At 53.9% G+C, this 66,554-nt stretch overlaps 1 protein-coding gene across 1 annotated transcript; it reads right to left on the bottom strand.

Annotated features, from left to right (window-relative positions):
* Positions 1–9,939: 9,939 nt before the first annotated feature.
* On the bottom strand, positions 9,940–54,563 carry LOC111160057 (MN1 proto-oncogene, transcriptional regulator). Its single transcript, XM_022522862.1, is given in 3 exon segments — positions 9,940–10,347; positions 49,752–53,319; positions 53,321–54,563. Coding segments are annotated over 3 exon segments (3,990 nt in total). The 5' UTR covers positions 53,561–54,563; the 3' UTR covers positions 9,940–10,165.
* Positions 54,564–66,554: the final 11,991 nt, after the last annotated feature.

Raw genomic sequence — 66,554 nt, 5'->3', positions numbered from 1 at the left:
GGGGGGGGGGGGGGGGGGGGGGGGGGGGCTCGGGAGGCAGGGCCGGGAAGAATGTGCTCCTACAGTGAGATTCCCATGGGGTCAAACTCCTCCCATCCTTGGGAAAGGACTAGAATGGTGGGGACAAAGGTTCCAGCCACAAGGCACACTGTCCGGGAGGTCCCCACAGCCCCACCCCCGCCCCTCACTCCAGGCATCCTGCAACTGGCCAGACCTGCAGGACCCTAGCTCCAAGCAAGAGAGGAGGGGCAGAGAAGCAGGAGTTCCTGCCTCCCCCTGGATGACGAGCAGCCTGGAGCCCATACCCTGCCCTGCCCGGAGAGGGGGGCACCAAAGTCAGGGGCCTCTCTTCCTCCCAGCTTCTCCTCCCCACCTGCTTGGTGAACAAGAGTCACCTGGAAGAGAGAAGATTTGGCCAGGTCCCGCCCTGGGTGGGCCACAGAGCATTTATCCAGTGATTATTCTATGCGAGACAGAGAGCGGAGCAGGAAAAACAAAAGGAACCTGCCCCATTGAAACTGGCAGGCTGGGTGACCTCAGCCAAGTGGCTTTACCTCTCTGCCTCTGTTCTGGTGCCTTCTGGGGCCCCACCATCCCTAGAAAAACAAGGTGGCCATGGGAGGGGTGAGTGGACTCCTGTTGGCTCCAATCTCTATAAAAAGTACAAGTAGAAGAAGGTGACCCCTTGCCAGCCCACCAGCTGGGAGCTCAGATCTCCCCAAATGGGCATCCAGCCTGTCACTCACCTCCTGAGTGACCTTGGCCCACGGATGACACATCCCTGAGTCTCGCTTTCCTCATCTATAAAGGAGGAAGGATTCTGAAGCCCTCACCCCCCATGGCTGTCTGAGCACTGAGTGGGCAGGGTGAGCACCTGGCCAGCATTTGGGGTACAAGAGGTGATCAGTAACCTTTGGCTGGATGGGCTCTGATAACAGGCAAGGGTGTCCCCCTCAAAGCCCAGAGGAGTTCACCGTTTTCAACTTCCCCCTCCTATCTTTCAGAGAAGTCTTGCGCTGGGAGGTATCCAAGGCTGACACTTGTTTAAACCCATTTTTCAGAAAATTAAGCCCAGAGCGGGGACTTTTGGCTGGTCAGTGGGGACTTGGCACTGGCCCCCTCATATCACTTGTTCAAACCCCACCGTGTGCCCAACCCTGCTGGCCTGGGACTTCCTGGGGGCCACAGAGCACAGGCAGACTCTTGGACGGGGATTCAGGTGGGCCAGGGTTTGAATCCTGAAGAAGGATTCAGAAGGAAGAAGCCTGAGCTTACAGTCGGTGCATGGGAAGTCCCTGGGCACGTGCACCGTGAGAGGGAAGTGGTACCAGCAGTAACAGCTTTATTCCCAATCTCCTTCCTGCCCCCCAGAAAGCCAGAAATGGGACTGGGGGCCCCAAACCACCAAGAGACAGAAGTCGAGTTTCTAGCTCAAGTAGGGGAGCATCACGGCTATTCCTTGGTCCCCCGGGTCTTCCTGCATCCCCAGATCCTGATGCTGTCACCTCCAGCCTGGCAGCCTCAGCACATACAGAGCTCCTTGGGTCGCCTCCTTCAGCAAGATAAAGTGAGATGAATAACTAACACCCAGTGAGCTTCGGTGGGAGGCAGAGATGCGGAAACCCGGGAGACAGGCCAGGCCCAGGGAACAAGGTAGCAGGTGGATCAAAATCAAAACAGAGAAACTTAAGAAAACACTGTGGGATCCCAGGAGAGAGTCATGAGACAGAAAGGATGCTGGGAACTTACTTTGGTTTTTATCTTTAAATGGGCCAGAGTCAGAGGTTCAGAGGATGGGGACTGGATTCCCATTGGAAGTCCCTTGCTGTTATGCTTCTCTACAAGCCCTGGGCCCAGTGCCAGGTTACCACAGCCACCTCACTAATTCCTCTAACATGCTGAGGATGCTCCTACCACAGGGCCTTTGCACATGCTGTTTTTGCTCTCCATATACCTGCTTGGCTCACTCCCCCACTTTCTCAGTCTCTACTCCAGGCCCTCTCTGAGGAAGCATCTCTGGGCAGTCTCTTTTCCCCTTCTATTTCCATTAGCTTTCATACCAGTGTTCACTCCTGACCTGTTGTCTGAAGCCCTGTGCTGGCTTCTACTGTGGATATAGAATACACCTCACCTTGTGAGGAGCTGCCCTCCCTCTCCCTCCCTCCCTCCTGTCCTAGAGCCAGGACAAGGGACAATGGGAGATGGCAGGGAGGCAGGGCATTTGGTTTCAGTTCCATTGCTGACTGCTGCGTGACCTTGAGCCAGACACTGGACGTTCTGAGTGTCTGTTTCTTCACATGTAAAATGGAGAGATTGAGCAACATTTCTGGGAAGTCTGAGGCACGGTGACACATGAGGTGTGCAAAGACAGCCTTGAGCAATTCCTGATCTCCCAGCAATGAAGGCACTCCTTTTCCAACCCTGTAAAGCTTTGTACTGCTACAAGAAGAAAATGTCTGCTCAGAGCTGCTAGGTTTTTAACACTTCTCTCAACCATGCCAACCTCATTTTCCAACAAACGGAAGGTCTTGGGCTGGGAGTTTTCATCAGGCAACAGCAACACGGCCATGTTTTCAAAAGGTTTATCTTAGGATCAAGGTAGGACACATCAGAACCTTTCCACTGGACTCCCTCTATTCTATTCCATTCTCAGAGGGAATACACCAAAATTTTCATGTGACCGCAGCTTAAAATGCATCCTAGGGGCAAAAGAGAACGCAAAACTAGACCCTTATGTGCACAGGCAAATGATTTCCACCAAGGATGGCTAAGCCATCTCCCATTTAACAAAAGAATGGAGCGCCTGGGTGGCTCAGTGGGTTGGGGCCTCTGCCTTCAGCTCGGGTCGTGATCCTGGAGTCCTGGGATCGAGCCCCATGTTGGGCTCTCTGCTCAGCGGGGAGCCTGCTTCCTCCTCTCTCTCTCTCTCTCTCTCTGTCTGCCTGCCTCTCTGCCTAATTGTGATCTCTGTCAAATAAATAAATAAATAAATCTTAAAAAAAAAAGAATGGAAAATGTCTTGAACCAATGGTACTGGACACCTAGACATTCTGGAAACAAGGAACTCTTACCTTCACCTCAAACCTAAACCAAAATGTACCATCAAAAGCTAAACATAAAACCATCAAGCTACTAGGGGCAAGCATGACCCTAGGGAGGACACAGCTCTTGCCATCAAAGAAACCTGATAAAATGGACCATATGAAGTTTGTGAAATTTTAAAATCTTTGCATTTCAAAAGATCATGACAAAAGCCACAGTCCGGGAGAAAGTATTTGACACACACAGAGAAGGAGCTTGTATTAGGCAATGATAAAAAAGACAAACAACAACAACGACAAATTGGGCAAAAAATTTTAACAGACACTTCATGGAAGAAAACATATAGACAGCAAATAAATACATGAAGATATACTCAACATCATTAGGGAAATAAACATGACCACCACAGTGAGATGTCAATACACCCTCTCTAGAATGGCTAGAGTTAAAAAGACAGATAATATTGGGGCTCCTGGGTGGCTCAGTCAGTTAAGTGTCTGCCCTCAGCTCAGGTCATGATCCTGGGGTCCTGGGATCGAGCCCCGCATCAGGCTCCGTGCTCAGCGGGGAGTCTGTTTCTCCCTCTCCCTCTGCCAGCTGCTCCCTTTGCTTGTGCTCTCTCTCTCTCTTTCTGTCAAATAAATAAAAATCTTAAAAAAAAAAAGATAATATCAAGTGTTAGCAAAGATATTAGGCGGAACTGGAAATCCCACACATTGCCATTGAGAATGCAAAATAGTACAATTTTGAGAAATGGTCTGGCAGTTTCTTTTTTCCCCCCCTTTTTTTACTTTAGAGATGGAGCAAGAGAGGGAGGGGAAAGGGCAGAGGGAGAGGGAGAAAGAATCTCAAACAGGCTCCGTCCCCAGCATGTAGCTCAAGGCAGAGCTCCATCTCACAGCCCTGGGTCAGGACCTGAGCTGAAATCAAGTCAGAGGCTTCACTGACTGAGCCACCCAGGCGCCCCCAGGCAGTTTCTTAAAGACACATGCACCTGCTAAATGACCCAGACATTCCAAAAAAATGAAAGCCTATGTCCACATAAAAGTTTGTACACAGGGGTTCGTGTACTTTTATTCCTAGTAACCAAAACTGGAAATAAATGTCTATGAAAAGGTAAAGGAGTAAACAGATGGCAGAATGTCTGCAGGAGGAAATGCTATTCAGCAATACGGAGGGAGGGACTCCTGACTCATGCTTCATTTATAGGACATCAAGATGCAAGAACGGGCAAAGCTAATCGATGGTACTAGAAGTCCAATGGGTTGTTGTTTGAGGGGTGGGCTGTTGGCCAGAAAGGGCAAGAGGGAACATTTTGGGAAGTTTGTCCTGTCGTAGGATCTTGGTTTGAGTTACAGAGGTGTAGACATAGCTAAAAATGCACCGCCCTGAACACTTAAGATCCATGGGTTTCCTTGTGTGTAGATCATGCCTCAATCTTGTAAATGTGATAAAGGGGAGTGGGGAACAATGGGTTAAATAAACAAAAGTTCCTTTCCAAGATGTACAAGGGTACAGCTGCTCAGGAAACAGTCTGGTGTTCCCTGAAAAAGTTAAAATGAGGGGTTACCACAGGACCGGGTGATTCTGCTCCTAGGTTATACACCAGAGGTTTGAAAACATATGTTCACAGAGAAACTGGCACCTTCAATGTTCACAGCAATATTATGTATAATAGCCCAAAAGTGTGAATAGCCTTCATGCGCGTCCACTGGCAACTAGATAAAAATGGGGTATGTTCATAGAACAGAATAGTATTTAGTCATTAAAAAGGAGTGAACCTGAAAACTTCAGGCTAAGTGAAGGAAGCCAGCCACAAAAGACCACAGATTGTATGATTCTATTTATATGAAATGTCCAGAATAGGCGAAGCCAAAGAGACAGCAAGTAAATTAGTGGTTGCCAGGGGCTGGAAGGAGCGGGTAATTGGAATTTAATGATCCTGAGTACAGGGTTTCTTTTTTGGGTGATAAGAATGTTCTAGAAATGGATGGCAAGGATGGTCGCACAACATTGTAAATACACAGAAAGCCACTGGAGTCTATGCTTTAAAATCATTTAAATGGTGAGTTTTATGTGAGTAAATTTTATCTCAACAAAAAATCTTTTCTCCAAGGTTCCTGGGGCACCTCATTAGACCACGTGATAATTGCAGAATTTGGTACTCATCCACAATCACGTCCACCTCGGGCCAGCGCAGTTTGGGGGCCAAAGTTTGGCACTTCCCACACCCTCTATGCCAGCTACAACTCCACTGCGGTGCTCTGGGTGGGGTCCTTCCTGCCCGTCCTCTTGTCAGGGAGGGAAGCCCATGGTCCTCTGTGCTCTTAGAATCGTCTTCTAATTTTTTTTTAAAGGGAAAGGGGGATGGGATGTCCTTCTTTGCACTGCACCCTAGCTCTGGAAGAGGAGAGGGTCCACCCAACTACTCTTCCATCCCCTCGTCAGAGCTGGGTGGAGGAGGTATGTGCTGGAACATTTGGGTAAGATGACGCTTCTCTGTCAATTCAGAAAGTTCACCCTGCAACGTGTGCCCTACCCTGGAGCCCTAAGAGGGACCCTCTCTGGGGCCAACATGCACCCCACATGGGGCAGCTCCCAAGTCACAGGTTCCCACCTATCCCTAAGGATGTGCCAGTCCATGGCTCTCTGGTTCTTGGGCCCTCCGCAACACTCCCTCATTCATTTCACACTGACCTGAAGTCTCTCCAATGCCCGCACCCAGTGCTCATCCTTCTGTCATTTCTCTTCCCTTCCCTGCGTACTGAATGGGATCATATACCACTGTCACTTTGAGCAGGAGACCTTTAAAGGTTAGAGAGATTTTTAAGCTTCTCCAAATTAAAGTGGATATACAGGCCTTGTCCTTAAAACTTTATATTCTGACAAATACCCCTTTGCGTATATGAAGAAACCTTTAAACGTTGAAGGCAAGAAATACAACAAAATTTCTGCCAAATCAGGGTCAATTTATATGCTGGAACGAATAAGATGAACTCCTACTCTTCCTTCAAAACCCCAAATGGACAAAACCTGCTAAAGGAAACCTGCCCTAACCCCCTATATGGGATTCACGAATCTCAGAGTGACATTTGTCTTCTGTACTGCCATAGGTTATGGGGCATTGTCTCCCCTCACTTTTAACTGTCAATTTACTTGTCTATCTCTTCACCCCCAAAACCCCTTCTATAAACCAATGTCTCGCATGACCTTGAATCTGAGGCTGCAGGTACCAGAACGAAGCTAATGCCAAAGGGTGGCAGAGCTTTTATAGGGCCTGGAACAGGGCTGGTGCTCATAGTAACCTGCAAGCTAGATGTTATTTGCTCCATTAAAAAAAAGAAGAAGAAAAAATTTTACTTATTTATTTGAGAGAGGGAGGGGAGGGGCAGAGAAAGAATCACAAGCCGACTCCCTCCTGAGCCGGGGGCCCCATGCTGGACCAGATCCCACAACCCTGAGCCCAAAGCAAGAGCTGGAAGCTTAAACAACTGAGCCACTCAGGTGCCCCTATTTGCTCCATTTTTGAGAAAAGAAAATGGAGACCACGTTTAAACCACTTGCCCAGAACCCATGGTTGTAAGCAGAGGAAGCAGCATCCAATCCGGGACAGCCAGACCCCAAAAGGCTGTCAGCTGTGCCATGCTCCAATTAATGCAGGTGGAGCCCTCTTACCTGCTGGGTCCAGCCACGTTGTCTCCTGTAATTTCATAAGTTCTACCCATTTCACAGATGAGGGAAAGGAGGAAGCAAGACGCTACACACATAACTTGTAGGAGATTACAAAGCTTACTGGGATGCGAACTCAGCCTGCGAACCAAAAGAAGCCTCACCATATGGCCACCTGGGTGGTCTCTCCTTGCCCCCTCCCTCCCACACCAATCAGACACCAGCAGTTTTCAGTCCCAGAAGGGTCATGCCTCCCAGGGCACATGGGTTGTCACGGGGCTGGGAGAGTGGGGAGAGGTGTCCCTGGCATCTGGTGGGTAGAGGCTGGGGATCCTGCTCAACATCTTACAGGACAGGAGACAGACCCCTCCACAAAGCACTATTCAGCCCGAATGTCACAGTGCCCAGGTTGAGAAACTCTAAGATGACTCAGCATAGAACAGCATCGACACACGCAGGCGCAAGCGCACACATGCGCACTGCAGCGTCCAGACCTGCGCTCCCAGCCCCCATGGGATTCTGAATAGACCTACAGAAAAAGAGGTGGTGGGGGGGAAAAAATGAAGCAAGCCCCACCCACAAATGTACCACAGTCACGATTAACGTCATATTTATTGTTATTTAGCTGCTCAGGAAAACATATACAGGTATATACAATATGCATGAATACAGAAGACTGCACTTTACATATTTTTTTAAAAAAGAAAGAAAAAAAATAACACTCAATTTCATGAGCTATTGTCACAGTCTTCCAACCAAGCATTTCAGAAATGAATTTCTTTTAAGAGTCAAAAAAGATTACAGGATTGCCTAACACACAGCAGAGTTAAGATTTTATATTTTACATGTGCAATAACGTTTTCGTTTTCTTTCCCAAAAAAAGTTTGCTATGCAGTACCAATTACCAGTGTTTGGAGTCTCGTGGGTTGAGTGTGTTTTTAATTTGCTTTTATTCTTTCCATTAAACCAAATTTAATGAAATAACATCCTTTTGCTTAAGGCTATTTTTAAAGCTGTTCCATTCTGGGGTCGTGGGGAGCGAGAAAGTTTAAAACTTCAAGGGTTTCCGACGCTGCTAGGACTACGGAGCTGATGGCCAGGTGCTAATGAACTCAACCCAGGGAAAGTCAAAGACGAAAGTCGAGACTCTTGGCTCCCCGGCCTTAAGCAATGAAGGAGAAATCATTCTTGTTTAAAAAATAAAGTGATAAAGCTCTCAAACAGCTGTACATTGCGGAATCAGAAAGGGCGTGGAGTTTTGCTCAGACTATGGCTGATTTCTCCTGCGGCCCCTGGCAGGCGCAACTTTCTCTTCCTCTTTCCTCTGATGGCAGAACTCGGGGACTGAGTCAGTTCACACCTTACCACTGCTGATCAATTCACACCACCTGCTCTTCTGCCTGCCTGCTGCCAGCCCCCAGGGGCCGGACCTGGGCCATGACAATCCAGACAGGACCTGAGCCAAAAGGCCCCCAGCAGGAAAGAAGAGGGAGGGGAAAGAGCGAGATTTTTCTGGACACTCTTCTCCCTTTGCTGAAAAGTTCTTTGAAATAAACAATGTGGGTGTTGTATGGTGAACCCAAAGCCTTCAGGTCACTTACTTAAAAAACAACAACAACAAAAAGCCAGGTCTAGAAACTCTGGGGACCTGGGGACAGAGGGGAGGGGGCGCCAGGCTCAAAATAGAGCATTTAGTAAGACTTGCTCTTTAGCAAAAATAGAAGGAAAATGGTGGTGTTACTGGTTTGGGTGAAGGGCTATCAGTCACTTCTTGTCTGATCCACCCTGGAGTCTGTGTGCCCCTCACGACCCCCGACCCCTGAATCATACGAGCCTTTCATAGGCCTCCACAGCACCCAAAGGTGCCCGCTCCGCCAGCACTGGCCAGCAACGTCTGCCGCTCTGGGTCCTCGAAGTGGTGGTGGTGGGGTGTCCAGGAGCCCTGCTCACTACTGCCTGCTCAGCTAGCCACCCCCCCATCTTTGCTCAGAGAGATGATTCCTTGGTGAGGTGCCTGGAAGAGGGCTCTAGTTTTGCAATAGGGTGAGATTAAATCAAAAGGTGGGGAGAAGGGGGTATTCTGGGGTTAAAGAAAAAGGCCTAGGCATCAAAGTCATTGTTTCCTTCCGGTAGCCCCCAGGAACCTGTCAACCTCTGCAAAGAAATACACCCAGGTTCAGAGAAGGGGGGCTTGGCAGGCTGAGCCTGGGGGCTCCTTCCCTGAGCCCCCAGAAAAGTGCTGGCAAAAGCCTTGACCCTCCCAGGGATGGGGGGCTACCCAGGTTGAAATACCCAGGGAGAAATAGATGGGCAGCGAGGACAGAATGGGAGTGGTCGGGAAGATACACGCAGTCCCACATCCTTCCTCCCCGCAAGGCCTGGCTGGCATCAGCTGTGTGGGCAAAGGTCAAGGGCTGAGAATGGATCCTCCCCCACCTTGGGCACCCAAGACCCGGCCAGCCCCGCTACAAAAGGGCAGAAGCCGGGAGCCCCCAGAGACTCTGCAAGCTGGAAGGACACCATCCCTCGTGCACACCAGGACTGCTTAGCATAGCGCGAACATTCAGAGCCTGGGCGTTTGCACAGAGGCCCAGAAAAGGAGAGAAAACACCACTGTTGAACATTCCGACTCCTTCCCACTGAGCGGGCTGGACACGTCATCACCTCCGTTGCAGAGAGGACAGCTTCCAGCAGAAGACAGAATGGAGCTGAAGGCTGAGCGTGTGTTTGTAGGAACGAAAATATATCTCTCTCTATTTTCTTAGGAAACAGACAAAACAAAATCCCAGGCGGAATACCTAAGGGGGGCATTAATTGTTTGGCTCCTGCCTGACTGATGACAGTTGGGTGTCAATATATAATATCGTGATGACAATTTGACTTTCGCCCGGCAATATTCCAGAACTACTTTCTCCAGGATTTCCATTTTAATAAGCAGTGAACAAAGCAAAAAGGGGGAAAAAAAAAAAAAAAGACTGGGGATTGGTGAGGAGAGCAATGAGAATAAAAGAGAATAAAAAAGAAAGTAACTCTTGTCTTATTACGAAATAACAATGCTTGGACATACAGCAGCATGAAAATAAAACAAGGAAAGAGGTCATCTAAAAAAACGTATGCCAAGATTACAGAAAAACGGGAATTATCTAGCAGGAAAAAGGCGGAAGCAAAAGTTTGCTAACTGCAGAAGGGTTAACACTGGTAACATACTGTGGCAGACGAGTTTTCTTTTTTAAAAAAATTTTTTGAGGTCCCCCCCCTTTTAAATTAACCCTTTCCGGTCCATATGCCACTAAGCAGGTACCAACCTAGAAAAAAAAATCATCCACTCAGCAATAGTGGCCCTTTCAAATTAATAGGAGGGTGGGGTCAAGGGAAGGGGTTGGGGCAGGGTCAGGGGGAGGGGGCGGTGGGAGGGGGTGAAGGGCCTGGTGGGGGTTGGGCATTTCTTGTCAATTCAAGTCAGGGCGGCCACGAATGTCCCAAATCTGTTGGAAATGTCAGAGTGCAGGGACCGCCATGTGGGCACGGAGGCTCGGGCCTTGGCGTCACCCACGTCGTCTGTGCAGTGGACAGACAGGCACTGCAAGTGGCTCCCCGGCTGGGTTGCTGAGGCCTTATTTGCAGGGAGGTCGTGGGCTGTGGAGAAAAGAGGAAGACATGTTAGCAGCAGGCTCAGCTCTTTGGGAAGCCCTAAGGGGGCGGGGGAGTGGGAGAGGCAAGGGAAGAGAGGCACCATCCACGCCCTCTTTTCATGCCTGAAGACCGTCTCATCTGAGGAGAGTTAGAGAAGTTTCATTCAAATCCCCCTGCTGTTGCCTCTAACGTGGCTGCGAGACCTTAGCCAAGGGTAAGACTCTGGCTCGATGTCAGGTTTTCCCCCCTCAGGAAATGGGAGAATTGGACAGGGTTGGCCCATCTCTGATGGACTAGAGTTCCCAGAAGATTGACTGGACATAAAATAAGGTGGACAGGCTTCCTGGAGGAGGAGCATCTAACCTGGGCGTTGAGGCATATGTAGGAGTTCACCAGATGCAGTTAAGGAGTAGAGGGGAGGGTTGTCGAGGTCTAGAACACAGCCCTTTCTCTTATCATCCTCTGAACATTTGCTATAGATCCACTATGTGCTGGGAACTTCCTGAAATAGTACGACACTGCTCAGAGCAGTAATGATCAAGAGTCCAGACTCCCTAACCGCTGCTTTATGAAGGGACTTCCGGTGATGGGATGAGGGAGTCGGTGAAAATGCCTTCCATTTCCTTCTCACATAGTCACACAGCATCAGAAACACTACAGATCATAGCGATGCCTGAGTTAGACCAACTTGAGGGGAAAGAAGTTTGATAACCACTCACTCCTTAGTATGAATTACACTCAAAGAGAGTAAGAACTGGGGGTTCAGAGGCAGGGAAGGAATGGAACAGTCATTTTGGGGGGCTGCTAGTTTACTGCTACCAAGTGGCCAATGGTTCTGTTCTCAGATCTACTATATGTTTACGAGTGTCCTCATCATTCCCACTTTTTAGAGCCTGACTCTCAGAGAGGAGAGGCGACCTGCCCAAGGTCACTCAGCCAGGAAGGGGCAGAGCTGGGCTTGATTGTGAGCCTGTGGTCAATCTTTTGACTCTAAAGAAGTGAGCAAAGCTGGAATTGGGGGTGGGGGCCCCACTCCAGCTGAGGGAGCACGCCCAGATACTGAACTCCATGACCGGCCCGCCCTCCCAGCAGGGCCCTGTGCCAGGTAGGAGATACCCCACCCATCCCGCCCTCTGGGATTAAGGGGGAGGCCTCCCCTGGGAGTTGAGCCATAGCCTGCAGAGAAAATCCTCCCAGAGGATGGGCCAGGCTGTGACTAACCGGGCTTCCACCCTGGAGCCCCAGAGACACCCAGCTAAGGACCTTCATGCCAGGAGCAGCTGGGCCCAGGGGGGAAGATTCTCTCTCTTGTTCTTTTCCTCATTCATCCAATTAATAAGGCCTTACTGAGTCCATACTATGTGCCAGGTGTGGCTCCAGCCCTGCGGATCTGGCCGGAAGTAAGGCAGACGCTATCTTTGTCTTCCTCCTCCATGAGCTGGCAGTGAAGGCAGGAGAGAGCATCACAGACACCATGGGGCTTGAGTCCCAATCCCAGCCCCACCACCGTGTGGCAAGGAGTCTGCCCCTCTCCCTCTCTCCAAGCCTTAGTTCCTCATTGCAGAAGTGGGGGTCATGTCCTCTCCCTCAGGCCTTGTAATGGCCTGACATACAGAGAGATTTCCCCCCCCCCTCACAGAGCTGCTGGCATAGTCTCTGGGAGTTCAGGAGGTGAGGGGTCCTTGCAGCCATCTAGAGGCCCCCAAGCCTCGTCCCTTCCTTGGGACTAACTAGGTGGGCACATTCCTGCCCATGAGACTGGCATCTATGCTCCCATTTCACAGAAGGAGAAGCTGAGGTCCTGGGCTCCAGGTTTCAAAGCTGGTTAGCAGCAGTAGTGCTGGAATGCTGTTAGTGCCACACCCAGGGTCTCCTGGGGAGAAGATACCCCAGGAAGTTAGGAGCCTCAGTTTCCCCCTCCCCACACCTCCGTTCTTGAGCCTAGACTTTGCCTTGCTCCTAGTGATGCCCCACTCCCTAATCCCCTCAGAAGGAATCCTGTTCCAAGCATTGTGAGATCTGGATTGGGTAAAGGGAGCATCTGCCATGGAGAGAGAGAAGATTCTGAAAAGGATTCCTTACTTTACTTCACTTCACACTCATAATCTCAAGGAACCGACACAGCAAGGCTTGTGCTCATTGCACAGGTAGGAAACCGAGGCCCCTTGCCAAAGTCCACACAGCTAAAGAAAGACGAGACCCCCAGAACCAGGCACCTGGCACCTGGCACCTGGCTCCCTTGCTCTGGGACTGCAACGCTAGGAAGGTGAAGGAAAGTTGCCATTTCCTGAGTTCTGTGCTCAGACGGAGGAGGCTTGCAGACCCTTCTGGGAGCTGCATTTGCTGAGTGATCTTTCCAGACTGACCCAAATGGCCATGTGTCCTCGAGATGCCGTATTCCCCAGTTCTGGATGACTCCAAAGCATACCATGTGCCAACCCTAGAGACAGCTGCTCCTCTTACTTGGAGAAGATTAAGTGAGGGCATGCCAGGCACACAGCTGAAAGTGTCCCTGTGTTATCTCATTCCATCCCATGCCCCCCACAAGCCCAGCAGCTGGGTGCCTCTTCTCCCCACATTAGAAGGGGCACCTGGGGCTCAGAGAGGGTGAGGGGCTAGCCCAACATCACAGGGCATAGGCGCAGGATTCCCCAGCCTCTGCCTGGGACAAGCAAGAGAGTCTGGTATCCACGGGGAATATTTTTAAGAGAGAATATTATTCTTCAGTTCTTGACAACCCAAGCATGACCAAACTCATCCTCCCGCCAGATTCATTCCAGCTGGGGGGACCCAACACGCCCTAGGACTGCAGCCCTCCACCCCTCCAGGGCTGCTGAGTGGCTGCAAATAAATCAGTCCCACGGAAGCTGCCTCAAGTCAGGGCCTGCCCCTGCTCCAGAGAAGTCCCCAGTCCCCGCTCCTCAGTGATGGCAGGCATGCCGGCCCCCCACACCAGGACCCAGAGAAAAAAACCACCCTCGCCGAGCTCCCAGGACTAGGAGTTACTTGGTGCTCACAGACACCAATGCAGACCTTCACATTTTCTACTTGTTAGTGACCAGCCTCCCCCATCAGACTGTGGCATCACAGTACCCTGCACACAGGTGCTCTGTTGGGGGCCTGTGGGCTGTGGAGTGATTCTCATCCCTATTTGGCAGATGGGAAGACTGAGGCCCTGGGTAGGTGAGGCGGGGGAACTGTGCAGGCGTCACCCAGGGCCAGGTCAGCAACTTGGACCAGCCCTCTCCTTTGAGTCTGGGATTCCCCGAGCACTGGGCTGAGGTGGGATCTTGAACCCCCCCATACATGGGCAGCTGGCCCCATCTGCAACTTGGGGATGGTGATCCCTGGCAGGCCCATCTCCGAGCAGCTTAGGGGGATCATACAAGAGAACGACAGGAGACACTGTGCATGTGGGGGGATCATTCCTCGAGGCAGGGGTGTCACCAACTCAAATTTGTCACCCCAAATGACCCTCACCCCGCGCAGGCAGCCCAGGGGCCGAGGTGAGGGGCTTCCGGTTCTGGGACCCGATGTCACGCCCGCCCAGCAAGGCAGGGCCTGGAGGGGGGAAGCCCGCTCTTCCTCCCCATCCTTCTTCATGTGCACAAACATGTCCTAGCTGATCTATCCAGCCCTTCCCCAGGACCCCCTCCCATCACCACACAACACACAAGCCACTTGGTCGTTTCTGCCACCAACTTGCTACCGTGGCATGGAGGTGCTGGCTGCCCCCTGCTCCACCCCACAGTGACCCTGGGGCCTGCGTCGGATGGATCCCCAACAGAGACGGTTAAGTGCCACAAAGGGAAGGAGAGAACCTAGAGTCAGTGTCAGAAAAGTGAATAACAAGAGGAATGCCATTTCTCCTACAGGGTTCAACCATGACAGCGCCTACCACTTGTGGAGCACAGGGCTTTTGCGAACATCACTTCAGCTCCCAGAACCTCAGCCCTGGAAAATGGGGAAAATAATAGGACTGGCCCTCATGGAGGCGGCGACGAGGATTAAATGAAATGATCCATGTAAAAGGCTTAGCCTACTGCCCAGCACAGAGCCGACTCCCGCGCGGCAACACCGCTGACCCGCCTGCAGGCGCAAACAGAGAAGGGAGAAGGGGACAGACTCGTGTCTGTTTACCTGGGGACACCTCATGGCTCCTTTCCCTCCTGGAGAGGCCGCCCACAGAGGGAGCCGGGTGTTCTTTCTTTTTTAAAGGTGGCAAAACAGGCACCACCTTGCTCCGCATTCAGGATCCCCAGGACTGGGTCCCAATTTGGGAGAGGCACATGGTCAGGGGTCCTGAGCTGGGGACAGCCGCCACCCCCCAACTCCCTGACCCCCATCCCCTCCCCGAGGCAGGGTTTGGTGGGACCTGCAGCACCGCACGGCTCTGTCCTTGAACCTCCAGAGAGGGGATTTCTGTCCACCTCCTGTCCACCACCCGCCCACCGCCCGCCCACCATAGGGAAGGCCAGAGAGAGGGCGTCATGGGGGTCAGGGAGGCCTCCAAGTAGGGCCCAGATCAAGAGTTCCCTGACTGCTCATCCAGAGCACGCCCTGGGCAAGGTGTTAACCTGTACTGCAAAACGGGAACCAAGTTCACAGGCATCTGGGAGGATTAATGGAGATAACACGGGTAAAGACTTGAAGCACGTGATGAGCCCCCCAAAATGTTAGCTGCTCTTAGGGTTATTACACTCACTGGGCTTTAACTACCCAGGACCTCGGAGGTGGTCAGAGCTAATCCTGCCAAATGCCAGTAGGGGATACTGGCCACGGGATGGTCTCTTTCTCTCCATGGGTGCCGGGGGGCGGGGGTAGGGTGGGGGCCTGCCTTGCCCCCTGCCCCCCCAAGGTGGGGTGGGGCAGGGGGACCAGGGTGCGATCCCAGGCAAAGCAGGCAAATTAGAATTCCGTGCGTATTTTTAACTTCCAGCTTATGTAAGGAGCAGTGTGGGCCCCAGAACACAATAGCGAATGACTCCCGCCCGACTTACCCTCACCGGATTCCGACAAAGGGAAATGTATTTTGGTTTTTCCTTTATTTGGACCTGGCAGGGGGAGACGCTGGTATCTGACAGCTGCCACTCAGCTGGGGGGCTGGGCCATTGAGCCCGGAAGCAGAAGCAGGCCTGGGAGCCACAGGGCTGGGCCAGATCCTACCAGCGCCCCTTTCCTGCAGCCTGGGAGGCCTGGAGGCCCCCAGATACTTCCATGACTCTCCCTTTACTTTCATGAACAGCTCCTGTTCCCCATCTCCAAGAAAGGTGGGATATGGCACCCAGGGCACTGAATGTCTCTCTTCACTCTTGCCCAGGCCCCAGAGCCTAAGCACCAGGGAAAGAGGACACTGCCTCCAAAATCCACCCAGTTCTCTCCCTACTGCCTCCACCCCGGGCCAGGCCCCCACTGCCTCCTTCCTGCTTCCCCACTGGCCCCCAAGCCCATTTTCCCCTGTGAGTCAGATACCTTTCCCGAAGCACCAACCACGGCAGCCCCCTCTCCTGCTTAAATCTTCCACGGCTCCCCAGTGTTCCGAAGGTAAAGTTCCCAGCTTCGCATAACCTGACCTGCTCTCCTCGTGGGCCTCCAGCCTCACCTCTCCGTGAGCCAGCTGTACAGTCCCTCCACGAAGCCCTGATCCTTCCCGCCTCCACAGCCCTGCTCCTGCCATTTCTTCTGCCTCGAGCACCCCCCACCCCTCGCCCCTGCTGACTCCCACCTTCTACCTGGCTGTCAGCCTTGTGGCAAAGTTTCTCCAACACCCCTACTCTGAGGTGGGTAACCCCTCTCCCTGCTCTCACATGACACCCCTGCCCCCAGCCAGCAATGATGCCTCAGTTACCCCCGAGCTGGCTATGGGGTGCAGGGACACATCTCACCCTGGCAGAAGAGGAGTCCTGTGCTCAGGGCCCTTGACAACAAGCTGCCAAAGATGAAAAACATCATGTGGGAGGGGGGCACTTTGCAGCCAGATGACCAAAGTCTGCATCTCAGGCCCTGACGCTCCCCCAGCGGGTTGACCTTGGGCAAACCGCAGCCCCTCTCCAAGCCTCAGCTTCCTTCCCCGTGAAATGGGACAAGGATAGCACCCAGCTCCTCGCCGGGTTACCCCAGGTTCTTTGGTGCCTGGCACACGGCAGATGCTCACGCAATGGCCACCAGCTGTCACAGCACACAAAAGTCACAGGAAAAGATAGCCTTGCCCAGTGGTAAGCAAAGTCACAAGGATTTTTAAGGCAGCACATTTTTAAGAACCTGCCACTGGGAATGTGGGGGACACAACCCTAGTAGGAACTGACCCCCGCCACCCAACTGGAAGCCTTCTGCAGGGCCCCACGACCCCAAAGCAGAAGCCCTCCTCAGCTGCCTGTCCATATTGAGTCCCTGGCCCATGTCTCCTCCTCCAGGGAGACACACAGGGTTTAGAGGACTCACTTAACTTCGGTCTGAGGGTGGGAACAGCAAATCTAAGCCAGATGGGGGGCCGTACACAGAGGGTCTACAAAGCCACCAACGAAGCAGGAACATGGCACACCCAAACCCCCACTGTTCTCCCCTACCGTCAGCAGCTTTGGGGGAGCCCCAGCTCTGTGTGCTCAGAGCCTGGATTCAAATTCCACCCTGGTCTAAATCTCACCCACTCCATAACCTTGGGCAAGCTCAACTTGCTGGGCCTGTTCCCCCCTCTGGAGAGGGGGGCTAAAAATCTCTCCTGTGACCAACCCCCCTCAGAGGAGCCTGGGCTGAGGGAAGACACACTCACGAGGATCCCAGCTGTCTGTCTGGTCCCTGGCACACAGTAGGCTGCTGAAAAGGATTTGTTAAATATTTCATTTATTTTTTATTTTCTTTAAAAAATTCTATTTTTAAGTCATCTCTGTACCCAACTTGGAGCTCAAACTTACAACCCTGAGACCCAGAATTGCATGCTCCACCGACTGAGTCAGCCAGGCGCCCTAGATTTGTTAAATATTTGAAAGAATGATTCACATTCTCATCCCAGCTCTTCACCTGCTTGCTGTGTGACCTTGGGCAAGTCACTCCCCCTCTCTGGGCCTCTTTGGTCCTCTCTGAAATGAACGGTGGTGGGTAGATACACAACCTCCCTGACTCTTTTCATTCCTTCAGGGAAATCAGATTATGCATTCTATGTAGGGTGGAAACTGGGGCAGGAGCCCACCCCAAGTAAGGGACATTAAGATACCTTCACCTAAGAAATCCCCAAGAGCATAACCCTGGGGATCAGGGATAGAGGGCTTGCTGCTGGCAGCCTGAGTGATAACTCCAATCAGTCATCTTACAGAGGCCAAGGGACCAGCCCCTCCTCAGCCCAGCCCTCTGCCCGCACCCCACCTTTTCGCTCCCCTCCCTTCGAGGACAACTTCTAGCAGGGGTATTACTATGACAAATGAGGAAAGGAAAAAGGAAACGTGAGCCCATCCCCACTGTTGTCAGCTCCAAGGATGATAAGAGTGAGCACTGACTCTTAGGCTCCCTATGGGCCTATCTCATCAGATGACCCCAAAACCTGGGGAGAGACGGTCCAACACCAGGTCATTTCACCCGGGGTAGGGGGGCGTTAAGGCTCAGAGAGGGGATGTCACTGACCCACAGTCATGCAGCCAGCCAGTAGAAGAGCCGGGGTCACTCCCAGGTCTGCCTGATGCCAAAGTGTGTGGGTCCATCAAAGTCACATGAAAAAGTGAAATTTACCAGCGAAAGTGGTAGGCACTCCCTCTCCCTGACCCCTATTCTTTCTTTCTCTTTGTCTCTCTCTCACACGACACCCCCCCAATTCTTTCTCAATCTCTCTGTTCTCTCCCCCTAACCCCAATTCCCTGTCTTACCCTGAAATCAACTCTCACTTTTTGGGGAAGGGGCCGTGATGTTCACAGATGGGATGAGAATGACCCCCAGAGTGACAGAGAAGCCAAGGACAAAATCTGAGGCCCGCCATTCAGTCTTTCTCCATGGACACTACCTGAGATTTTCCACATCAGCCTGACATGACGGGGGCGATCCAAAGGCAGCACGGGGGCTCCTAGGAGGAAGAAAGGGCCCCCCACCAAGGATCAGGAGGGACCCTGTGCGGCCCCACCCGCCTGGGCCCCATGAGGGTAAAGAAGGGGTCTTGTGCGCACACGGGCCGCCGGGCAGCGGAGTCTGGTGCGAGCCTCCGCCGGCCCCTGGAAGCCTTCGGAAATTAATTGGAGTTGACTTGGCTGAGGGCAGCTGTCATTTAGATTGAGAACTGGCTCAGGGCTCCACTGAGGCGAAGCAGCAAGGGCATCGTGGGGACTGGGCGGCCAAGCGCTGGGGATGGGGGCAGGGGCTGGACACTGGGGACCTTGCCCAGCCCTGGAGGAGGAGACAGGGTGGCGGAAGAGCACCAGAGCCCACAGGACAGACGTCGCGGGCCCCTCACCCCGGCCCGGGCCTCCGATTGGGCTCCTTCTCCTGGCGCCTCGGGACCCACAGCCAGTGACCTGTGACAGATGCAGCCCCGTGCACCCCCTGGGCCACTCCTGGCCTGTTCGCTACCAAGACATGACACTTAGGGGTATGGAGGGGGCCACAGGCTGACCCCTCAGCCTGGCCCTTCCTTCTGACGGGGCCCACTGTGGTGCAACAAGAGTCCCAGAGCAGGAAGACCCCTTCCCAAGGGGTCCAGATGGGAACGGGGGTGCCATCATTCTGCCAGAAACGCGGGAAGGGCCCCTGTGGTAAAGCGGGCAGAGTCAGCCCCCCGCCAGGCACCAAGGATAAGCCAGGAAACAGTAGTCGCTCTCAGCATTGAGAGCAGGACTGTTTGACCCAGGTCTCCATTCTAGCCCTGTTTTCTCCCCTTCTCGCTCACAACTCATGCCCCCATGGCATTAGGCCCGGCGCTGGGTGGCCCTGGACAGGTCTCTGCCCCTCTCTGAGCCCCCACCTCCTCCCCTCTATCCTGGGGGCAACCTAGAACCAGGGCAGACTCCTCCCTGAGCTCCCAGCACAATGCCTGGGGGCATTCAGCCATTAAACACCTATTTTATAAAAGGAGACAGACAGACAGACACATATGCTTCTGCTGAAGTAGAACACCATTGTTTTCAGCCCACTGAAGGAAGGAGGCAATCTAGTGACAACTCAGGATTTCAGAAAATAAGTTTCCAAAGTGCTGATGCTTTGGGTGGTGGTTCTTGGGGACATGTGTCCTGCTCACCCATCCGAGTGTCTGCGGGAGCTCTGGGACCTTCCCACACGGGGCCCATGGGGCTGCAGGGGACCTGCTCACCCATGCAGGTTCCCAAAGCGCTTCTGCATCCCCAAGGAAGGACTCTGCGTGGGAGTCCATCGTGGGATAATCGTGTGCTTTGCAGCTAGGGTTTGGGATCCAATCCCAACCTTGTCACTGCCAGGCTATGGGACCCTGCATCAGCTACTCTGACCCCCTGAGCCTCCATTTCCAAACCTGAAAAATGTCTTCAGTCATTCCTGCCTTGCAGAGAGGGGCCATGGGCTAGTTCCCAGGGGCCTGGTACCCAGCTGCCCCTCCATATCCTGTTCTCACAATTGCTTCTTCAAACCTGAGCCTTCCTGGGGCCAGCCTGTAAGAGGGGGTCCTCGGGGGGCTCCCGGGGGGCTCAGTCGGTGAAACAGCTGACTTGGTTTGGGCTCAGGTCTTGATCACAGGGTGGTGAGACCAAGCCCCACATCCAGCTCTGCAATGGGCATGAAGCTTGCTTAAGATTCTCTCTCCCTCTCCCTTGGCCCCTCCCACACCTACCCTCTTTCCTTCTCTTAAAAAAAAAAAGAAGAAGAAGAAGACGGGGCCTTAACATAGCAATAACAGCAGGGCGATGAGCCAAAGCATCCCAGCTGAACAGGCAGGTGTTCCCAGCTGTGTGCTGGGTGAGGGACTCAGAGAGGGGATCCCATCACAGAGCTCCCAGCCTGCCCCCACACCCCCCCCACCCCTTAGTGTTCTCAGCCTGGCTAAGAGATATTCAGTAAACACCTAGTGTCAAACAGAGCCTGTCACCGCCACAGAGACAATCTGCCCTGTGTCACTGACTCAGGGGGATAGGTGGGGATGGGGCAGCGGTGGCAGGGGGTGGGGAAGGGGAAATTGCAGAGGAGAGGACATGAAGTGTGGGGGGGGGGACTTGAGGATGAATATAAAGCTTTGCAGCGAGAGAAGCAGGAGGTGAGCTCCAAGCCTCTGCTGTGACTGGGGAGAACTGGGGGCCAGCCCAGGAGCCCTGATTTGGGGCCTGGGGGAGAGGGAGGAAAAGGAGCCTGCAAAGTTGAAATGAAGTCGGTCACAGAGGCCCCCGGAGGCCCCAGGAAGTGTTTGGCTTTGTTCCTGAGAACAGAAGGGAGCCAAGGAAGGCTGCTGAGCAAGGGAGGGGCATCAGGAATCTGTCAACATGCATAAGAGGCTTGTACCTCATCCATTCCAGCCTTGGCACGGTACACCTGAATCAGAAACACATCCCACTGGGGACAAGGTCCTTTGTGTTCCACCATTCTAAACAAGTGGGGGGATCCGATCCCACCCCCGAGGGAATGGTGCTCTGAGACAGCTCTGGTCTAACGGGGCAGGCCATCCCTCCCCAGCAGCTTCTGAGTCACACGCCTATAACCCAGGTCCCCAAGAAACCCAGCACGGCCTCACCATGTGTCAGCCAAGGGCCCTTGCAAGGGATTCCACCTTTCTATGCCTCCACCTCCTCTCCACACAACGGATGTGACCACCGGGCCCTGTGCACTGACATCAACAGATCCTCACTGAGAATATAGGTGGGAAAACCAAGGCACAAAAGTATGCATCTCAGGTTATCAAACAGAGAGCGGAAGGGTTGAGGGAAAGTTTCTTATCTCTCCACATCTTGAGTTTCCCCATGTGTGAAATGAGACCCTAACACCTGCAGGGCAGGGCTGCCAAGAGAATGAATACAATAATATTAACAATAACAGAAAATGGTTGGGGTTAATACCTGTCATGCATTCATTCCTTTAAACTTCCGCACCATAACCCCAAAGGGCAGCTTCTATTCTCTCAACCCCTTTTCATAGGTAAAGGACTTGCTAAGGTCAGCAACCTATAGCCCACAGGTCAAATGTGGCCCACCATCTGTTTTTATCAATAAAGTTTTATTGGTACATAGCCACACTTTAGATTTACATTTAGTCTATGGCTATTTTATGCTACAACGACAGTGTTGGGTAGTTGTGACAGGGACTATATAAGCCACAAGCCTAAAATATTTACTATCAGACCCTTTATGAGGAAAGTTTGCTGACCCCTGACCCTGAGGCTCAGAGAAGTGACATCACTTGCCTAAGTTCACACAAGTAGGAAGGAGCCACCAGGCACCCAGTAGGTGCTCCACACATGTTCCCTAGGAACATGTCGATGTGTAAACAACACTGCTGATCGGTGAAGACTCGCACAGTGACCCTTAGAGAGTCAGAAATGTCCCTCCCATTCACTGTGTCCCTGGTTTTCCTTCTCAGCCTACAGGGGAAACCTCCCTGCCTCCTATTTAAAAATCAATAAAGCAGGGCACCTGGGTGGCTCTGTCGGTTAAGCATCTGCCTTTGGCTCTGGTTACGATCCCAGAGTCTTGGGATCAAGCCCCACCCTGGCTGCCTGCTCAGCAGGGAGTCTGTTTCTCTCTCTCCCTCTGTTCCTCCCCACAGCTCATGCTCCCTCTCTATCTCATATAAATAAATAAAATCTTATTAAAAAATCAATAAAACATTAAAATGTTGGTTTGGGGGGGTTGGGAGGACAGGGGTTGTGATTTTAAAAAATCGTTCCAAAATGTGTCTACAATGCAACAGAAAGAGAAAGGGGGTCTCTCCACGGCAGAACAAGTCAGCCCCATCAGACCAGGGAAGATGGGTGTCCCAACCCCAACCAGAGCTCACTCCTGCATGACCTCTGAGTCTCCGCTTGGAAGGACAGAGCAATGGGCAAAGGGGACAGTGACAGGCAGGACAAGCAGGCCTATGTAGACCCTGAGACACAGAGCACCAGCCCTGGGGCAGGCCCTGGGGCCTCCTCACTGGCTGATCTCATTTATGCCATCAGCCGCCTAGCAGGGCCAAGGTCATACAGCAAGAAAGTGGAGAGTCAGAACTCAAACCCAGCTCTGCAGGAGTCCAGAACCTTGTATGACCTTAACCACCTGCAGCATCTGCCTGACCTGGGGGAGAGAGATGGGCGGAACAGTGGAAGCTGGTCTAGGCCTAGAAGAAGCTGGGTGGTCACTCCCATCTAAACGACAGGGAAGAGAGCCCCTGGATTGCCTGGTGGCTGGCCCATGCATCCTCAGCTCCCACCTTCCATGGGTTCTGGAAAGTCTGGCTTAGGCTTCTGGGGAGAGGTGCCTCTGCCACAAACAACCCCCAACTCGCTTTCCTTCCAGGTGGGTCTCTCCCTCTCCTACTGTGGGAAACTAGGACCCAGTGGTGGAAGCTGGCTATGCAAATCCAGGGCTATCACTCACCCTCTCTGGGCTGCCGTGCCCTCTGTAAGTGGCAGGAACCCCTACTGCCAGACCTGTCACTCTGCGACCTAAAGAGGCCACCCAGGTAGATACTGTCCAACCCAAATTATGCTGTGGACTTATGGGAACTGTAGGCTAAGCTATACCTGGGAGTGGGGATTTGGCTCAGCCCACTGTGTCCCCACTGGGGCCTCCAATGCCAGATAGGATGTGGGCTCTGAAGGAAAAGCAGGGGCCACCATGCTCCGTCCATGGCAGAGATCACACCTTCTTGTCCCTGTGGTTTTTTTGAGGAAGGCAGAACTGGACCCTAGGAAGACTGGGCTAGCTGGTATTGTAAATTGGGGAAACTGAGGCCAGAGAGGAGTAAGTCAGGGGCAGAACGATAAATAAAGCAGAGAGTTCTTGCCTGTTTTGCCTAAGCCAGCACTCAGTCCTCTCCTCCTTCAAGAGGTTTGACAATGGAGTTTGCAGTATGCTGTCACCAAGTGGTGGCAACACTACTCCTGCCTGCTCTCCCCTCTTTTTGCCACTACTGTCACTTTGCCCTTCACCTAAATAACTCATCTGTCTCCTCCTTCCTCAAGTAGGTCTTTTCAAGCCCCTCAGTGGACTCAAGTGCACACTGTATTCTAATGCGTGGTGCTAACCCCAACCTCTCCTAATTGTCCTACTCTCTACCACAGCCCCTAGAATAAGAATTCCATGAAATCGTAGCCCCGACTCTCCTATTCACTACTGTGGCCCTGGAACCTGGCTCTTGGGTAGACCCTCAACCAGTATATGCTGACTCCATCAATTCCTATGGGCAGGAACAGACCCTAAAGAATCACTAAAATAAGGAAGATCAAACTGTATCACATGGGCCTCCAGACAGACCTGAATAGGAACTCTTCAAGGCTTCCTGGGCCAATGAAACAAGACTTCAGTAGGAGGCCTACCCACTGACCCCTGCCCAAAATGTACTTAGAGGGACCACACTCCCTCTCAGACTATTATCCAGCAGTGGAGGAATGATATCCACTTATTTCCACAACCCCAACCCAGCCAACACCCTTCCTTCCAAGTTTGGGCGCTAGAATTCTCCCAAATTATTTTAGACCCTGTAGGTATGTGAGGAAGCCCCAAAATGCAGGTGCCTTTTTCAAGGAAAGAAAACTTGGGGGCGTTGGGGGTTAGCTGACAAATGCGAGAAATTTCCACCCAAGAATGACTACTCAGGAAGGCCCCTTTCCCAACCAATACCCCCACCCAGCCCACCCCCTCTGCCTACTGGCCTCGAGCCCCCAAACCCACTCAGACAACCCCCAAGGTGAGTTTTAAGTTGACAGCAAGCACAGAACTCAGTTAAATAGCCCTCACACCATCTCTGTTTTTCCTTCTTCTTCAGGGAAAGAGACCACATCCCAGACACTGTTCTAAAAGTTACGTCTATACCATTGCATCAGGACCTCCCAGCAACCCACACAGGGAGGGGCTGTCACTCCTTTTTAAAGGATGCAGAAACAGGCTCAGAGCAGTTGGGCGATTCTCCCCACACCACACAGCTAGGGAGCAGTCGAGGCAGGGTGAGGTCAAGTCCGTTTCCAAAGGCTTTTCTACTTTTGCTGCACACCAGAAAGAGAGAGAAGAGAGAGAGAGGAGGAGAGAAGGAAAAGGGAAAAAGAAAAAAAAAAGATTCTTGTGTCTTTTAAAGGGCTGGCATCCTGCCTTCCCTCCCGGTCCGCCCACTCTGCGTCTGGAAGCACCTGCCACTTTCTTGGGGTGCCAGGGGTTGAGGCGAAGCTAACGTACATACCATCTGGTGGGGGCAGCTGATTCAGACCAGGCCTTACCCTCTGCAGGGTCTGAGCCCTGGGCAATCAGGACCCCAAGGAGGGGAGTGGGACAACAGGGAAAAGCCTTTACTCTCTTGCAGGAGTGGTTTCCGGATGGTTTCCGGCTGTCTGGGGGCAGAGCTCTACTGCGTGTCTGTTACTAAGCAACAGGCTTGCACCCAACAACCTACCCAGAGTTCGTGACCCGCTTGGGGTATAACAAGTCTGTGATCTCGGGGACCCCTATAACATAGCTCAGGAGCTCTGTGAGTCTAGAACTGGGCTGTCCAACATGGCAGCCACTAGTCCCATGTGGCTTTTTTTAAATTTAAAAATCAATGCCTCATTCACAGCTAACCACACTGCAAGGGTTCGACAACCATCCAGGGCTGGTGGTCACTATGTACTGGACAGCGCAGACTGAGGATATCTCCGTCATCGCAGAAAGTTCTATCGGACAATCTAGAATTATAATCTACAAATCCCGTCTGTGTCAGCAGCTGCCGTGTCCACAGCTTTGCTTACAAAAGGCAAACTCCATCATTTTGCACATGGGGGAGTTCCATAGACGGAGGTAAATTAGGGGCCGGGAAGGAGCCACAGGGGTCCTCTTTTCTGAGATTATCCACCACCAAGGACTCCCACCAAAGCGTATTTCCCCGTGAGCCCAGAGCAGAGTACCGCTCACTGACCGCCCATAGCACTGGCTCCCACAGAGCCCAGACTCAGCCTCAGAGTCTTTCTCAACCCAATGTTCAAGGTAGCCAGAATGAAATCACTCCAGATTTGCAGCTGACACGGAAGCCCTGTTCTCACAGAGATGAAGAAACTGAGGCCCAGGGAAATAAAGCGACTTTCCCAAGGTCAGGCGGCAGGTCCAGGCCAGGCCAGGAGGAAAGCTCTTCACCATTAAGGAATCTGGAGAGAGGGAGCTCGCAATCCTCAGAAAGGGCCTGGAAATGCAGTGCCCTCAGACATACGAACAGGGAGGCCTCTGCCTTGATCACCTGCTGCGTGGCTGACCCCGTGGGTCCCTTTACCCCGGCCCCTCCTTCACTCTCATGACAACCTGCAATGTGGGAGTATCTCCATTTTCCAGATGATGGGTATGAGGAAACCCAGAAACGTAAGGGGACCTGCCTGAGGTCACATCTTCACTAAGGGGTGAGCACAATCTGATACTGACGACTGCCCTGCCAGGCAGGCCCTGAGTCAGGCAGAGAACCAGGTTCACGCTCAGGTCCCACCTCTGCCTTCTCCCCACTGTGTGACCTTGGATAAGGCAGTTTCCCTCTTTGGGCCTAGTCTCCCTGCAAGGTGGGGGGTACTATGTCCCTCCTTCGGTCTAAGAATTAAAAAAAAAAAAAAATGCACAGACGCTGTGTGAACAGTAAAAAGGGAGACTCTGAAATCTACCATGAAAGGTATTTCGAGCCCAGGAAATAGTAACAGTAACCGATTCCATTTACTGGGCAGTCCTGCTGGGCACACATCCTAGCTGTTTCCGCATGACAAGAGCAAGGTTAGGTAGAAATAATACAGACCAAATGGCCTGAGCAGCCCACAATATTTAGGTTCGGATCCTTTACAGAAAAAGGTTTGCTGACTCCTCTGCCACTCAGTCACTGAATGGGCAAAACTGCCCCCTTTTCACAGATGAGAAAAACTGAGGCTCAGGAAAGGGATATATTTTGTCCCAAATGCCACGGCTGGGCAGAAGCTACGAAGGTCTGGATTCCATTTCCCGGAGGTGGACTGCAGGGACCTTCCAGAAAGGTCAGAGGCACCAAAGAGGTGCGTCAAGACAACCTGCGGGGAGGACCCGGCCCAGCGCTACTTGCCCAGGCTTCTCCTGGTGATGGGGCACCCAGGGGCAGCTCCCACCTACCTGCCAACAGGCCCAGCGCCTGGCCCAGGGGGCACCCACTCAGCCTGTTTTTATCCCACTGCTTCGGGAGCGAAATTGCCCAAGACTAATTGCAAGTAATATTTAATTTTATCAGGGATAATGACATGAAATTAATTCAGCTTCTACTTGGAAGCACTTTGTTACTGTTTGCTTTCCCAGGTTGCTGGGGTGAAAAAAGAAGGCAGGCAGGCAGGAGAAGGGAGAGGGTGCTGAGATTTGCCCCGAACAAGCAACGGGCAAGGTAATAATCAGGTGATAATGACGTAAGGGAGCCCCAGCTGTGTGCTCCTGGGAAATGTCCCCCAGGTATGACGTCATGTAACCTCAGGACAGCCCTGCAGGTGGGCACGTCAGCCACACACCCCGCCACTGCCACTTTACAGAAGAGGCCACCAGGTCCCAGAGGATCACGGGCAGACATCCATGTGCCATCCAAGAGAAACCTGGGCCCTGGATGGATTCCCGCTTGACCACTTCCCAGCGGCATGGTCTTGAACGGGCCAGCTCACCTCTCGGGCCTCAGTGTCCTCATCTGTCAAACAGGAATAAGGAGATGAAATAAACTGCCAGCGTGGTTTTGGGGAGTCAGTAAGATAACACAGACAACATGCTAAGCCCCATGTTCGGCATTGAGCAAGTGTTCAACAAGTACAACCGTGACGATCGGTCACTGACATCAAGTAGTACAGATTTGCTGGCTGGGGCCTCGTGCCTCCACTGGACCCAGTTTGAACCAGGGGCGGGGAGGATCAGAAGAATTTGGGGAAGGCCTAGCTTTCTCAGCCTCCCCAAGGAGGCCCCACACACAGAACCTCTGAGCCAAGAAGTACAGACGAGGCCCCAAACAGGCCGAGAAACCCAGGCAGCCCCTCCCCGTGCTCCAGCTCCCCACCCTCCAGGAGCCCCATTTGGGGGCACAGGCTCCCCCGGGGCACCAAGAAGAAAAGGGGGCCCCTCTCCCACAGCTGCTGTGGTTGCCAGCCTCCCAGAGGTCTGGAGGGTGGCGGGGGGGACGGTCTGGAGCCACTCCGAAAGGCCGCGGGCGCCGGGGGTTCATTCAGCTGTTTTCGGGTGGCTCCAATGAGTTCATTTTACCCCAGCAGAATATTAAACAGCTCCTGGGGAAGCAGATGCTGGGCTTCGGTTTCAGAAGGCAGGAGGAAGGGAGGCCACAGGCCAGCAAGGGGAGAATTCAAGTTCCGCTTCAGGCAGCTCCAAAGACCTTCCTAGGCTCAGCTCAGCCTGAACCGTTGTCACGGTGACCAGTGACCAAATGCATAGCATCCGTGGGAGCCTGGTCTGGCACCCTGAATACCCCTACCTTGGTTCACTTAGTCCTCACATCCACCCTAAGAGGCAGCAACTCTGCCGCACCCATTTTATAGATGAGAAAGCTGAGGCACAGAGCAACAACAGGATTCATTCAAGGCCACACAGCAAAAGGGCTCCTTTTCTCTCTCCCTCCCCCTACAGTGCCCTCTGGGAGGCAGATGCCAAGCAAAGGTCCTGGGGCAGACCTGGAGCTTCCAAGTGCTGTGGCTCCACCGTGCTCAGATATCCCTCCACTCGGCAGAGAAACGATCCCACTTTCTCTCATTCTAATAATTATCTCTGATGTCTGAACAGCTTCCTTGGAGGCTACAGAACACGTCTGGGCATGTCGCTTCCTCTAAGCTTCACCCCAATTTACACATTCCAGACAGGGAAACTGACCCCCGGCCAGCAGAGTAGATCCCAGAGCCACACCCCAGTTAAGGGCAAAGCCATGAAGCAAATCTTCCTCTACTCCCCCTGCAGATTCAAAGTCTAGACTCATGCCACCGCTGACAGAGGAAGCTGGCATTCCCTCCCACCTCCAGAGCACAGAGAGGTGAGGTGACTTGCCCGGGGCCACACAGCCTAGGTTCTGAGGTCAGCCCCTGGCAAAGTCCCCCTGGCTCCTGGCTCTCACTGTCCTCCCTCCCTCCTGGCTATCCACAGACATGCCACCACAACATGGGTTGTGCTGCTTTTTGGGGCTTTGTGGCTGCCTATATCCCCCCACCCCCACTGCCCCTGCCATGATTAGGAATAGATAACACCACATTAATTGTACTGAAGCTTGCCAGGTGTGAGCCACTGATCACAAGGCTTTTCATGCTGGAACAAAGGTAGTTCCCACAGAACCCTCTGAGATGGACGCTGCCATCATCCCCTCTTCACTGATGAGGAAACCAAGGCAGAACACTTGTGACAACTACCCTATGGGCCCCACGTGCTGGGGGCAGCTCTGCCAGGGGCTGACCTAAGCCACGACAGACTAAACACCGTATCACCTTGACAACACCCAGCCACATGCGCAGTGAGCCCCAGGTTCGCAGACTATGCATCCCCCTCCATTACCCCTGGAGACCCCCTACAGATGATGGGGACCTTTGGTCACAAGGTGTGAGCTCTGTACCGTCTCTCCTGTTTCTGTGTTCTGGTGCTGTTGCCATGCCAAGGGGCAGCTTGGCCCGGGGGGGGCAGAAAGGTGGGGGTGCAGACTGGGCTTTATCCCTGCCGGCCACACCCACCTCTGCACCTCACTCACATTATCTGTAAAATGGGTACACAAAAGCAGCTGCTTCACAGGCCTATGAGGATGCCACAGGCGTGGCTCAGAGAAGGTGCCAGCTCCTGCTGGGCTCTCCAGGAGCCCAAACACCATGCTTGAGTCAGACCTGTCCTCCTACTGGGCCCCGGGAAGCTCTGGAATCAAGGGTTCAGGACAGAGACCCCAGCCCCATCCCTGCCTGTTACCAACTGGGAGACTCAGCACATCACCATGCCACTCCCCCCGGGCCTCGGTTTCCCCATCTGTAAAGGGGGGCATGCCCTGGGATGCTGACAGGGTTAAAGCAGTGAATGTGGCCACACCTACCCACCAGCCCCATCCAAAGGGACAGCAAATGGAGCCCAGTCCCCAGCACAGAGCACAGGTGCTTAGTACCATAAATTCAACCTGACATTCTCCTAAGGGCTGCTCCTGGCACAGTCCCTGGTCTGCCCCTCGCCCCCTGGGCCAGCCCCACCCCCATGTCTAAAACCCTAAAAAACGGAGTCCAGGTGTCGAAGTCCCCTGACTCTCATGAACAGAGTAGGAAGCAGCACCCAAGCCCCCAGGCCAGGGCTGGGCTCCAAAGGGTTAAGTTCAGCTCTGATTTCTCCCAAATGGCAAAGACTGACCGCCCTGCTCCCTGCTGCCTGAAGACTGACCCCTGACATTTCCACTCCCAGCCTCCCAGCCTCACTTGCATTTAAAAAAGGGAAGGAAGAAAATTTAACCATCCACAGAGACAAACAGGTTGGGGAGAAGTGGGGGGGTGACAAGAAAAGAGGGGGACTGCTGATTTCCTTCTGTAGAGTCCACTTCACCCCCATCCCCCCCAAAAAAATTTTTTTAAAGAAAGACCTAGAAGGGAGGCAGAAGGGGGAACAGGAGAATAAAAAGGTGGCAGACAAATTCTCCGGAATCACCGGGCACCACTAAATTTTCTGATTAATTAACCCTGAAAGGGGCCTCTCTCCCAGCCCTTCCTGGGGGAGGTTCTGGCTGGCGGAGCCCCGTTTGTCGAGCCCCGTTTGTCGTTTGTCGAGGAGGCAGCCTCTTTGGGGGGGATTCACTCAGAGGTGGGGGGGACAATCCCCTCTCGAGGCCTCGCTGTAGTTAAAGCCAAAGATGATAAGGAATTTATCAAACGAGATTTACACAGGGAAACCCTAATTAAGAGGTTAGTCTCCAGTTTAATTGCCTTCAAACCTAGGCAGGCAGGCCCAGACAGATGGATTTTCAGTCTGACCTCATTAAAAAATAATCATAACCAAATAGAATACAGAGCAAAATCTGAGGTCCACAACGTGGCTAACAAGTGGGGGGAGCAGGGAGGAGGGAGCGGGTGAAGGGCCGGCCCCGGCCTGACCCACAATCCCCTCACTCACATCCCCAGGGGCTGGCCTCAGACCCCTGAGCCAGCTGGCCCTTCCCTCACCCTCTCTCTCTCTCCTCTCTTGAAATCTGGGCGATTCTGGACTCCTTGCTCCTTGAGGCCTTTTCTTTCCTCCGGCCTTTGCTCCCCTTGAAGCTGGCATTCTGGAATATAAATTGGAAGCATGCGTGCCCCCCCACCCCCCGCCCCAACCCCAGGCGGACGCCACATACCAGACAAAACGACTACAGGCCTGGTCATCTGGGGTTAAGAATGGTTTTTGTTTTTGGCAGGGAATGTGGAGGAGCCCAAAGGAACTGGCCCGGACATTGTTCCAGGAATGAAAGGGAGAGGGGGGCGGGGGAAGGGCGGGTACGGGAGACAGAGCGAACACCTGGGGAACCACAGCTGGGGATGTTTTCCTGTCCCCCAGGGACTGGCAGGCAAAGAGTCTTTGTACCAGTCTTTAAAACGCAAGGGGGACATCGATCGACCCCACTCAGGACAGAGAGGTTTTAACTTCCTGCCCACCAGCTTCTCTGCCCTGCTTCTGTTTGCTGAAACCATAAATGAACGTTCGAGGCAGACATCTCCAGCAAACATGCTTACTCACAGCCCCACGGATTTGGGGAGAAACACAAGCAAGAAGCAAAGTCCCTCGGGATAAGCATCCTTGCTGTCCCCAGTCGGTGGCCCAGGCCGGTGACAAAGTAGCAGGTAGTAGACACTGGGGCCTCCTGCCAGCCAAGCTCCATGTTTAAGCACCACGCACGGTGTCGCCTAACAGCCCACGGAGAGCCCGTCCCTATCTACATCCAGAGTAGAAACGGGAGTAATATCCTTTACGTTCTTCCTTAGCACTCCGGCCATGATTTTGAGAGAAGATTCCTAACACTAGCAAGGGATTGATTTGTAAATCCTACATGGACAGGAAGTCTAAGAAGTGGGTATGTAGGACCAGGGTAGAGAAATCTCCTTAGGGGCTCCCAAAAAATGTCCGACTTCTACCTCAGATTTGTGTTCTCGCAGACTTGTGTTCTAGAACACCTAAACTGTCTGGGGCGTTCTTGCCAACCACTGGGGGCACTGTGTCTCCCCCCCATGGCATGGAAGACCACCATCCAAAACTCTGCAGGCACATTTCTCACTGTGAGCTGCAACCACGTAAGGCGGCCCCCACTCCCGCCTTCCCCTCAAAGCCTCCAGGTTCTTCCTGCAGGGCTGGGGTGGGGGGCACTCCAGGGGGGCACCTGTATTTATGTCAGAGTTTAGTAACCTCTGTGATGAGCTAGATGCTGGGTTAGTCCATTATTTCCTGTAATCCTCACTAAGACCCTGTTTAACCCAAAAAAAACAGATAAGGAAACGGAGGCCCAGGGTGGTGAAGGGATCAGTCCAGGGCGAGGCCATGGCCATGCTGTTACAGCTCTGGCCCAGACTTCCTGCACCATCCTCCTCCCTGAGGTCTAGGGCATTAATACCAGCTCCAGTGGCCACTCCGGGCACCCTGTGATGACCCACTCGGGTCAGGCGGGCCCTGGCATCTGGAACAAGCCTCAGCTGGGACAGAGGCTGTGTCCTGGGCTACTGGGACTCAGGCAAGCGGGACCCATGGGAAGGAGGGGCTGGGGAGGATTGGTGTTGGGGATGGAGACCCAAGGCAGGCCAGCAGGGCTGGCGGGATGAGGAATTCTGATGCTAATATCCGGGGCCCCCTTCCTTTCCCTCCTCACCCCAGCCCCTCTGGAGGAAAAGTCCCATCAGCCCTCCTAGGTCTCAGGACTGTTGGGGTGACACTCAATCCCCAGCCCTGGGACCAGGCAGGGACGCACCCCGACCTCCAGTAAAGCCCCTTCTTTCAGTCGTTCAATCTCCAGAGGGCTACTGGCTGCCAAACCAGGGCCAGGTGCTGGGAATGGTTGCCGCTTTGTCTTCACTGTGGTCTCGACCCCTATGTCAGAGCTTCCCAGCCCTCCTGGCCAGCAGGCCAACCCCAGTCCCACTTTCCTTCCACTGGCCAATTTCCGGTGGAACATTCACGCAACTGTCCTTTTTACCTATGCTTCCTGCATATTCAAGCATATTCAAGCCCCCAACAGGCAGAGTTTGTTTGGTTCACAGCTACGGTTCTGGCCTGGGCAAGGGCCCAGAGAAAGGTGACAGCTACACAAGCAGATGCTCCCTCCCTATGGGGGGGGGGAGGGTGGTCCTAGAAAAGACCAGAAAGACCAGAAAGGACCCATTTGACAGAGAGGCAGACTGAGGCTCAGTCACAGCATGTCACCTCCCCGCCCCTAGGCCTGGGGACCCTACCCCCTGCACCTTCACCGGTGGAGAACATGGATGGTGAAGATCTCAGTAGCCAATGATGCGGCTGACATTTGCCAGAAGGGGGCGAGACCATGAGTCGATTTTTATTTCGAGCATCTATTGGTGAGAAATCAGCTTCCAGTCTCGTCCTTAGCGATCCTGAGCATGGGCTCCCATCCTGGGCATGGGAGCATGAATGTGCGCTCTGCCCTCTCTCCCAGCCAGCTGCCCTGGGGCAGGTCAGTTTGCCTCTCTGAGCCTCAGCGTACTCATCTATAATATGGGGCTGGATAGGCCTGGCCCTCTATGCGTGCAGCTTGTTACGATTGCTTTGTAGCTCAGAGAGTCAGGGAGGAAAGCAAAAGAAAAGCTCCCAGAAGGTAGACGCCAAGCCCAGGTCACCCAGAGGCTCAGCCCTCTGCACAGGGCCTGCTGCCTTCCTGTCTCAGTGACCTCTGTCAGGCATGGAGAACAATGCCTGGGAAAAGAAGGAAACAGAGTCTCCCTGGGCTGGGACATAAATCGTGGCCTGCCCAGACCAGGCTGCGGACGGACATCCCCCACACCCCCCACCTGCGGCAGGCTGAGCAGTCCCCTTGGGCTCTGAGTGCCTTGCTCCTGGGAAGGAGCGTACACCCGCTGCCCTCACTTGTAGCCCAGATGTTGCCAAACTAGGGGAAGAGAGTTTCTGCCTCCTCAGAAGGGGCCCGGCACCAAGAAAGAAAAGGGAAACAGACATCTTCTCAGAGACTCTGGGCTCAGATGCAATCGCTATTAATTGCTCATCTACTATGGGCCATCAGATCCAATCCCTCCTGGGCTCACCACCCTCTCCTGGCCCACCATCACACTTGGAATAAAATCCACACTCCTGACTTGACGGCAATGATAAGCCCCCAGCGGTCTAGCCCCTGCCCGCCCAGACAGTCTCACCCTCCTCACCAACACCTCCCCGCTCAGTCCCACCTGGGGCTCCTGCCCTCACCGCTGCATCCCCTCCTGAAAGCCCATTCCTGTAGACCTTGACTCTGCTGGCTCCAGGGGGTGCAGACTGTTCACTATAAGGGAATTCCACAAGCCAGCTGACGGCCGAAATCGTTGGGGAGCATTTACTCCAGGGGAACCGGCAGAGGCTACAAAACAGAAACTGTATGTTTCCTCCTCCCCCAGAGAGCCCGTTGTTGCTGGCGAGCAGCACACCACTGGCTGGTCCCTTCTCATCATTCAAGCCTCTTGCTCACCACCCCCCAGAGGCATCCCCAGTGGCCCAGTCGAGAAACTCCCGTGCCAGTCCCCTTCTCCTAAGGCTCTGTTCCCCACCCTGCCCACTCTGCATCATTCTTCTCGGTTTGCTGCTTGTCTGTCCGTCTGTCTGCTCTCCTAGAATATAAACTCTGTGCCAGCCGGGGCTTTTGTCCCTCTGCTTCCTCACCTCATCCCAGCACCCAGAACAGCCTTAACGGCCTCATTCACGTTTGCTGAATGCAGACGCTGCTGTCACGTCTGGATTATTTTGAACCTAGCCCCGATCCCACACTATGGTTCAGGGATTCTCAACACCCGCGCTTTCGACCTTCTGGGCTTGGGAATTCTTTGCGGGGGAGGACTGGGGTAGGAATGGTCCTGTGTGCTGTGGGACGTTTCACAGCAACTCTGGCCTCTACCCACTAAATGCCAGGAGCGACTTCCCTGTCTGCAGCTGTGACAGCCAGGAATGTCTCCAGACATTGCCAAGTGTCCGGCGGGTGAGGGTTGGCTGGGGAGGGTGGGGGTGGGGAGGGGAAGTGTAGGGTCCTCACCCCCAGGTGAGGACCATGGCCAGGCTCCTGAGGGAGATGTGTTTTTCTCCCCAGCACATAGCAGAGGACACTGATGCTGGGGAGGCACAATGATTTGGCCAATGTGGGAAAAGAAAATGACTCCCCTCTAGTTGATTCCAAAGTCCTACCCCACTGCTCACTGCCCCCAGGGCACAAGGCTCATCGACCCCCACAGCAACCATCTTAGAGGGGACTGAAGGATCACACCCATGAAACGGAGGCTTAGAGAGGTGAACCACCTGCCCAAGGTCACACAGCACCCAAGTAACAGAGCTGGGATTCGAACTCAGGCCTAGGCAGCCAGCCCCTCCCACTCTCACTGTGGCGGGGATGTTCTCTTCCCCTGGAATGTGCTCACTGGCGCTCTCGCTGTTTAGCCGAAGCCTGCCAGGTTCCCGAGGCCTCAACTGAGGTGCCAGACACAGGGGGTTAATATTTTATTGCCAGCTCTCAAATTGTTTATGGCCGGCGCGGGCTCCTGGCAAAGTGCTCAGAGGCTGGGGACCAGCTCATCTCATGAATTCCTTCAATGAGAAGGCTGACCATTACTCACGCCTATCAGGGAACTGTGCCTTCAGCGCACAGAGAGAGCTGTCAGGGGAAGAAAAATATCACGGTGCTGCCATCCTGCAGCCAGCAAGCGTGGCTGGCCGTGGCTGGCTGTGGCTGACCGTGGCTGGCCACACCAGGCTAGGGCCGGCCCACCACTGTCCACTGGGGGGGTTCTGACCACCCCACATAAGGAGAGGGACCGACAATGAGGCCAGAGGTAGCTGCTGCAGGGGCAGTGGATAGCAGCCCAACCCTGCCCTACCCAGGACACAGTAACATCTATTGAGCAAGCTCCTGGTGCCTGGCCCCAGTCTCAGCACCTGATGCATGGCCTCACGTGGTCCCCCTCCAGCCTGCACCACTGGATGGCAGAGGACAAGTCCCACGGCCTCCCTTGCTGGGACAAACAACAGCAGCCCCACCACCCTGCACATCAAAGGGTCATGCCTGTGAAACATCTGGCATACAGCAGGTGCTCAATAAAAGCTGCGTTGGCATGGTGCTTCTTGGTGACAGGCAGCCTTCCGAGTAGTTGCTCCTGCGTGTCTGAATTCACTGAACCCTCCCAGCCCCATGAGGTAAGAACGATGATCGTCCCCTTTCACCGATGAGGAAAAGGAGGCACAGAGAGGTTAAGGAGCCTACCCAAGGTCACACAGCCAGGAAATGGGAGTTGCTGGAGTTTGACCCCAGCAAGTTTGGCTTCAGAGCCCAGGCTCTTAACCACATCATTATCATCCCTCTGTGTAGTCCTGTTTAGCTACAATTGTCCCATTCAATCCTCACAATACTTCTACGAGGGGAAGCACTATTTTTTTCCACTTTCTTGATGGTATAAGGAAACCAAGCTAAGACTTTAAGGTCACAGAGCTCAGAAGAGTCGAAGGGCCAGTCCTGAACGCAAGACCACCTGTCGGGCAGGATCAGGTGCTGCGTCTTCCCCAAGGTCAAGAACGGTCTCTTAAACAACATCCACCTCCTGAGAGGCTGGAGAGTAAGTGCCTCTGTCCTCAGGAATGGATGTCAGGGTGATTTCTACAGGAGATTTGGAGACTTCTGGTTTACGATGGCCCCGGCCCCAGTACACACAAGGCTTAACCAGGCAAAATCAGATCCTGGCTCACAGATGAGGAGGTCAAGAGGTAGTAAGGGGAGGTCGAGGCCCAGGGTCTGCTACCGTCCACTCCTTGTTCTGCAACCGTGCTGTGTGACCATGGCCAGGTAGCTTGCCCTCTCTGGGCCCTGGATATTTCAGCTGGGCACAGCTATGGAGAAAGGGCACAAAACCAGATGTTCTCTCCCCATCTACAACATTACCTAAATTTTCACCTCGATGCTAGTTTGAGAGTGAGAGATAGGAGCACATGCCCCAGGACTTTGACCTAGAGCAACACCACAGCTCTGATTGCTGTCCTGTCTGCAGATCAAAGTCGCCAACACAAGTCTACACAGTGTCTCCATAGGTGCACACCCAGGCAGGGCCGGAAAATTGGGGTCAGCAGACACTGGCCCATGGCAGCCAGAGCAAGAAGCTCTCAAAGCCTTTCCACGAAGAGGCCGCTGCAAGCTTCTGCTGGAAGGCACAAAGCCGGCCTTCGAAGAAGTTCTGAATTTCCGCTGCCCCCCACAATGGCCCCAGAGGCCCCGGCAGCGAGCTGGGCCACAGAATCACTCCTTACTGGGTGCACAGGAGCTAAAAGCAACCATCTCTCACAGCTGCCCCGTGAGGGGGAGCAGGGAGCAGGCATCTGGGTCTCAGGGAGAGAGCATGGTGGGAAACCTGCCTGCGGAGGTGAGGGCCGGTGATGGGGTGAGAGGTGCCGAGCACAAACAGCTCCAATTTCAAGACCAGTTTCTGTACTTGTGGAAACCACCAAACAGCCCCCAAGCCCACCCCAGGAAGAAGAAAGGAAAAAAAGAAAAAAGAAAAAGAACAAAACAATGTGAACAAACCCAGCCCCTCTCCCTACGGCAGACTCACCATTTCCATCCAACCTCTGCACGATCGAACTTCAAAAAATCCTGGGCACAGGGTGGGGAGGAAAGGGGCCTGCTCAAAACCGGGACACCCCCTCCACCTTTTTTTTTTCTGTAGGCTTACAAAGAGATCAATTTTACTCTAAAGTTTAAAATGAAACATACCCCTGTTTGGGAAAAGAATTTCATTAGGAGGAAAATATAATATAAAAATACCCATTTAGAAAGAATGTGCTATTAATTCTTAGCACTCTATGCAGAAGGGAAAATTGCATTTTTATCTAAATGGTTTTTCTGCATAAGCCATTTACAATATTCTTTGCCTCCCTATAATAGGCCCTGATACCATTAGTACTGGGACGACCAGGCTGAGGGCTGAAATCACCCTCAAACACATTTAATACATAACCCCTGAAAATCTATTCCAACGGGGACCTCTGCAAACAGGCCCGGCATTCCTTTTTTAAGGAAGGAATAAATGTTTCTGAGGGAGATGGAAGGGGGAGGCTGGGAGTGGGGTGCTGGTGGGGAAGAAGGGGGACAAGATGGTTTAAGTTAAAAGCAAATGCTCTGGGTCTCTTGCGCCAGCTGTGAAATTGCAACTGATTTTTGGTTGCACGACTGCAATCATTTGCCTGCCTGCGTGTGTACAGACAGATGTGTGTGCTGGTATCACACACACGCACATGCACACACTCTCACGGGTTCCCATCAGACAAGCAAACAAGGAAAGGATGAAATTCAGGATATGAAAACAAACTATTTTTAAACGCTAAAGCAAACACACCAAGATAGTAATACTGCTATTTTCCCATTAAACTAAGTTTCTCTCAATTTGAAAAGCGAGAGTAATCCAAACAATACTTCTAAACAAACAGCATGGAGTCTGGGGGTTGTGGCCTCCTCCGTTCTTAACAACAGGGGGTGGGGGGGGTAGTTGGAAAAAAACACTCCCGCAGTGAAGCAAAAACACAGCAGGGACGGGGCCAGCCCGCTTTGCCACGTTCTGCCACATCCCACCAAATGTGTTCTCCTTCACAACACCATGCCTGGATTCTCAGGCGTCTCCAACTTCAAAATGCAACACTTTTTCTTTTTTCCAAAGAGTTTAAAAAAAAAAAAAAAAGTCTTCTAGTTCTTTCTCTCTTGGATTCCCAAAATAGCTACTTACTTAATACCAAATGTCGGGGAGCTAAATTAATTCATTAAAGAGATGCAGGGACTGTGATGGGCACAGAGCTGGTGGGGGGGGAGGAGGGGGACGCAGGCGGGGAGGTGGCTGCGATTTCGCTGCCAGGAGACAGAACGCCTCGGGCCTCTCTCTTCCAGCACTTGCTGGGTCCATAAATTCTTCCTTTCAAACCAGGAGTCCAGAGATGTCATAATTATAGCTGATACAGGTAACAGGTGTGCGCCCCCTCTGTCCCCCCCCCCCCCCCCCCACTCCCGCCACCCTCTTCCAGATGAGCTTCTGGAAGATTTAGTGATCTTGCCTGGGGTGTCGTAATTACAGGAAACGACTCTAGTTTTAAGGGTTAGATAAAGACCCTCTCCAAATTTAAGGCCAGATACCAATGTCCATTAGACTTTAACGGGTCCACATAAAAAAAGAAATTGTATCCTCATCTCTCCAAATGCCCGTTTCCTCAGTGACTCAGGTTCATTTCAGGTTGGCTTGACGCCGAAAACACTCCGTCCTGTCCTCGCTCCACAAAGGCAAGGACTCCATGAAAACTGATGTGTGTAGAATTAAGCAAATGGGGGTTGGGGGAGTACTCGGGAAATCATTTGCTCAAAAACCATGATGGCCAAGACCCATCTTTAAAAAAAAAAAAAGGCCAATCATAACAGAAGTGGAATTTTAACCCATCATCTGGAAGTGGAGAGACAGGAAGGCTGTGGGGAGCCCAGGGAGGAAGAGGAGGGTACCCACAGACGCCAGGCCAAAGAGCCCGCACCATCAAGATGACACACGGTCCCCCTTTGAGACTCAAGCTGCGGGCTGTTTGGCTCTGTTTTCCCTTGCCCCAGCTTTCAAGACTTACACATACTTTTTCTTCCTTCTTTGGAAGTCCAGCCATGCGTTTTTCTAAAAGTTCCCCATGCGCACATCCCAGGACCACCGTTTGTCAAAGCTGCAGCACGGAGGGTGCTCCAAAAAGGTTTACGATTCTTAAGTCTTCTCCACATCAGCGCTCAGCATCCAGTCAGTTAAGAAGTAATGCTCGAAAACTTTCCAGGGACCAAGGCACCAGGAGGAAACCCACGTTCTTTGGCTGTCTCGAAGGGTCTGGGGAGGCTGGGTTTGCCGGACAATTGGGCTTTTTCTCCCTCCTTCCCGACAAGTGATGGCTGAAGGGGCCACTCGCCTCTCTCTATTCCTGTCCTGGGGAGGTGGTGGGAACGGCAGTTGGGGGTCTTTATTCAGCCTTGGGGGAGCCGGGGCTCTTACTGTACATGTTCAGCCTCACGGACATGCACACGCACACGTGCACGCGCATGCGCACACCCTCACAATTGTAATCCCAGAAAAATGCTTCTCACACGGAGCACAAAATAAATGCTTATTAACTACACTGACCCCAAATAGTGAAATGTACAAGTAAATTAATCATGCCTCTCCTGGAGGCCTAACAGGATTACAAATTCGCCAAAAATTGACCACACGGAGATCAATAAGCTTCTACTTAAAACTGAAAGGACCCAAAACTTTGTATGAGCCTTTTTTTGGGGCAGGGGGTGGAGGGGGGAGCAGATGGAGAAGAAACCCATTTATTTTTTCATTTCTTATGAAGACTTCTCAGGCCTGTGTGTGTGTGTGTGTGTGTGTGTGTGTGTGTAAGCGCGCACAAGCAGAATCCAGCAAAAGGCATCCAAAGATTTATGCCCAGACAATTTAGAAATAGTCACGGCATAAGGATCGTGAAATTGCTCTTGTTTAAAAAAGCCAAATTTTGGGCCACCGCCTCTCTTCCCTCAAATACTAAACAACCACCAAAAGTTACATTGCAGGGGTTAAAAATGGTCAATTTGTTTTGAGCCAATTAGGCCTCCCTACAAAAGCTGCCGATGGCTGGGCTGGGGTTCTCCCGAAGAGGAAAAGAAAGGAGACCTGACTGTCTGCAGCTCCTTTCCACACTTGGCTTATCTCGAGTCAGGGAAATCTTCCTGTTTCTGAATTCATCACTGACTTTCATTCCGTTTTTGCCTACCATTCAGAAAAAGGAAAAAAAATATATACATTGTGTAGGAGGGCGCTGCTTGCGTTTCAAAGTAGTGGGACCTGCCTGAGAGGTCTGTGAAAGGCAAGATTATCCCCAAAGTGGCTGGGCGCTGGGAAGGAAGCCTCAGTGTCACCTTATGGGGTCACCAGGGGAAAGGTTGCTCCTTTTTCCCACTCCCATCATCCCTCTTTTATGGAAAGGTCTGGGCTCATCTTCGAAACTTGGTGCATCTGCAAGGCACCATGGGGCCAACTCCTCTGTAAGAGAAGGTGGCCACAGGCACATTACAAGGCCTTGATGCACCCAGGGCCCATCTGGGTCTTCATCCTCCACACGCACCCCCTCCCACCCCACACCCCGTGCCACTATCTAAACAAAATAGGGCTCTGATTGCTAACAGACCCACCATTCGGTCATCAGTCCACGCTGGGTCCTCCACGTCTATGTTACCCCCCAAAATCTGTGGTCACAGGGAAGCTCAAACCTTAACTTGGCCTGCTTTTGCGATGGCCAACGACAGCCCCCAAGCAATTCGCTCACCCCCAGCCTCGCCCAGGAAGTGTTCTATAAATGACTTCCACATTTAGAAATCATTTGCCACTCCTGAAACCCCAAGTATTGGTAAATAACATTCTGATTCATATGGACATGCTTCTTCCCTGCTCCACCCACCCTCTACTAGCCGCCCCCCTCCAGCCCCGAGAAAATACACCGCACCCGGATCTCAGTCTTTCCAAAGAGGGGTGTTTTTCTCACAGGAAAAGAGAGCGGAATATACACATGAGGCCTGGGGGCCCTGATGTTCGTGAGGACTTTTCAAACAGTCCACGTGGCCGGGATGGAACCCCCTCACTTCTCAGTGAGTTCCCAACCAACCCCTCGCCTTCGCTGGAAGGCTGAGCTTGGGAGATTTCAAAGAAGGCTATGTTTTCTTCGGACTCCCCACCCCCGCTCTGATCATAAGATGGTCCCTCCAAAGTATTTTATTCCTGGTGGTCGTTGCCAATCATTCGACAATACTTGCGTTCAAAGATCCAAGGGCGTTTCAAAACACTGCTTCATGGTAACTGAAAAGGGTCACCTCTTTTTGACATCCCACCCTGCCCGGGATGACTGGATGGATAGGGAGCAGGGTGTTTGTGTGTGCCTGTGTGTGTGCATGCGCCCGTGTGTGTGTGTGTGTGTGTGTGTGTGTGTGCATGCAAGTGTGTATGTTGGGGTTCACTCATTAGCTGTCACCTCACGTTCCAGGAGCTCCCAAATACAACCAGGAACGCTACACTGGGGCCCTCAACTTTGGGACAGACGGGTTTCCCCAGACACGCCACGCTAAGCCAGCTGCTCAGAACGGCCCGAGACCGGGGTTTGTTCCAATGCCACTTTGGACCTGAGCTTTCAGATCAAATTAAATCTTGGTGCCCAAACTCTTTTTGAATCACTATCAGCAACAAGAAGGAAAACCTAATTTTAAATCCTCCAAATCAAACGCCTCTACGAGCCACTTTATTCCCCCAAGACAGGCTGCTGGAAGAGGGAAATGGGGAACACGGGGGTGGCTGAGTGCCTCAACACCAGAGTCAGTCCGCGCTTCCTCCAAAGGCATGACAATCACTGTCTATTGCTGAGTAACCGTGGAGATAGTTTTAGAGACATGCCGGATAAAAGCAAGACCTGGTTCCCTCTGGGGCGGCGGGGGGCGGCGGGGGGGGGGGGTCTTCGAAGCCCTCGACTTTCCAAAGATGTCCACAGCCAGGGGCCCCGACTATGGCTTTGCCCAAGGGTCTCCCTGTTTCCCTAAACCACTGTCCAGCACATTTCCTTCACGCAAACCAAACCCTGGCGCAGATAAGTAAGCCTGCAACCCAGAAAACTGGGGACCGCTGGAGGGATCGGAATCCCAGGGCCAAACAGTTCACGAGGAGCCCAAGATCTTCCACGGAGAGGTGCAAAGTGGGAAGGAAGACAGAGGATTTGGGTCACACGGTGGATCCTAGCAATAATTAGGGAAGAGGGGGGCAGGCTGAGTTTGCTGGACCCCTGACCTTTAAAGATCAGTACACTAAATGACTTCTTTCTTACAAGGTGAGTGTGTTAGGATGTTTGCTGTGGGTTTTCCCATTTTTTGGACAAATCTATTCCATGTCAGATGTTCCTTCTGGGACATGCAGAGAGAGCCAGTAGGTTATTGCGAATGCACTCAGACCTCCAAACTGTTCAATTCAATTGCCTTTATGTTTAAAAGGGCATTTGGGTCCATAAGATGATGTGTAAACCATGGAAGGAGACGCACACGATCGCTATAAAGTTCTCTCTCTGATCCAGCTTTGCAAGGAAAAGGTTTTCTCAGCCAGGAGGGAGAACGGGAATTTGGGATGATGCCATAGATCTATGGACCACCCCCCACCAACACACACACTCAGTAGGTACCGGGGGAGGGGGGCAGTCCAACGTGGCCTCATTGGGCCAAAGCTCAAAGCTATCAAGAACCTGAAACAGCCCCTCGGATTTCAAGGCATGGGGAAACCCCTGACAAGTTTCTCCACTGCCTCCTCTCCCGGGTCCTTTCCGGGTAAACACCATGTTGGAGCAGACCCTTCCTTTGCTTCCCAAACCTTGGAGGACGCTGATTAAAATGCAGACCAGCAAACAAAGCGGGCCTCGCGTCCTATCAGAATTACACCCCGAGAGTATGCTGTCTCTCAAACAGCCGTCTGCACTCATATCACCATAACTGCACTCTGCCTTTCCATCCTGGGCACAGAGTAAGTCTGGAGTTGTTGCCCCCTGATAGACACGCTGTGACTCAGGCCACCTTCTCTCTCATGCTCTCCAGTAACGGCTACCCTGCTGAGGCGTGGTGCCTCTTGTCGCGTCATTTCAAGACATCAGAAAATGCTCAGGGCCCCCTCCTCGCTGGGCTACCCATAGGGCAAAAGGTGCCAGGGTCCCAGAACCATCTCTTCCTTTGGGTCCCATTCAGAGTTTCTCAGCGCCCCACGTGGCACTGAGTTGGGAACCGTCAGTGGAGCTCTAGTGTGTCAGGACACACAGGGTCCCCGAAGGCAAGGCTGTGACTAATTCGAAAGCCCGGCATCGTCTCCTCCATGTTGGTACCAAAAGATTACAATGAAGGAGAGGAATTTCCATAAATGAGAAGCAGCGTCTGCTTCCCACAACTGGGAGGGGGAGGGGGGGAGAGGAGCAGGGGGAGGGCGGGGTGGGCACCGATTCAAAGATTCCTCTCCTGGCTGAAGAGTGGTGTCAGCTGAACTCAGCCAGCGAAACACCTCCACGCACACGCTCACGCACAAAACCCAGCAAGGGGAGATGCGCGTCTGCTACCAAAATACTCCAGATCAAAGTCACCCACAGCCCAGGAGGCCCAGGAGGCCGAGATTTCGCAATTAGGATCTTCAAAATCCTCCGTCTATTTTTAGGACTTGCGCTCATTCAGTCCTTTACAGAATCAGAACCTGTCAGCTAACGCCATTGAAACTGAAGGTTTAGCTCCTTTCCCCACTTGCCTTGGGAAAGCAGATTAAGGGTAAAGTGGAGGAGTGGCTGGGTGATTTGATGGAAATACACTTGGCCATGCATATGTATATGTTCTTGTGCAGGGGTGGGGCGTGGGGGACGGAGGGGGGCCTCCTTCACACGCTGAATTGCAAGGGGCCCTGCTTTCCTCTCGTGAGCTACGGGCAGACCCCCGAGCCGACATCCACCTCGGCCACACTCCTCCAAGCCGGCCCCCAGACCACTTCCTTTGGCTTCCATGGGTTCGAGAAGGTAAGGAAGCTTGAAAAATTTCCACCAAATGTCTCTCTTCTCAATCACGCACTCATGTATATACCAACATCTCCGCCACCAGCAATCAAAACCCACACTCAAATCTGTCCACCCAAGTTGGGCCTAAAAATAGGCATCGTCCTAAAACAAACACATCGCTCGGCAAGTCAAAAATCCCAACTTGAGTCAAAAGGATGAAGCTGGTTATTCCAGACCCTCCAGACTGAATATTTGGATGGAATAAATGGGGGGACAGAGAGGGAAGGGCATAAAGTACACCCACTCAGTTACAGGGGGGTTCCCAGACAGACCCAGATCCCCTCTGGCATCAGAAGGTTTGGGATTTTATACCATAATTTGCTGGGAAGCCTGGTTGCCCTTGCACATTGCCCAGACATTTGATCCCATGACATAAAAGCTATAGCTTTTTACCCTCTAAAATTAACCAGAGGTAAATACAGTATTCCTTACCAGGAATATTTATCTCCTAAGTGCCTTTGGCAAACCAGATCACTCCCTGGGCAAAGAACGTGACCCTACGCGACTGTCACTCAAGTGGAGAGAGAGATGATTTTGCTCTCCGCACCAGCTCGAAATGAGTCCAGGAGATCCTGTGAGATCCCAAGGATGCGTTCAAGTTTGTCCCGCCAGAGCGGGAAGAATTTCCCTCCTCCAGTTTCACCTGGTCCTCCCGGGCTATTTATTAAAGATGTATATTTTATATCAGCAGAGAGTATCGGGTAACTTCTTGGCAAGGGCAGGATCTATTTTTCAGGACCTATTAAGATTTTCAGGCCCTATTAAGATTCTTTGTGGAAATTTAAATACCTCTGTCAGGCAAACAAAATCGTATCAGGAATCATAGAATTTCATTGCTAGAAAGAGCTATTAGATTAACCAGCCCTCACTCCCTTCCTAGAAACCTCAGTAAAACAGAAGTACATTTCAACAGCCCCTTACTTCCGGTCTGAAGGGCCTCACAAGAAATGTAAATGAACTGATATTAAAGAAAGCAATCCTTGAGGAAAGCCCTTCGTTCTACAAAAATTGTATCTATTTATATATTTACATATATATATACGTGCAACTATGAACAAACACGGGTCAACACAGATATATCAGAAGGCAGCAGCTACTTAAAATCAAAACAGCCAGAAAAATCCAGTGGTGGAAGCCATTAACAAGTTCAACACCGATAAGCTTCAAACCCTCAAAAAATCCCTGTCCTTTATTAATATTTAGTAGAAATGTATAATTGCAGATGTACGCTAGGTTGGGGTTTTATGATGGGAGGCGGGCAAAGGAGACGGGTTTATTACAACCATGAAATATTAAACAAGCAACTAAGAACAGTAGTAGTGCGTCCAGAACTAACGGGAGCAAGCAGGCCAGAGCGACAGCTCTACAAAGGGGGCTCCTATCTGTTTACATTGCCCCTGATTAACACCTGCAAAGTTTTGGGTTACATCTTGCGGGGGGGGGGGGGGCGTTAAAAGTCACAGGAAGGCATGCAACCCACGCTGGGTGATTTCGCAGGAAAACGGGAAGGCAAGATTCCTTGCCTTCCCGAAACAAGCCTGAGTGAGCCGAAAAAATTTTCTCCACGCCACCGAGGGGAGTGGGGGAAACTACTCAGGAAAGAGCACTGGGGCCTCCCTCCTCCCCCAAGCCTGCCCCCACGTCTAAGGAAACTCAGTATCCAAATGCTGCTTGCCCACTCTTTCTCAGTACTGCTTACTGAGTTACGACCGGCACACTCCGAGAGGCATAAAATTCCAAAAATTTCTCCCGCATTACTGTAAAAATATCATACTTCCAAAAAGGGCAGGATTGCATGCACGGCGTAAATGGAGCCCTCTTCTATTCCAATGTGTGCGAAGGAACGTTTCTGGACCGCTCCAGATTTCAGGACAGAGAGCAAGCCACGGAGTGGAAGTTTGGCAAGGATCAACTTAGTAAGGAATACAGTTAATTCAAGTTTTGGAAAATCGTCAGGGACAGGAGGGGGCTAAACGGCCTTTTTCAGACTGAATACCCTTATCTACAATTCTTCATTTTCTCTCCTTCTCTGTTTTGGAATTCCTCCACAGCCACACACCTATTACCAAGATCAGTGGACAATTTTCCAACTCCTCTCAAATCCGTGTCGTCCTTGCTGATCTAACAGATGTCTGAAGAGGGCCAAACTCAGGCTGGTTTTTCTTTCCTCCCCATCCCTCCGCACAACTTCACACTTTCCCACCCCTGCCCCCAACTTTGTGCAAACAGAACCTCAAGAGGAGATGAGGAGTTTCATTATATAAAAGTTGTTGGGTGGGTTAAGAAGTCAGGAGAAGCATAATTTGGAGAAGTCCGCTTACCTGGTTTAAAAAAAAAAAATCATCATCACACGTGATTCCGGCCTGGCCCTTGCCAGAACTACAACTTGCCATTTGAGTTCCCTCCCCTCCAAAGGACATCTAAACCCCATAAGACAATCTGGGCACGTCCCACTGACTACACGGCTTGTGCGGGTCTGAAGACTGATCCGTTCTCACCAATCCGAGCACAGATCATTTTGTTAAATACCGACTCGTACTTTGTCATCGGAGCGAAGAATTTCAGAAACGGTGTTAATATTTAATCACATTAGTACTGGCATGTTTTACGGCATGACAAAATAAAATATCATTATAAAAACGGGCTTTGCCTGAAAGGGGGTGGGAGGGAAGGGGCTGGCTGGGGGCTGGGACCTCCAGAAGGGATGTTCAAAGCTGCTGGACACCCCGCTTCGTGGCCGATGGGCCCACGGGGCATGTGTTTAAGGACAAGCAGAACATTGTACTTTAAAATTTTTTTTTCGCCTCTATTTTGAAGTGGCACACTTCACTGATTTTCAGCCAGGGGACTCGGGGGGCTGTTGAAGGCTCTGTGTACCTATTTATACAACATGTACAGATGGAACTGCAGGGTGTTATCATAATGAAAAGTTTAATCATCCTTATTTACTACCAGTAAGGGAGCAGGAATCTGATGCAGATACCTTATAAAGCCTTAACTAGCAGCCCCAAGGCTGCCGAAGCTGTGAGTGACCTCAATTCGGGGCTTTATCTAGGAAACTGTCCTTCCCACATCACAGAATGGAAAACAAAGGAGGTCAAGTGGGTATCCCTGCGAGGCTGCTAAGGAGGCCAGCCCCGCAGCCCGTCCCAGTCCCCAGCACGTCCTGTCCCGAAAGAAGTCCCTGTCCCCCCACCCCTGTCCTCCCCCCTGTGCAAGGGAGGGCTGCCTTTAGCTTACAGGGGGAATCAACCCTCAAGTGACTAGCATCTGTTTCCAAAAAAATATTTTCGCTCCTCTGACTGTGATAATGAAACAAACAAAACAAAACAAAACATATCTTTAATGACATCTCTTCATTCACAGGCTGCATCTTTTTTTTTTTTTTCCTTCCAGGAAGGAAGGTTAGGGGGACCCCTGGCAAGAGGGCTCTGTGACACCTTTTAAAATAAATCTTAAAACCACTCGATTCCTCTGGACCTCATCGATGAAGGACCTTCAGAAGGCACACAGGCTGAGGGCTACTGGTTTTTCTATATTAATTCTCGAAATCAGGGGCTTTTAAGAAACTTTTCTCACCCTATTTTGGCCAATATGTTCTTAATTACTGGGAAGGGGGAGGGATGGAGGGGCGGGGGAGGGGCAGCCTGGCCAAGCCAGGTAGAAGTGACAGGGGCTGGGATTTGTGCTAACCAGCTATCGATCGGAGTAGGATCGAGATGTTGTGTACAAGAAAATAAAAAAGACTGGGGTGGGGAGGGTGGCCAAGAGCTGGGCAAGCAGGATGCTGTGTCCAAGTCCATTTTAAAAAGGAAGGGCGGGGGGGGGGAAACCAGGGAGAAGAAGCGGAGGGTCCCAAACTAACCAATTTATGGCCTTGCCTGGGAGAAGCCTGGAGAATGCTGATGTTGGCCGCAGGGTCTGCCATGCATGCTAAGCAGCAGGCTTCAAATGAGAGAGCAGCGTCCCGGGCTGGGCAGTAGGCGAACAAAGAGAAAAGCGGGGAGGCCGCATTCATGAATTAGAAAAACCTAAGCGGGAACGCTACCCGGGACGACGCTACCCAGGATGGCAGGCAGCGGTGAAAGCCCGGAGTTCTGAGCCACCCAACTCCGGGGCCGCACTTCCCCTCCCCCCTCCTTCTTCTTCCTCCTCCTCCAGCCCATTCTCTTAAAACCTACCAGCACCTTAAACTCAGGGGCAGGAGGCCCAGGCCAAAGAAGACAGAGAGGAAGAACTCTAAGAAAGAGCAAGAATCAGAGGATGTCTGTTTTTTAAAGACAGGTTCAATGGGCAGCCGCTGGTTCCATGGTAATATTTAGCACCCTCCCCAAACCTAGGGAAGGCATAAGGGTTTAAAAGAAAAAGGTAGGAATTGTGGGGGCTGGGGCATTGGTGAGGGGAGAGGTATGATATTAATTTTAAGAAGAAATTATGTGTGGAAAAAAGAAAGGGCCCATTAAAATGAAACGGTTATCTACTGCAGTCCCATCCTCTTACGATGTAAAAACAAAATTGTTATGACTTTAACTGCAATGGCGGTCCCTTTACTAACCCCCACCCCACCCACCTTAAAGGCCTCCAGGCCTGGTGAGGAGGGAGTGCTTAGAATGCAAACAAGAGCTGGGACCAGACATCTGTCACCAAAGCCAGGCGAGATATTGACAAACGCGGGTCCTTTGTGTCTTAAGACTATATATCCATAACCCCATACACAGACGATGCCCCAGCTGAGTCGTCCAGTCTCCACCAAGCGGAGACCCCACCCCAGCCCCAGCAACCCCCCAACCCAAATATCAAGGAGATGCAACCATGAAAAGCCTGCCTGCCTCCTACAACCAGACAGGTCTCCAGGTTTCCAATGAAACCTTAATAGTTAAGAAGAGACAAAACAGCTATTCATTAGGAACAAATGTCAAATTAGGCATTGCCTTGGAGTGATGCTGCTGACACCGGCGCCTGGTAACTTTTTTTTTCTAAAGATGCTGGCACATGGAAGGAAACTCAAGCTGGAGGTTGGCTGCCTAGGATAAGGTGGGAAGGTTATTAACACAACTTCCCAGGTGTCCTGCCAGGAAAGTGCGGGGGGGGGGTAGGCAGGCACACAACTCCCACAAAGTAGAACCAGCCCGAGTGTTAAGGGTGAGGAGTGGTCTTGGTGTGAAAGGAAAGGGGCTGGCCTTGTCCTCTGAGCAACTCAGCTGAAACTTGGTAAAGGGACCCTGAAATAATCCCCACAGGGCTGCCATCAAAGTTCCGACCTCGGTGTGGAAATAGAATCCACCTGATAACGGTGCCTGGCGGGGAAGGGTGGGGGATGGAAGTGGGGGGATCTGCCCGCAGAGTCCTTGCTGTAACCAAAGGGACGGTGTCTAGCTCTGAGCTGGGCATTAAGAGGGCCTGGGGCTCCTCCTAACCCCAAGGGATCATCCCCTCCAATGGCCCACTCAAGGCTAGGCTAAGGCCTACAGTGGGGGGGAGGCCTCCGGGGGGAGATGAGATGGGAACAAGGGCATATACCTTCTTTGCTGTTGGGGTTCTGGGGTTTGGCCTTCTCCCAAGGCGCCAGCGTCTTGTCGTCGTCCGCGCCGTCCACCAAGGCCTTGTCGGCAGGCATGTACCAGGTGGCGCTGTGCTCTGCCATTAGCGAGTCCAGGTCGATGGTGCTCATGGCGCTCTTGACTGCCTCAGAGCAGCAGCTGCCCAGCTCACTGTCACCATTCTGCGCACCGGAGGACCCAACGGTGCACTCACCCTTCTTGCCACCCTTGAGCCCCAGGGGCTGGTCCTCAGAGATGCTGAACTGCTGCCTCTGCAGCTGGATCTGCGCCTGGAGGATCTCCAGGGGGTGGATCTCATCCGGGGGTGGTGCACCGCTGCTGCTCGTCGGGGTCCGGACCTGCTCCAGGCCCGGCGTGCCAGGGTGGCCCGTGCCCCCGCCGCCATAGCTGTCAGGGGTGGAGGTAGAGGTAGACATGATGCCCAGGCCGAGGGGGGGCGGGGGTGCCTTCGGTCCGTGCTCCCCAGCGCCCACCCCACGCGGAGGGAGTTTGGGCGAGCCTGTCACCAGGGGGCTCCTACTCGCTTTGGCCAGGGCTGGGGGGTTGTCGGAGCTGGATGACACCTCGTCCTCGTTGGCATAGCTGGTGCTCACCTCGTCCGAGGCAAACTCGCCCACGTGCGGCGAACTACCGTCCGACTTGGCCCCGCCGTCCAGGGAAGCCATGAGGTCCTGCTGGTCCCCTAGGAGCAACTCGGCCCCCTTCCCCCACGACGGTGACGTGAGCGCTTTCTCGTGAGGTGTAGGAGCCCCGCGAGCCTCGCTCGTAGAGCTTCCCCCGACGGCTGCGCCCGGTGCCTGCTGCTGCCCTGGGCTCACCCCAGGCGCGCCCCCACTGTCTGGCGCTGCCGAGTACTTGTCGAAGAAGGTCCCAGGGCTCACGTGACCACTGTCCCTTTTTCTTCGACCCCGTCCCCGGCCGCCGCCCCCGGGGACCGGCTTGCCGTCGTTCCCGGACGTGGACTCCAGGGTGTAGTTTGGGGAGAGGCTGGTGCCGTCCCCCTGGGCAGGCGGGTTGGGCGGCCCTGGGGCTTTGGAGCCACCGTTACTAGTGCCCGACGGGCCTCCAGGCCCTGGGGCCCCAGGGGCAGTCCCTCCGGGGAAGTAATCCGAGCCCGGGTTGCCGGCCACAGCCGCGCCTTCGGTCTCGTTCTGGCTCAGTTTCCTCTTGCCCTCGGGCGGGTTCTTCTTGTTGAAGGTCACGTTGAGGTTGGGGGCCCCGAGGCTGGCGATCATGTTCTGGCAGGCGGTGGAGAGTGCAGCCAGGCAGCTCTGGCCGAACAAGTTGTCCTTGGAGCTGGGCTTGTTGAAGGAGCCCAGCGACAGCGCGCCCAGCTTACTGGCCGAGGTGCGCTGGCTGGACTGGAAATCAGGCTGCGGCGGGTAGGCGCCCCCTCCGCTGCCACCGCCTGTGCTGCCGCCGCCCCCGCCCGCGCTCGGCGGCGAGTTCACGCCTGGGCCGCTGTGCGGCGTGGCCTGCGGGTTCGCCGCGGTGAACGGGAAGCCAGGCTGGCCCCCGAGCGCGGGTGCAGTGAAATCCGGCGGCGGGGGTCGGCGCTCGGAGGGAGCGCTGGGCAGCCCCACCCCAGCCCCTGGCGACTGCAGTTGGCCCAGACCCGCCAGGCTGCCGCCGAACTGCAGGCCGGGGGAGGGCAGCGCGGGCACGTGGCCCTCTCCGGGCATCCTCAGCGACTCCTGCAGAGGGCCACGGAACAGCACTCCGGAACCACCGCGGGGAGGGGGAGGCGCCAGGCCCGGGTCGTGCGGGCCGCAGTCAGCCGGCAGGCCTGAGCCGCCCATCCTGCGGGGCAGCAGGTCCCCCGGCGGCGGGTGCGGCCCTGGGAACCACGCGCTCTCCTGAGCCAAGTGAGGCGCCTGCTGCTCGAAAGTGCCCAGGCGCCCCGCGCCCGCGCCCGCGCTTTCGCGCTCAAAGTTCGGCTGGCCCAAGCCGCCCACCGGGCCGCTGTGTACCAGGCCGCCCTGGCCCACGTCCCCAGGGTGGCCTAGCTGGGCCAGGTTGGGCTGGCGCAGCCGCTGCTGCTGATTCCGCGACGCCATCTGCTTAATCATGAGGGCCGCGTTTTGGCGTTGCTGCTGCTGCTGCTGCTGCTGTTGCTGCTGCTGCTGTTGCTGCTGCTGCTGCTGCTGCTGCTGCTGCTGCTGCAGGGACTGGTGGTCTGGGGCTGGATGCTGCAGGGGTGGCCCTGAGGGGAAGCTGTCGGGCACAGGCGGCGTGAACTCGCCGGGTAGGCCCGAATAGGCGGAGGGCGAGAGGTGGTTGTCCAGCGCGCCGTTGTGCATGTTGCCGTTCCACGAAGCGCAGCGGTCCACTCCCGCGCTGCCCGGGAAGTCAAAGCGCGGCCTCTTGGCCACATTCATGTAGGGGGGCGCGTCAAAATGCTGCAGCCGCTGGTTGGGCGCCTGCTGGGGAGGGGGGTGCTGCATGTTGAACACGGGCTCCGAATACGGGTGCATGTTCCGGTTCTCCAGCCGATGGATGGGGTACTCGAACTGTGCGTGCTGACTGGGCAGCATGGGGCCCCCGTCCTGCAGGCCGCCGCTGGGCGTGCCCGCCTCGCCCTGCTGGGGCCGCGGGAGCGCAGGCGGGCACGAATTTTGTCGGACCAGAAGCCCGGGTGGCGGCGGTGGCGGCGGCTGGGGTTGCTGAGGCGGCTGCGGGGGCTGCTGCGGAGGGGGCGGCGGGGCCTGCTGGGGAGGCTGCATCAACGGGTGCCTGGAACCTACTCCCGGCTCCAGCCCCACGGGCATCTTGCGGGCCCCGCCGAACCTCTCGAAGAACACGCCGTGCTGCTGTTGCTGTTGCTGTTGCTGCTGCTGCTGCTGTTGCTGCTGTTGCTGCTGCTGCTGCTGTTGCTGCTGCTGCTGCTGCTGCTGCTGGGCGTGCATTTTGGATAAGCCCACCATGCCTGCAGCTCTGGGCATGGCCGAGGCACCCGGGAAAGAGCTCCCGGGAACCTGGCGCCCCGCCGCATAATGAGGCAGCTGCCCCTCGGAATCGGAGGGCGAAAACAAGTCGAAATGTCCCGAGGGCGCCTCGCCAGGGTAATTGTATTCCAGCGAGTCGACGGCACCTTGGTTCGCCACCCTTCGAGGCTCCAGACTGTGGGAATCGGAGCCGCTGGAGGCAGGCAGGCCGTGAAAGGAGGCCGCTCGGTTAGGGCTCTGGTCCAGCGGCAAGCATGGGGCAGGCACCGCATGACCCGAGGCGCCCGAACTGTGGAAGTCCGGGAGGTTCCCGGGTCGCTGCGGGCCAAAGCTCTCGGGCCCCTGGCTCTCCGCCATGTGGTCATAACCCTCCGCGAAGGGCGGCTGGCTGCCCAGGCCGCCGGCGGCGCCGCCATAGCCAAGTAGGCGACCCCCGTGCAGGCATGAGGCCCCTGGGTCCGGGCCACCGAAGTTGCCTCCAAAGTGGGGGTGATGTTGGTGGTGGTGGTGGCCTCCCGGGTGGCCGTGGTGCGGCTGCTGGCCTCCAAAGAATCCGTGCACCGGCTGCGCCTGCAGCCCCCCCCGCGTGCAACTCCGAATGGCCACGCGCGTGGAAGCCGTAAGGCTCCATGTTCATGCTCAAGATCGGAGGCTCGCCCAGCGCGCTCATGGCAGGGTCCACGGGGCCAGGGGGTCCCCCAGCGTGGAAAGCCGGGGCCTTAAAGTGGGCATTCATGCTTAGTCCGGCCTCGTTAAAGTTCCTCTCGCCCTGGCCAGCGTTCCTGCTGTTGATTTGGGGCTCGAATTGGTCCAGCCCAAACATACTTGGCAGGGGGCGGGGGGATCAATAGGGCATGACAGCCTGCTCTCCGCGGCGCGCCTCCGGCCAGCTAAACGTTCCGGCCCTGGGTTGGGCGCTCTGGGACGCTCAGCACCGCGGGGGGCGCAGTGCGCACCGCCACCTCGCCTGGCGTGTGGAGGCTGGGGGCTATCAGCTCCTCTCCCGAAGCTCTGGCTCTGCCGGACCCGGGCCTCTCACATCTTGCGGTGCCGCGGGGCCTCGGGGAGCCGTGTTGGGGGGGCCCATGCCCCGGCGGTTGGCACAGCCGCGGGTGGGTTTGCGCGGAGGGGACGGAGCTGCGGGCGAGTGGAGACAAAAAGTTAAGTGGGGGGAAGGAGGCGGGAAGAAGGAAGGGAGAGCAGAGCGATCACCTTCTTAAGTCCAATCGGGTCGGGTGGGAAGCCCCAGGACGTCTCCCGAAGCCTCCCGGAGTCCGTGGCGGAGCTGCTAAGGGGTTGAGCAAGGAGACCTTTCAAAGCCGTGGCTGGCGCCCAGGCATGGACAGAACGGTCCCTCCCCCCTCCCCCCCGGAGTCCCCGCGCTCCGCAGCCCGAGCCTCCGCCGAGCACGATCCGCTCGCACAGTCTCCGTCGGCCCCGAGCAAGCGGCTACTGCTTCTTCAGCGGGTCGGAAGGCTGGAGGCTCCGCTCGGCATCACGGGTGCGGGCCCTGAGCCGAGAGCGCAGCTGGGCTGGGGAGGCAGCAGGCGCCCGGGGTTGGAGCCCAGGTTTGAGGGAAGGCGCGGTTCCCCTTCCGCGGCGGGTGCGCTGCACCCCGGTGTGCCGCTTCGCGGCCACGTCCGCCGCCTGCCGCTTCTGTCCTCGTCTGTTCGGTCTCTGAGTTCGCGGGGTCTCCGCGCCCGCTTCCGGGCGCGGGCGGGCAGCGAGTCGAGAGGTTGGGTTGCTCCGAAGCTCGGGTTCCCTGCCTCCAAGCCGAGGTGCTTCACGAGTCCCCCTCGGACCCTAGGAGGGGGGCGTACGCGGGTTGGGGGGCCAGGCTAGGCGAGCGGGTTGAGGCGTTCCGGCTACGCTCTAGGAGCCCGGAATGGGGGGGGCGGGGGCAGTCCTGGGGGGGGTCCGCGCCCCCCCGGCGGGCGGGCGCGGGGGGGGCTCTGCGTGGGGCGTTCCGAGGGTCTCGGCTCCCCTCTCGGTGTCTGCCTCTCGCCCAGCGCCGGGAGAAGCAGCAACAAGTTTTGCATTTCAGCAATCAATTTCAGCCATTACATTTGCACCAATCAGCGCAGCCCGAGCTCCGGGCCCGGGGCGGGGCTCGCTCTTAAGGTGGTCCTGGTTGCTGGCTGCCGAGGCCCCCGCCATGAACCCGCACTCCGCCAGCTCCCGGGTCCCCCGTGCGGGTTTTGCCTCGGGGTCGACGCCAGTGCGCTGGGGGGCGCGCCCTGGCCTCCCGGCGCATCGGGCTGGAGGGGGCGCAGGCGGAGAATGGTGGGATCTTGGCTTTGTTCACCCCCTTCCCACTCACACAGTTCCCAACTCCCCACCCCTAACTGAAGAGAGACCTGCGGGTTGGGCAGGGGGCGGGGAGGTGGGCGGTAAGCGGTGCGGGGCGCTTAGACAATAGGGTTGCCGAGCAAAGCTCTCGGACTCGCCACGGAAAGTCGCGAAGAGTCAACTGCGCTTCAGCCCCGGGGCGAACCCACGGTTCTCCACCGCTGTCTGCCTACTAGTGGCACCCAAGTTAGCCGGTCCTCGGGTTTTTCTGGAGGTGGAAGCAAACGGGGAACCCTGAAGTTAGGGTTCCGCTCGAAAGGCCCGGGCGCCTGCCCACTCTTCCTCACTAGGGCGCGCACAATTGTTCTCTATCCGCGCACTCTGGGGTTCCCCGATCTCACTCGCAGGCTTCCGCCCGGAGGAGCCATAACCACTTGGCTACTTGTGGGGGAGTGAGGGGTGCACATCGAACGAACGCAGAGCCAGAGCCGCGAGGCGGCTAGGAGCTTCGAGAAGACCCGTGCGCAGAGGGCGCACCCGCCCGGGGGAGCAGCCTCCTCCGGACACCCGGGCCAAGGCTCAGGCCCTCTGCGGGCGCGAGGTTGGACTCCTTAAGAGATCAATTAAACTGAAGAGGCCAAGGAACGGAATTGGGTTGTGATACTAAAATCAATAGGAGTAATTTAATATCTGCCCTTCTCTTTATGAAATATTTATCCCAATAATCTTAGTTAAAATGTTTAGATCTTCCTGATCCCCACTGAGGCTGAAATCTATCTTGCAATTAGAAGTTGGGAGTTTAGAGGGGATGGAGAGTAGAGAAGATGTTTATTCTGTGTGCCTGCGTGTATTTTCCTCCCTAAAGTGAGTGTAAGGGAGGAAGGGGGAGAAGGCCTGTAATTTCCCTTGCCATAAAATAGCACGAGGTGATTTTGCTAGCAAACCAGCATTCGTCGGAGAAGGGGAGGGGGAAAAAAAGAACTTTCTTTGAAGTGCCCCGATATCGCTATTAAATCTAAATAAAATTAAGCATGGTGTATAAAAATGCCTTTTCCCCCCACAAAATAAAGTGTTTATCACCCAAGTCTGTCTTGCGTTTGCTAAATTGCGCATGAAATCTGAAATGAAATAAACGTTATAATAAAACCAACCCCTGAGCCCTTTTTATTTAAAAACCTCAGATTAAGCACTCCACCGTCGCAGGCAGGAGTTGAAAAGTTACCACGTTTCGAGCACAGGGATTCATTGCTCCCCCGTGTTGCTGCTGGGAAAGCAGACTCTGGGTGTTCCTGAGCCAAAATGCCAGGAAAATGGGTTCCACTTAGGGGGACGGGAGGCGGGAAGCAGTGTCTCTTGAGGGAGAAAATAACCCCCTCCCCAAAAGAATACAAATGAAAACAAGCAATAAAAACCTGCAACTTTGAAACTCAGAGAGCGGAAGCCAGCTCAGATCCAAGGTCCTTCCTGGGACCTTCCTGTTGTGGATGTCTACAGATATTTTTTTCTTTTTGAAATTAAAAATGAAAATTACCCCCACCAAAAATGGAGTCCATAAATAAGCATCGGGAAGAAGTATTTGTACAGGGTGGTGGAGTTTTAAAAGGATTTTTCTGCAGGATCAGGTTGTTGGTCTGTGATTAAATATTGATTTTGTGTAATTAGTTTTCATGTGAACTATCCTCTTGCTGATGGCTTAGAGGTTCCAGAACTAGAAAGAAATGGAATCAGACATGGAAATTATTACTTAGCAAAGTGACAAGGAAGTGAGAGCTGGAAAAGACTGGGGCTTGGCTGATTTAGGCACAAAGAAATAAAGGTACTGGGTAGGCCTCTAGTGGGTGGGGGTAGGCCCCCCAACCCCCACCCAGGCCAGAGACAGGGCGACCCTGCACCTCCTGGTCAGGAAAGGGACCAGCAGGGGGAATGGTCACCAGAGGAGGACCCTTCATGGGCAAAGGCCTGTGCAAAGCCCGTGACAGCTAGCTGGTGGCATGCCTTGTCCGGAGCCATCAGTGCTGGGAGAGGGGATGTCTCGGGAGCCCTGTGAGAGAAGCATTATGTCTCCTGTATGTCTGGAGGGAATGGGGGAAGTTGGGACCTGTCTGGAGGCCTGGGTGGGCCCGGGCAGTGGGAAGAATGGCCCACAGACCTGCAGTCTGGGGAGACCCTGGCTGGGGTGTGCTCTCGGCTAAGCCATGACTTCACACGGGGGTGGGGGGGTCCCCTGAACACCTGGGCAGGTTTCCTGTGGAATAATTCTGCGTGCTCCGGGGAAGGGGGGGTGTGGGAGTATTTTTCTGGGGCTGTTTCCAAGAGTTCAGTCTACAAGGTGTGTGAGTGTCTGAAAAGAGGGTGTGTTGGGGCCTGGCTGGGTTTCTGCTCAGGATTTGTCTGGGTCACCTTTCCTTCACACTAGAATGTTGTGTGGGTGTGTGGCGGGGGGCCGGCACTTTGTGTCTTGGCCTGAGTGGGGGTGGCTGGGCAGCCATGTGTGTTTGTGGACGTGCCTCCACGTGCTTCTGGGCATCTCGCTGAGTGTCCCTGGGGGAAGGGCTGTGGACCCCCACCCCCATTTCTCTCTGTGTGCGTGCCTGTGTTGACCCCTAGGCGTGTGGCTGCCTCACACCTTGTATGCCCGAGTCTCTGCTCAAGTGTGTCTGTTTTCTCTGCAAGTGTGAGAGTGGGCGCCCACCTGGATCCATCTGTGCCCGTGGACACGCTAGCGAGTGTACCTCCATGGGATGGGCGCCCCTGCCTGTGCCGGGATGTGCACTCCGCCAACGAGGGCCCGCGGTTTCTTTGGAACAGACACATTGCCCCCTAGCGCTCAGACAATTCAAAGTCCCCGCCCGCTGGCACTGAGCCTGGAGACGAAGGGTCCACCCCCAGGCCTTTCCTTCGTCTTCCTGTTTCCCTTCCTTCGGCCTGGTCCTCAAGGGGTGCTGCGTGTGCTGGCATTCAGAGGGGCCTCCCGGATGGAGAGAGGAGATACTGGACTAGGGCCCCAGAGCTACAGAGGGATGCTCCCAGCTGGTGACAAGTGAAGGGACCACCTGGAAGGGCCCCCAGAAGGCTACCAGAACTCGCCCTCCTGGGGCAGAGAGACTGGCATATTCGAACACCCTAGGAGCTCCAGTTTAAAAGGGAGACCCCCCCCCAACCAGTGAACACCCTGCTCAACAAAAACACAGAACAATCAACACTCAACACCCTTCACCTCGTAGACACACACACAATCCTCACACCTTGCCCCTCAGGTCCCCAACACCAAGACAGGCACACTCGCCCACATGCACCTCCATAATGCACACATCTGAACACCCGCTCCCGGGTATGGAAGGCTCAGTGCTAATTGCTTTATATCTGGGGTCCCATTTCATTCTCATGGGAACCCCACGAGGTTGGAGCTCTGAACCCGTTTTACAGGATGAGGACGTGGAGCTTCACACTGGCCAAGTGACTTTCCCAGAGTCCAATGGTGGCAGAGCTCGGATTCCAAACCAACCACCTGTCCCTGAGCCCTGGCTCCTCACCACTGTCTGTTGTCCCTAAATGTGATCGTTCAGGTAAACCCCTTAGCACAGGGCAGGGAACACGGTAAATGCCGAAAAATGGTAGCTGCCTTCATCACTATTGCCGTTATTATCACTATTAATATGATTGTGGCTATGATGAGTATTATTAGTCTCTGTGTGTTCCCCTGCCCCACACAGACAGGAGAGAGCAATGGGCACACATATACATACACACACTTATGGCTTCAGCCTTTTCTCTCTTAACCTCATGCCCTTTAGAGCCCAGGAACTCACAGGAACCACAGCATCCCTGAGTTGCTATGCAGCCAATGGGACCTGCTTCCCCTAATGCCAAGGATAGAGCATCCACGCAATGACTACCTCTCCTGAGTCAGTGGTGGGGAGTGTATGAGTTTTGGCATGACCTAGCCAGATTCCAATCTTGTCTTCACCGCTTCTGAGCTGTGCAACCTGGGACAGAATAGTTGCCTCCTCTTGGCTTCAGTTTTCCCCCCCATTGCAAAGGGGAATCATAGCCAGTGCATATGGAGCAAAAGGATTGGTGAAGATGCTTAAAGAGAGGCCCAGGGCATGGCAGGTGGCCTCTCTTATCTCTATTATTATCATTATTGTTTCTTCTGTGTTTGGATCCAGGGAGGAGGAGAGCAAAATAAAGATCCCAGAAAAACTGGATTGATTTGGTAAACCAGCCTTGTCTCACCAACCAGTCTTTGAGAGAAAGGATGCTTCTGTTATGTGGTCGCCATAGCCTCCCCGACTTCACACTGTGCTGCTGTAAACAGGTGCAGGCCCAGCAGCTGGCCAGGGAGGACCCAGGACTGAAAGCTCTGGGTGGGCCCAGCTATGGCCAAGGCAGAGGAGAGGACCTGGCTAGACGTTGCAAGGGATGAGACCCTCAAGTATCCACAGATTGCCGGTTGTGAAGCAACCACATCTCCTCCCTCTCTCTATGTAAGATGCCTGATATTTTCGGAGGTCAGTCCTCCATCTGTTCTTTGAGTGCCTACCATGTGCCACTGGGCTCAGGCTGAGAACTTAGGAAAAGGGGGAAGCTCCAGTCCTATCTCTCAAGCCAGATCCAAGAAACCACCTCATATTATAGACTACATTACACACTGTAAGAGGTAAAATAACTGCTTTGGGAGAAAGGGGTTCTCAGAGGTGGGTTTTGAAGATAGAATAAGAGTTTAACAACCAGAACAGGGTCAAGGGACTTGCCAAGCAGAGAAATCAGATTAGAGTGCGTGGGGGAGGCTTGGGCAGCCCTTTGCTTAGAGCTGAATGAGGGAGAGGCAGATCTAAAGCCCAAAAGGTCAGGAGGACCTGAATTGGGAGGAACATAAGGATGGTGGGAGAGTTTGGACGTGGTTCTGGGGAGCTAGGAAAGGGTTTCAAGCAAAGCCAAGTGACCTCGTTAGAGGTGGGTTTTAAAAGATCCTTGGAGACCTGAGGCTCTCAGCTTCCTTTGCCTTTCAAGGTGCACCCAAAAGCCATCTTCACTGGTTTCCCTGGAAACAGAGCCTGGGGAGGGAGATAACCCTAGGGTCTGTAACCAGGCAGGGAGCACAGAGCAAGACAATAACCACTGGTTTTCCCAGACAAGGGTCCCTTCACCTCAGTGACTACAGATGCTGCTCCGTGTTGAATTGAACTTGGCCCACCTGGCCCTCGGCTAGAGGAGACTGAGGGACGGGTCCAAGATGTCCCAGGTTCAAAGCCCAGTTCCGCCACCCCCTGAACACATGACGGTGGACCAGACCTGGAACTGGAGCTCCAGTTTCCAGCTATATAATAGTATCAGCCTCCAAGGGTGGCAGGGAGACTGCAAGCATGGGAAAGCACCCAGCCCATACAATATCATATATATCATATGTAACATATTATTTATTATATCCTATATTATATTGAATAGCTATCCAGTGATGTAAGTTCTATTATTTTTCCTCTTTTATACAGGAGGAAACTGAGGCACAGAGAGGTGAAAGGATTTGCCCCAAGTTTCCAGAGAGCAAGGGGCAGAGCTGGACTTACACCAGGACTGACTTGACCTTATGATCAGCCCACCACCAGTCCACAATCTGTCCAGCTTGGCCTGGGTCTGAGCCTCCCCAGGGGAGGAAAGGGAACTGATCTTGCCAGAAAAACTTCTCCTTCCCCTGTCCCTGGAGACTCCCAGCCTGGATCAGGGGTCCCCCTGCTCTCTGCTCCTTTCTGCACACCCCCTATTCCCAGAGGTGTCTGGGGTCTGACCACAGCATTTCAATATAAGAGAGCCAGTGAATTTCCCCTTGAATACGACCGGGCCACTTCGCAGCTCACCTGGCTGGGGAGGGCTCCCTACACAGGAAAGGAGCTCTTGCCACCATAAAGCCAGCTTCCCAGGGACTCAAACACACAGGGACCGAGCCTGTAACCTGCTTCCAGCATCAAGCTGTCCTCGAAGCCTGGCCTTCCCTGGGGCACACTCCTCTTTCAAGAGCCTAGCTCATAGCCAGTACCCACATGCTCAGCTGTGACCCAGGGGACCAGAAGTGAGACCATGGCTTGAAAGTATGAATAGTAACATTAATAAGAGATGCCTCTTCTCTGAGCACAGAAACTCCCCTCAACTTCATTTAATCTTGAAAAAGATTCTAGGAGGGAGACAGGTGCCTCCATCATCCTTGGGAACTTGCTGGAGCCCACACAGCTTGTCCATGGCCAGGCCTGGTCTCAGACTCTGGGCTGTAGGATCCTCAGGCTGTTCGGCCAACCCCTCCGTCTATGAGGTTTTCTCTTCTCCAGACAGCATCCAGCTCTGAGCTTCTATTTTCCATTCTCTAAGCTGAACCCAGGCCCTAGTCCCAAAATAACTCAAACCAGCTCCATGGGCTGGAACTGAAGGCCTGGCGACTCCATCGCCTGGTCCGGCCTCCCTCTGAAAAAGTTCTCATTCAGCAAAATAACAGGCACCATGCGTGAAGCATCACACAGCACACAATGAGTCAGAAAATGCGAAAGTTCGGAGGGGTTCATAATTATTCAACAAACCTAGTTAGCCTGGCACGCCCCGCCCCCCACGCCGCCTTCATTCTCTCCCTGCAGCTGTCAGTGAGGTGAGCTCATTACCACCGAGAATCTAGCTGGCAAACCAGCTCCATAAACAGAACCAAACAAGCATATATGATGGGAAAACTTTGGACCAGCCGGTCATTAGCCAAAGCCTTTCAAACGACTTTGTCTGTTGTTCCCTCGTCCCCACCCTCCCCTGCTGTGGGGAGGCTACGGCTTGGTAGTGTCTCCAGTGGGGTTGGGAGAGGGGGCCGAGGCAAGGGGAAGGTCACCCAGACCTGGTCCAGCAGCGCCTGGGGCCAAGGACCCGTCTCCCAGAGAGAATTCCTGCAAGGACCTAGAGTCTGAAGCCTGACTCTGTGGGTGAGTGGCAGCGACAGCCACAGGGGGCTGCTGGCTAGGACTTCCTTAGCTTTCCGCTGCAGAGGGAAGTTGCAGGGCTGGTGGGGCTCAGAGCCTCCCCCAGATGTGAGATCTATGACCTTGGACAGGCCATTCCTCTCTCTGTGCCTCAGTCTCCTCATCTGTAAAAGCAGGCCCCGGCATACCTATGCCAAAGGATGTTTGTGAGGGGGCCACCTGGGTAGCTCAGTTGGTTAAGCATCTGCCTGTGACTCAAGTCCTGATTTCAGAGTCCTGGGATCAAACCCCTCAGCCCTGCGTGTGGCTCCCTGCTCAGAGGGAAGTCTGCTTCTCCCTCTGCCCCTCCCCCACTCATACACATGCGCGCTCTCTCTCTCTCTCTTCCTCTAATAAATAAAATCTTTTAAAAAGGGGGTGTTCCATGAGAATACCATGAAATGATATTGATTGAGTGTCTCAATGTTGAACCCCCCAAGAGATAAGTGGAAGCCAATGTAGGAAATGGGGAGGGCTAGCAACCCACAAAAGGAGGAACGTGCTCTCTTGGTCTGAGTGCTCCCTGCAGCAGCCTCTGTGCTGAGTCTGCTCCTTAGATTATTTTTAACTCCTAAGGCAACAGTACCCAGGGTTATGCATGTACCCATTTTACAGAAGGGAACTTAGAGGAAGGTGCACTACTTTGGGAAGGAGTGTGGGGAAATTTCCTTCGAAATAAGAGCCTTTGCCTGTGGCCAAAAGACCCCAGGGTAGGGCGGGCAGAATAAAGAGAACTCCCCAGGGAAGGCTCAGACTCTGGCACCCCACCCCTGCCACTGAAGCTTGTGGAGTGAACCCCAGGGCTGGTGGGCTTTGAGGGCCCTTCCCACTCCAGTGAGGCAACGGAGCCCAGGCCAAGTCAGTAATGTGCTGATTGGAGTCAGATCTTTGAAAAAGTTCACAAATTATCACTATTTGGCCCGTGACAGTATGAACAGCTCTTCCTCGGCGAGCTTTTCCGTGAATAAGCAGAGGGCCAGGACAGTCCAGAGGTAAGCGGGATCGGCCTCAAGTGTGGCCACTCGCAGCCACTTTACCTCTCTGAGCCTCAGTGTCCTCATCTGTCAAATGGGGAGAATAATCATCCCTTGGGTCGTCTGTTTGGGGGGTACTCAGCACAGAGTACTTAGCACATAGTTAACACTCCATAAACAGCCACCCGCTGCTACTCCTGCAGGGTGGGCCTGGCTCCCACGGGGCGGGCCTGGGGAGGATTGATGAGGTGCCCGGACTCTTTTGCTCCCTCTCAGCCCCTGGCTGGGCAGTTCAAGGCCCCCAGCTTGTATCCAGAGGTCTGGCAAGGCCAAACACTCGGCCAGCTCCAAGGAGGCGCAGCAGGCCAGCGTCCCCAGCCCAGGTTCTCTGGACCAGGCCCCAGCTGTGTGGGGCCCACCCTCCCCTGGCTCCCCCCACCCACCCTCCTCCCCCAGTTGAGGCCCTGCCACCTCTGACATTTGCCACCAGGCCACCTGGTGAGCTCTGGGCAGGCTCCCCTCGCCAGCTGCCCCCACCTCTGGCTGGGATGAGCTCATTTGGGTTTGGTAACTTCCAAAGCAGCCAGGAATGTTTGCTCAAATGTTCCAGGCCTAGGGAGCAGAGAGAGCAAAACGGTACCCTCCGCCCCGCTTGTGCACGCAGAAAGCAATCTGCTATAACTCAGACAGGCTGGCTTCACCAGGCCTAGGAGATGGATGCCGCATTTTGGAATCTCTATCACCCAAAAGGAAAATGCCTCTTAAATCACAGGGAATGGAGAGAAGGGGCCGGGGAGCAGGGACCTGATGACACTCCAAAGGTGGGGCCACAAGAGAGGGGCCTCCTCCAAGCACTGTACCTCCTCCTACCACCGATGTCATGCCTACTCCTTTGGTGGAGGAAGGGAGGTCCGGAGGGGCTCACCCAGCTTGGACCCGCACCAGGGGGTGCATACATGTGCACACGCACATGCACACGCACATCCCTAGGTCCTGTCAAAATCTCTCCTGGCTCCTTCCCTTCCCTGGTTCTGCTACCCTCCCCATCCCCACCCCACTCCGGAACTAAGTCGGATCAAATCAGATCACATCCACCCTCCCCCCTTCCCCCCTCCCACCCTACCTACATTCTGAAAATGTATGCAGATCCCAGTGTTTGGGAATAAAGATTAAATTCCTTGCCACAGTCTGACAGGCCCTAGAGATCTGGCGATGTCCACCCCTGTCTCTGCCCAGCCACACCTCCCAGGCCCTTCCTCCATCCTTCACAGAACTTCACAGGTGCGGTGCCCCCAGCTGGCAGGCGGTGGTGGTGGGGCTCTTTCCTGCCCATGCCCCCTCTCCCTCAGGTGAGGCACAGCCATCGCTCAGCTCAGCTTCCACATCCTTAGGGAAGTCCTCCCCAGCCAGTCCTACCTGAAAAGCTGACTTCAGGAAGTTCTCCTCATGCTGGGACTGAGTAGAGTGATGCTCATCACCGAGGACATCCAGCCAGAATTATTAGCTCAGGGGATCCTTTAATGAATCTCTGTCCACCCCACTCAATAGTGAGTGCCAGGCGGACAGAGATTCTCCCTGCCTCTGGGTTCCTCTGGCTTGCTGGCATCATGGAGGTACACAATCCACGCTTACCAAATGAATGAATGAATGAAGATATTGTACATCCAGAGAAAGGGGCAATATTGGGGGTGCAGAACAACATTTCTAAAACCTGTTAGATTAAGCCTGGCGCTGGTCCTGACTGGGGAGAGAAACACAGGAACAGTCATTGAATGCCTAGATGGGGGAAGCTCTAGATTTGCAGGAGCAAAGAGGAGACCCTGGAGGGGAGAGGCAATCAGGGTGGGCCTCCTGGAGGGGGTGACACTTGACCGGAGTACAGCAGGAGAAGCAAGGGCTTTCCAACAAGGCCAACAAGGAAGAGCCCCAGAGAGCCCCCAGTTTTCTGTTTGGACGGCTGGTTGGGAAGGCTGGTCATCTCTACTTTGCATAAAGGAAGGTCACGCATGCGTGCATGTCCTGGATGCACTGGCTGGTGAGGAGGCAGGAAGAGGCAGAGGAGAGGCAAGTGGAGGGATGGGGGCAGCAGCCTGGGGTTCCTGGAAGGACTCATTGTTGCTGGAAGGGAAGCAGGAAGGCAGCCCTGCCTAGCTTCAGGCAACCCAGAAACTGCATTCACGACACCCATCATCTGAGTTTAAAAAAAAAAAAAAAAACGGGAATGTCTCCTTCCAGGCCCACGGCTTCTTTCCCTGAGAATGCCGGGTACAGCCCTAACTACACATCAAGACCACCCTCCAGAGCCAGACATGGTGTGGCTTCCCAGGCACCATGCAAAATGGGTTGTAGTGGGCCCTGCACTTAACGGAAACTGAGGCCATAGAGGGGAGGAGACAAGATTAGGACTCCTACAAAAGACGGTTCACTTCAACAGACTCTAAGTGAGCCCCTACTATGTGCTGCATACCAGGACTGTGATGATGAGTTAAAACAGATGCGGTCCCAGCCTTCAAGGAGTCCCATAGTCCAGAGGGAGATGGGGTATGAGTACAACAGTGACAAGAACGGCACAGGATTCCAAAGAGATCAGGGCCCTGAAGGCTCTGAAGGGGAAGAAGACAGAGTCTGACAGTAAGAAACTCTGAATGAGCTGGGGCCCAGGGAGAACAGGTGGGAGCTAACTCGGGAAGAGAAAGAGAGAGGGAGAGAAACAGTGCCCCAGGCAGACAGAACGGCACAGACAAAGGCCCTGAGGCAGGAAGCACCAGCAGAAGATCAGGAAACAAGACAGACCCGAGAAACGAGAAGCAGTGACAGGAGCCAGGCTGGTAAGACTCACAGACTAAAGGAAGCCCTTCAAGAATAAGGGCAGGGAAATTCATTGATTCACTCGATTAATGAGTACGCATTCAACATCTCCTGTGAGCCTGTCTTTGCATGGCCCTGTTCTAGGTCCTGCAGAAACAATACTGAGTAAGACTGACAAGGTCCCACTCCTCAGAGAACTGACCCTCTTGAGATCTGACTTGTCATATTTCATAAACTATCCCCTCCCTCCCTCCCTCCCTCTCTCCTTCCTTTTTTCCCTATCCTTTCCCTTCCTTCCCTCCTCCTAACTTAAGCTGTTCTTCCCCAAGAGTCTCAACGCTCATCCTTGCATCATGTTACCAGCTGGAGAAAACTCACATTTAAGCAGCTGAAGCGAGATGGGTAGTGACCCCACATATTAACATCCTAGGGTTCCTGTAACAAAGCCCCACAAACTGGCAGCTCCAAATCACAGACATATACTCTCTCGTCATCCTGGAGGATAGAAGTCCAAAATCAAGGTCTTGGAAGCCTGCACCCCCCTCCCAAAGGCTCTAGGGTGGTGGTGGGGGGCGAGGGCAGGGGTCCTTCCTTGCCTTTCCCAGCTTCTGTGGCCTCCAGAAAGGCTTGGGCTTCCCAGACTTGTGGACACTTCCCTCCAGTCTCTGCCTGCATCCCCATGTGGCTTCCTCCTGTGTGTCTCTAAATTCAAATCTCCCTTTCCTTATAAGGACCAGGGTTATACTGAATGGAGGGCCTG

Source organism: Enhydra lutris, unplaced genomic scaffold (assembly GCF_002288905.1).
Source record: "Enhydra lutris kenyoni isolate GAN:26980312 unplaced genomic scaffold, ASM228890v2 scaffoldscaffold73, whole genome shotgun sequence".
NCBI lineage: Eukaryota > Metazoa > Chordata > Mammalia > Carnivora > Mustelidae > Enhydra > Enhydra lutris.
Note: the sequence above shows the minus strand (reverse complement) of the source record. Positions and strands in the feature narration are given on the sequence as shown.